This window comes from Musca domestica, unplaced genomic scaffold, assembly GCF_030504385.1.
Source record: "Musca domestica strain aabys unplaced genomic scaffold, Musca_domestica.polishedcontigs.V.1.1 21, whole genome shotgun sequence".
Lineage (NCBI taxonomy): Eukaryota > Metazoa > Arthropoda > Insecta > Diptera > Muscidae > Musca > Musca domestica.
Window position 1 is genome coordinate 6116287 of NW_026712258.1, and position 72089 is coordinate 6188375.

Sequence of the window (72089 nt, forward strand, 5' to 3'; positions counted from 1 at the left end):
ATTAAAATTAAAAAAGGATCACATGAGAACAAAGAAAATATACCGGATTCTAAAAAAAGCAGATGTAAACGTGAAGTTTCATTTAGTATAGAATTCGGACAACGAAGTGATTTCCTAATGATTAATATAAACGTGAACTTAAGAACTCAAACAGAGCGATTCATATGATATCAATATAAACGTGAAGTTTATTTGACAAAGAATTGCATAAGAACTTACAAGCGATCGCTTTATCCAAACGGTATAATAGAAGCATCAACGCCATATCCCGCAATACAACCCCAAGAAAGATAACCACTCACCCAGACAACAATCAACACAGAAGCAGTGACAGAAATCTTGCCCCGAAGGAAGCGAAGAAAGAATCCATTGGGAGTAGGTTATATAGTTTTATTTAAATATAGTTATTATTTAAAGAGGGTAATAAACAAAGTTGTGTAATTTAGAAGAAATAATTGAACAAAAAAAAAAAAATAAAACCATGGCTCAAAATAGAGTAACAATCGACCCCATAAAATACTTATCCAAACTACCATCTTTTGATGGCAGCTTTAAAAATCTTCATACATTTATAGATCTTGTGGATAGAGTAACTTCAATATTGGACACATACGACGATGTATCCAAGAGCATATTTTTGGATATAATAAAGTCAAAGCTAGTTGGTCAAGCCAAAGACGTTAGTGACATTAATAATCATTTGACGTCGTGGACAACACTTAATACAGTGCTAACAAATAATTTTGGAGACAGATTATCAATAGAGCAACTTTACGATCAAATGCGGTCACTTAAGTTCAAAACGAACGCAAAAAACTTTTATGATGATATTACGTCTACTCTCAGTCGGCTCAATATGAAGAGTCGCATCCTATATCAAAATCAGGTAGGTTATGATGCTATCATAACCGCCAATAAAAGAACTGCATTAGACATATTTAAAAATAAGCTTATAGAACCAATGCGTTCCATAATCATCTGTCGGAATCCGGCAAATATCGAGGATGCTATGAAAATTCTATATGATACCAATTATGCCTTTTACAACCCAAACCCCGATAAAACATCAAATAAAAAGTTTAACAAAAATCAAGGAAAAAATTTTACTAATAACCATTATTCGAGCCCAGATCGATATAATCATACTAATAGTAGATATTATCAAAATGCAAACCAACATCGGAATGATAATAATGATCAACCTGTTGCAAACCAATCGGATAATGACAGACCAATTCCGATGGAGGTGGAAAATTTTCAACGGGACAGTTCAACAGACTGGTCCACATAATGATAGGAAAATGTAAATTCCTATTAGACACAGGTGCAACGAATTCCTTAGCCAACCCTAACGTTTTCCATTCAACAAGAATTGTAAAATTAAAAAACCCAATAACAATGAATGCATTGAACAACGAACACACAGTCACCAAAAAGGCGATTGTTAACGCTTTCAGTGAATTTGGACTTTCAGGTGAAACTTTTGAATTTTTTATATATAACTTTAACAATGAGTATGAAGGTCTAATAGGTAATGATATTTTACGAAAGTATAAAGCGGTCATAGATTTTGAAAGTAATTACATGATTTTAAATGGGAAAAGAATTCCGTTATGTTTTGAAGAACGAAGGAAGGTCGTATTGAATATATTTCCGGGGGAACACCTCTACAGAATTCCAACATGTTCTTATAACTCATATATTCTAATAAATAGTGTAATAAAAAATCCTAAGGATATAACAATCAACGAAGGATTATATACCTGTGAGAATAATGAGGTCGGAATTAAAATATGTAACAAAACCGATAAGAAACTTTTGGTAGATATGAATGAATTATTATGTATTCAGGAAGTTAGTGAAATACACAACTTTAGAAAAGTTCCGGGTATTGAGGTTGATAAGGAAAATATTAGCCCACACTCTATAATGGACAAAATCAGAACCGAACATTTAAATCTAGAAGAAAAAAAGCAATTAAGGAAACTCCTTATTGATTTCCATGAAGTATTCCCAGATAATAAAAAGTTATCCTTTACTCATGAAATAAGGCATAGTATAATCACTGAAGACGAAATCCCAATAAGGAGCAAAATATACAGATATCCCTACATTCACAAGGAGGAGATACAAAGACAAATAACAGAAATGTTGCAAAACGGTATTATTGCACCGAGCATTAGCAAATTAGGGAAATCCAATTATTTTTCTATTATTGATCTTAAAAGTGGATTTCATCAAATAGAGGTTGAAAAGAAAGATGGACCTAAGACTGCATTTTCAGTCGACAATGAATTTAATAGAATGCCATTCGGATTGAAAAATGCACCGAGCACTTTTCAACGATTGGTTGATAACATTCTTAGAGAGAATGTATCGAAAAAAGAATGTATGGTGTACATGGATGACATTATAATTTTCTCGAATGGTTTAGAGGAACACGTTAAAAATTTGAAATCAGTATTGCTAAAATTGAGAAATGCAAGACTTAAAGTGCAATTAGAAAAATGTGAATTTCTAAGAAAAGAGGTAGAATTCCTTGGTCATATTGTAAATGAGAAAGGAGTTTTTCCTAACAAAAAGAAGGTTGAAATTATAAAAAACATACCAATTCCTAAAACAGAGAAAGATATAAAATCCTTTTTAGGAATGACCGGTTACTACCGGAGATTCATACAAAATTACGCTCATACAGCAAAACCAATGACACAATGTTTAAAAAAAGATTCCAGCACTAATATTACAAACCCAGATTATATTGCCGCATTTAATGAATTGAGAAAGAAGTTAACTGAAGCCCCCATACTTGTATATCCAGATTTTAATACACCATTTGAAATAACGACAGATGCTAGTAACGTAGCTATAGGAGGAGTTCTGTCTCAGAACGACAAGCCCATAGCATACATATCCAGAACACTAAACGAGCATGAAATTAATTATTCAACCATAGAGAAAGAATGCTTAGGAATTGTGTGGTGCCTTAAACAATTTAGACCTTATGTCTACGGAAGGAAGATTAAATTGTTTACAGATCACAAACCTCTTGTCTGGTTGAAAAATTTAAAAGAACCAAATTCTAAACTAATGAGATGGAGGATGCAAATAAGCGAGTATGATTACGAAATATATTACAAACAGGGCCACTTAAACAAAGTAGCCGACTGTTTAAGTCGAATAGAAATCTATAATATTGAAGAGCAGGAGTCAGAAAAACTAATAAATATTAGTAAAAGACCCATAAATTTCTTTAAGAACCAAATTATAATAGAACGAAGATGTTCAGGATCAACTTCTATAAAAACAATGAAAATTCACAACTCAAACCGCAAGATTATTAAAGCCAAAGACTTCGATAACGATTTTGTTAAAACAATTATTTCAAACCACTTTTATGAAGGTAAACACAACGTTATTTACTTGACAGATGAATTATTTGAGGTTTTCGAAAAAGTTCACCGAGAATTTTATAAAGAACTAAAAATAACCAGATGTTTAAATAAATTAATTGACGTGATAAACGAGGAAAATCTACATAATATAATATCGGCAGAACATTCAAGAAATAATCATAGAGGTATAGACGAAAATTTTGCGCAAATAAAAAGCACATACTACTATCCAAAATTAAAAGAAAAAATAACTGAATTCATAAATAATTGCGAGATTTGCAATTTAGCTAAATATGAAAGAAAGCCTCAGTCAATACCATACATGATTTCAGAAACTCCGAAAGTGCCCAACGAAATAATTCATATGGATGTATTTTACTCTATCAATAAATCCCTTTTTATCACAATGATAGATAAGTTCACGAAGATTGCCCTTATTACTAAAATAGAGAACAGATCAGACCCCGAATTCAGGAAGGCTATTTTGAAATACATCAGTACGTATGGACATATAAAAAAGATTATAACTGATAACGAACTGGGAATGAAATCAAAGGGAATGAATAAATTTTTGAAGGACAAAAATATTGAAATCCATTTTACATCAAGTTTAAATCATAATAGTAACAGTGATGTTGAAAGACTCCATAATACCATAAATGAACATCTAAGAATCCTAAAACATACTATGAGACATATTCCAATTGAAGAACAAATGATTCTAATTAATGGTTATTATAACGAAACTATACATAGCACTACCAATATGAAACCTATTGATTTTGTGAATGGTAAAATAAATGAGAAGGAATATAATGAAATACACGAAAAACTCGTAAAGAAGAAAGAACTTAAAATCACAAAATTAAATGAGAGTAGAACTAATGACATACCCATCGAGGACGGCATTAATTATATCAAGGAGACACGAGGAGGAAAAAATTATCTAAAATTTAGGAAGATAGTAGGAACTAAGGTTGACGATAATCATTTAAAAGACGAAAACTCCAATCATATATATTACAAAACACATGTAAAGAAAAGGAAACGATTTCAAAATCCTGATAGTATCGTATTTCCAACTCAGCAAACTTCTAGAAGAGGAAACGTATTAGATACTAATAATAATTAAATTTCGTATGATATATTATTAATTTTTCCCAAATAAATTCGGTTATATTTGTAGAAATGAAACTGACACTGGCCCTCATATTCCTATCCTACGCAACGGCGAAATTAGAAATTATTGATTTTGACAAAAATGAAGGCTATTTGCCCATCAAGGTTGGAGAAAAGAAGCTAATAGACCACTATATCAAGATTTTACATATCGTGAACATCACCGAATTAGTAGTAGCTAAACTTACAGTTGAGGAAAATGTTAATTTATTGTATAAAACATTGCCAAGTGACTCCATAAACGATAACATTTATAAAACATTGTCAAGGACCTTTTTCTTCTGGTTTTTCGTTTGGCTCGAGGTCAGAGCAAAGAATTGGACATCAAATTGAAATCTATATTACCTAAGAAAAGGGAAAAAAGAGGACTAATAAACATTATGGGAAGTACATTAAAAATTATTTCGGGAACAATGGACGAAGAAGATAGGCAACAAATAATGGAATCCTTAAGAACCTTGAATACGGACACTTCAAATTTAATTGACGAAAACAATAAACAAGTTAGGATCAATAAAGAACTACAATCTCAAATAGAAAACCTAAAGCAGAATATAGAATTCAACAGAGATATAAAAAGAATAATATAAACAATCTTATCCTCAATACTCAGATAAAAGACAACTTCCATTATATGAAAATCGTATTTCAGATTCATAATGATATAAATTCTTTATTACATTTCATTGATACCATAGAGGACGTCATTTTGACGAGCAGATTAGGCATATTAACAAGAAATATACTGACGGACAAGGAGAATGATTTAGTTAGGTCAACGGACGAGTTTAGAGAAATAAAAATAGCTTCCTTAATTTTTGAAAATGACATTATTTTGACGCTCTTAATACCACGTTTCAGTACTCACATTTTCGAAAACTATGTTTTGGAGCCATTGGTGAATGAAAAGAATGAAAGTTTATTTTTAACAAGTAATGAGATACTTTTAGATAATAAGAGAAACATCTATATGACATCCCCTAAGGATAACAAAGTTAAAAATCTTGTAGTTATTAATGATAAATGTATCGAAGATATCTTTAATTCAGCAATAATACAAAACTGTTTAAAAATTAAGAAAGAACCCGAAGAAATTATAAAAGAACTTGGATTTGGTCTTCTAACTGCAAAAAACTTAAAAAGAAAACAAATCATTCAAAATTGCAGTGATGACCCAATATTAATTGAAGGAACTAAAATTATTAAATTTGAAAACTGTTCAGTCAATCTCAACAATCAGTTATTTGTAAATCAAAATGAAATTGTCATTGATCATTATATAAGTCCCGGATACTTAAAACGAATCGAAAGTGACAATTATACCGAGGCATTAACTTTACATTTTATAAATATGAAAACTGTGGAGATCAGAAAAGAACTAGCAAAATCAAAACAAAAGATAACCAATAATAATGTACTATCGCACATATTAATGCTTATTGTATTAATTGGTTCCATTCTACTACTCGCAAAATATTTAATAAAGTATGTGATAATGAACAACAAAAATGTTCCGAGGACGGAAGCATTGACAAACGATGGGGGAGTTACAGTACCCACATCAACAGTACCCACTGTTACAATACCCACTGTGACAAATACTTTTTAAGAAACCCAAATCTGAAACAGTGTTGCAGATTCAAAATAAAGAAATTCCAATCTGCAACAATGTCACAGATCAAAACAGCCACCCAAGTTGAATACAAACAAAGAAACCTAAACCTGCAACAATGTTGCAGAACAAAGAACAAATATTATAATAAAACTAAAGACCAATCCAGAATGGTCAAAATGCAAGCTAAGCATTTTGACCATTGATATGAAATAAGTTCTAGCTATAAGTTAGTCTTAAGTCATTGTTCATGGAATAAAGTTCAAAACCGGAATCACTGCATTTTATTTTTTACAAATTATTACTGGCGCAGTCGGTAGCATCGGTATCAGTATCGGTATTAATTGATTCCGAAAACAAAATTGAACAAATACAATATACCGGATTCTAAAAAGTGAACGTGAAGTTTCGTTTTATAATGAATTCGGATAACGAAGTGACTCTTTAATAATGAATGTAAACGTGAAGTTTAATTAAAATTAAAAAAGGATCACATGAGAACAAAGAAAATATACCGGATTCTAAAAAAAGCAGATGTAAACGTGAAGTTTCATTTAGTATAGAATTCGGACAACGAAGTGATTTCCTAATGATTAATATAAACGTGAACTTAAGAACTCAAACAGAGCGATTCATATGATATCAATATAAACGTGAAGTTTATTTGACAAAGAATTGCATAAGAACTTACAAGCGATCGCTTTATCCAAACGGTATAATAGAAGCATCAACGCCATATCCCGCAATACAACCCCAAGAAAGATAACCACTCACCCAGACAACAATCAACACAGAAGCAGTGACAGAAATCTTGCCCCGAAGGAAGCGAAGAAAGAATCCATTGGGAGTAGGTTATATAGTTTTATTTAAATATAGTTATTATTTAAAGAGGGTAATAAACAAAGTTGTGTAATTTAGAAGAAATAATTGAACAAAAAAAAAAATAAAACCATGGCTCAAAATAGAGTAACAATCGACCCCATAAAATACTTATCCAAACTACCATCTTTTGATGGCAGCTTTAAAAATCTTCATACATTTATAGATCTTGTGGATAGAGTAACTTCAATATTGGACACATACGACGATGTATCCAAGAGCATATTTTTGGATATAATAAAGTCAAAGCTAGTTGGTCAAGCCAAAGACGTTAGTGACATTAATAATCATTTGACGTCGTGGACAACACTTAATACAGTGCTAACAAATAATTTTGGAGACAGATTATCAATAGAGCAACTTTACGATCAAATGCGGTCACTTAAGTTCAAAACGAACGCAAAAAACTTTTATGATGATATTACGTCTACTCTCAGTCGGCTCAATATGAAGAGTCGCATCCTATATCAAAATCAGGTAGGTTATGATGCTATCATAACCGCCAATAAAAGAACTGCATTAGACATATTTAAAAATAAGCTTATAGAACCAATGCGTTCCATAATCATCTGTCGGAATCCGGCAAATATCGAGGATGCTATGAAAATTCTATATGATACCAATTATGCCTTTTACAACCCAAACCCCGATAAAACATCAAATAAAAAGTTTAACAAAAATCAAGGAAAAAATTTTACTAATAACCATTATTCGAGCCCAGATCGATATAATCATACTAATAGTAGATATTATCAAAATGCAAACCAACATCGGAATGATAATAATGATCAACCTGTTGCAAACCAATCGGATAATGACAGACCAATTCCGATGGAGGTGGAAAATTTTCAACGGGACAGTTCAACAGACTGGTCCACATAATGATAGGAAAATGTAAATTCCTATTAGACACAGGTGCAACGAATTCCTTAGCCAACCCTAACGTTTTCCATTCAACAAGAATTGTAAAATTAAAAAACCCAATAACAATGAATGCATTGAACAACGAACACACAGTCACCAAAAAGGCGATTGTTAACGCTTTCAGTGAATTTGGACTTTCAGGTGAAACTTTTGAATTTTTTATATATAACTTTAACAATGAGTATGAAGGTCTAATAGGTAATGATATTTTACGAAAGTATAAAGCGGTCATAGATTTTGAAAGTAATTACATGATTTTAAATGAGAAAAGAATTCCGTTATGTTTTGAAGAACGAAGGAAGGTCGTATTGAATATATTTCCGGGGGAACACCTCTACAGAATTCCAACATGTTCTTATAACTCATATATTCTAATAAATAGTGTAATAAAAAATCCTAAGGATATAACAATCAACGAAGGATTATATACCTGTGAGAATAATGAGGTCGGAATTAAAATATGTAACAAAACCGATAAGAAACTTTTGGTAGATATGAATGAATTATTATGTATTCAGGAAGTTAGTGAAATACACAACTTTAGAAAAGTTCCGGGTATTGGGGTTGATAAGGAAAATATTAGCCCACACTCTATAATGGACAAAATCAGAACCGAACATTTAAATCTAGAAGAAAAAAAGCAATTAAGGAAACTCCTTATTGATTTCCATGAAGTATTCCCAGATAATAAAAAGTTATCCTTTACTCATGAAATAAGGCATAGTATAATCACTGAAGACGAAATCCCAATAAGGAGCAAAATATACAGATATCCCTACATTCACAAGGAGGAGATACAAAGACAAATAACAGAAATGTTGCAAAACGGTATTATTGCACCGAGCATTAGTCCTTACAACAGTCCTGTTTGGGTGGTACCTAAGAAACCAGACTCGTCTGGAATAAAAAAATATAGACTCGTAATTGATTATAGAAAATTAAACGATAAAACGGTGGATGACAATTACCCAATTCCGAATATAACTGATATTCTAGACAAATTAGGGAAATCCAATTATTTTTCTATTATTGATCTTAAAAGTGGATTTCATCAAATAGAGGTTGAAAAGAAAGATGGACCTAAGACTGCATTTTCATTCGACAATGAATTTAATAGAATGCCATTCGGATTGAAAAATGCACCGAGCACTTTTCAACGATTGGTTGATAACATTCTTAGAGAGAATGTATCGAAAAAAGAATGTATGGTGTACATGGATGACATTATAATTTTCTCGAATGGTTTAGAGGAACACATTAAAAATTTGAAATCAGTATTGCTAAAATTGAGAAATGCAAGACTTAAAGTGCAATTAGAAAAATGTGAATTTCTAAGAAAAGAGGTAGAATTCCTTGGTCATATTGTAAATGAGAAAGGAGTTTTTCCTAACAAAAAGAAGGTTGAAATTATAAAAAACATACCAATTCCTAAAACAGAGAAAGATATAAAATCCTTTTTAGGAATGACCGGTTACTACCGGAGATTCATACAAAATTACGCTCATACAGCAAAACCAATGACACAATGTTTAAAAAAAGATTCCAGCACTAATATTACAAACCCAGATTATATTGCCGCATTTAATGAATTGAGAAAGAAGTTAACTGAAGCCCCCATACTTGTATATCCAGATTTTAATACACCATTTGAAATAACGACAGATGCTAGTAACGTAGCTATAGGAGGAGTTCTGTCTCAGAACGACAAGCCCATAGCATACATATCCAGAACACTAAACGAGCATGAAATTAATTATTCAACCATAGAGAAAGAATGCTTAGGAATTGTGTGGTGCCTTAAACAATTTAGACCTTATGTCTACGGAAGGAAGATTAAATTGTTTACAGATCACAAACCTCTTGTCTGGTTGAAAAATTTAAAAGAACCAAATTCTAAACTAATGAGATGGAGGATGCAAATAAGCGAGTATGATTACGAAATATATTACAAACAGGGCCACTTAAACAAAGTAGCCGACTGTTTAAGTCGAATAGAAATCTATAATATTGAAGAGCAGGAGTCAGAAAAACTAATAAATATTAGTAAAAGACCCATAAATTTCTTAAGAACCAAATTATAATAGAACGAAGATGTTCAGGATCAACTTCTATAAAAACAATGAAAATTCACAACTCAAACCGCAAGATTATTAAAGCCAAAGACTTCGATAACGATTTTGTTAAAACAATTATTTCAAATCACTTTTATGAAGGTAAACACAACGTTATTTACTTGACAGATGAATTATTTGAGGTTTTCGAAAAAGTTCACCGAGAATTTTATAAAGAACTAAAAATAACCAGATGTTTAAATAAATTAATTGACGTGATAAACGAGGAAAATCTACATAATATAATATCGGCAGAACATTCAAGAAATAATCATAGAGGTATAGACGAAAATTTTGCGCAAATAAAAAGCACATACTACTATCCAAAATTAAAAGAAAAAATAACTGAATTCATAAATAATTGCGAGATTTGCAATTTAGCTAAATATGAAAGAAAGCCTCAGTCAATACCATACATGATTTCAGAAACTCCGAAAGTGCCCAACGAAATAATTCATATGGATGTATTTTACTCTATCAATAAATCCCTTTTTATCACAATGATAGATAAGTTCACGAAGATTGCCCTTATTACTAAAATAGAGAACAGATCAGACCCCGAATTCAGGAAGGCTATTTTGAAATACATCAGTACGTATGGACATATAAAAAAGATTATAACTGATAACGAACTGGGAATGAAATCAAAGGGAATGAATAAATTTTTGAAGGACAAAAATATTGAAATCCATTTTACATCAAGTTTAAATCATAATAGTAACAGTGATGTTGAAAGACTCCATAATACCATAAATGAACATCTAAGAATCCTAAAACATACTATGAGACATATTCCAATTGAAGAACAAATGATTCTAATTAATGGTTATTATAACGAAACTATACATAGCACTACCAATATGAAACCTATTGATTTTGTGAATGGTAAAATAAATGAGAAGGAATATAATGAAATACACGAAAAACTCGTAAAGAAGAAAGAACTTAAAATCACAAAATTAAATGAGAGTAGAACTAACGACATACCCATCGAGGACGGCATTAATTATATCAAGGAGACACGAGGAGGAAAAAATTATCTAAAATTTAGGAAGATAGTAGGAACTAAGGTTGACGATAATCATTTAAAAGACGAAAACTCCAATCATATATATTACAAAACACATGTAAAGAAAAGGAAACGATTTCAAAATCCTGATAGTATCGTATTTCCAACTCAGCAAACTTCTAGAAGAGGAAACGTATTAGATACTAATAATAATTAAATTTCGTATGATATATTATTAATTTTTCCCAAATAAATTCGGTTATATTTGTAGAAATGAAACTGACACTGGCCCTCATATTCCTATCCTACGCAACGGCGAAATTAGAAATTATTGATTTTGACAAAAATGAAGGCTATTTGCCCATCAAGGTTGGAGAAAAGAAGCTAATAGACCACTATATCAAGATTTTACATATCGTGAACATCACCGAATTAGTAGTAGCTAAACTTACAGTTGAGGAAAATGTTAATTTATTGTATAAAACATTGCCAAGTGACTCCATAAACGATAACATTTATAAAACATTGTCAAGGACCTTTAAAGAATTGGACATCAAATTGAAATCTATATTACCTAAGAAAAGGGAAAAAAGAGGACTAATAAACATTATGGGAAGTACATTAAAAATTATTTCGGGAACAATGGACGAAGAAGATAGGCAACAAATAATGGAATCCTTAAGAACCTTGAATACGGACACTTCAAATTTAATTGACGAAAACAATAAACAAGTTAGGATCAATAAAGAACTACAATCTCAAATAGAAAACCTAAAGCAGAATATAGAATTCAACAGAGATATAAAAAGAATAATATAAACAATCTTATCCTCAATACTCAGATAAAAGACAACTTCCATTATATGAAAATCGTATTTCAGATTCATAATGATATAAATTCTTTATTACATTTCATTGATACCATAGAGGACGTCATTTTGATGAGCAGATTAGGCATATTAACAAGAAATATACTGACGGACAAGGAGAATGATTTAGTTAGGTCAACGGACGAGTTTAGAGAAATAAAAATAGCTTCCTTAATTTTTGAAAATGACATTATTTTGACGCTCTTAATACCACGTTTCAGTACTCACATTTTCGAAAACTATGTTTTGGAGCCATTGGTGAATGAAAAGAATGAAAGTTTATTTTTAACAAGTAATGAGATACTTTTAGATAATAAGAGAAACATCTATATGACATCCCCTAAGGATAACAAAGTTAAAAATCTTGTAGTTATTAATGATAAATGTATCGAAGATATCTTTAATTCAGCAATAATACAAAACTGTTTAAAAATTAAGAAAGAACCCGAAGAAATTATAAAAGAACTTGGATTTGGTCTTCTAACTGCAAAAAACTTAAAAAGAAAACAAATCATTCAAAATTGCAGTGATGACCCAATATTAATTGAAGGAACTAAAATTATTAAATTTGAAAACTGTTCAGTCAATCTCAACAATCAGTTATTTGTAAATCAAAATGAAATTGTCATTGATCATTATATAAGTCCCGGATACTTAAAACGAATCGAAAGTGACAATTATACCGAGGCATTAACTTTACATTTTATAAATATGAAAACTGTGGAGATCAGAAAAGAACTAGCAAAATCAAAACAAAAGATAACCAATAATAATGTACTATCGCACATATTAATGCTTATTGTATTAATTGGTTCCATTCTACTACTCGCAAAATATTTAATAAAGTATGTGATAATGAACAACAAAAATGTTCCGAGGACGGAAGCATTGACAAACGATGGGGGAGTTACAGTACCCACATCTACAGTACCCACTGTTACAATACCCACTGTGACAAATACTTTTTAAGAAACCCAAATCTGAAACAGTGTTGCAGATTCAAAATAAAGAAATTCCAATCTGCAACAATGTCACAGATCAAAACAGCCACCCAAGTTGAATACAAACAAAGAAACCTAAACCTGCAACAATGTTGCAGAACAAAGAACAAATATTATAATAAAACTAAAGACCAATCCAGAATGGTCAAAATGCAAGCTAAGCATTTTGACCATTGATATGAAATAAGTTCTAGCTATAAGTTAGTCTTAAGTCATTGTTCATGGAATAAAGTTCAAAACCGGAATCACTGCATTTTATTTTTTACAAATTATTACTTCTATTCCCAACAAAATAACTTCTATGACAAAAAACATTTTTTTACCCAAGTGACAAGATCGTAAGCTCAATAGAAGAGGAACCAAAGAATTAAATAAAACTAAAATTCTTTTGGAAAGTCTTCTAAATCTTACAACCGCACTTATAAACATTTACATCTTTCTCCACTTGTTATGCTTTCGTTCAACCTGAACGAAGTAGCATAACCATGTAAGTTGGTTTTGTCTGTTAAAACAAATACCCCTTCGTCGACCGTGCCTTGTCTATTAATAGAACAGTGTTGGCTTGTTTGTTCGGGATACCGTAGTATTTTGTTGTTGCAAAATGGTCAGACTTTATCCCTTTATTGTTGTTTTTATAAAAACAACGTTTGTTTATTAGTGAAGAACGATGGTAATGTTTACCAGGGGGTAAGGCACGGTCGACGAAGGGGTTTTTGTTTTAACAGACAAAACCAACTTACATGGTTATGCTACCCGAAGCAACCACATCTTTGTAAAAGCCAGCGGCTGCAAAATCGTTACATATATGTTCATGTTTATTTATTCGTCCGCCTTATTCCGGGATGCTTGTTCCGAATTATTTTTGTCCGTGTCAGGATTGAAGAATCTCCACACCATGGTCCTGTTCAGTTCATCAAAACATTATACGGCACAGTTCGATAATGGGTGCTTCTTAGATATTGTTCCAGACTAACTCGGTTGCGAGACTATATAGAGAATTCTCTGTCGGGGGGTAAAGTGCTGACAAAGAACCCCTTGTGTACAAAGAACCCCTTGTGACCATTCCGTTGAAAACTATGGCTAAAAACATAAAAATACCGAATATCGGGGGTACCGTTATATGAGGGCTATACGATATCGTGGACATATATAAACAATTCTCTCTCAGGGGGTGAAGTACTCACAAGGAACTACTTGTGTGGATTTTATGACAATTCCATTGAAAAGTGTGGCTAACATCATCAAAATACGGAATATCGGGGGGTACAGTTATATGGGGGATATACGATATCGTGGACATATATAGACAATTCTTTTTGAGGGGGTAAAATGCCCAAAACGGACTCCTTTTGTGGAATTTCAGACAATTCCATTGAAAAATGTGGCTAAAATCATCAAAATACCGAATACCGTGGGGGTACCGTTATATGTGGGCTATACGATATTGCGCCTATATAGATAATTCTCTGCCGAGGTATAAAGTACCCACAAGGAACTACTTGTGTGGATTTTAAGACCATTCCATTGAAAATGTGGATAACATCATCAAAACACCAAATATCGGGGGCTACAGTTATATGGGGGGTATACGATATCGTGGACATATATAGACAATTCTTTTTGAGGGGGTAAAATGCCCACAAGGGACTCCTTTTGTGGAATTTCAGACAATTCCATTGAAAAATGTGGCTAAAATCATCAAAATACCGAATACCGTGGGGGTACCGTTATATGTGGGCTATACGATATTGTAAACCTATATAGATAAATCACTGCCGAGGTATAAAGTACCCACAATGAACTCCTTGTGTGGATTTTTAGACAATTCCATTGAAAAATGTGGCTAACATAATCAAAATACCGAATATCGGGGGGTACAGTTATATGGGGGATATACGATATCGTGGGCCTAAATAGACAATTCTTTTTGAGGGGGTAAAATGTCCACCAGGGACTCCTTTTGTGGAATTTCAGACAATTCCATTGAAAAATGTGGCTAAAATCATCAAAATACCGAATACCGTGGGGGTACCGTTATATGGGGGCTATACGATATTGTGGACCTATATAGATAATTCTCTGTCGAGGTATAAAGTACCCACAAGGAACTACTTGTGTGGATTTGCAGACAATTCCATTGAAAAATGTGGCTAACATCATCAAAATACCGAATATCGGGGATAGCGTTATATGGGGGCTATATGATATCGTGGACCGATATAGCTCATCTTCGAACTTGACCTGCCTGCAGACGACCGTGCCTTGTCTATTAATAGAACAGTGTTGGCTTGTTTGTTCGGGATACCGTAGTATTTTGTTGTTGCAAAATGGTCAGACTTTATCCCTTTATTGTTGTTTTTATAAAAACAACGTTTGTTTATTAGTGAAGAACGATGGTAATGTTTACCAGGGGGTAAGGCACGGTCGACGAAGGGGTTTTTGTTTTAACAGACAAAACCAACTTACATGGTTATACTACCCGAAGCAACCACATCTTTGTAAAAGCCAGCGGCTGCAAAATCGTTACATATATGTTCATGGTTGTTTATTTGTCCGCCTTATTCCGGGATGCTTGTTCCGAATTATTTTTGTCCGTGTCAGGATTGAAGAATCCCCACACCATGGTCCTGTTCAGTTCATCAAAACAGTATACGGCACAGTTCGATAATGGGTGCTTCTTAGATATTGTTCCAGACTAACTCGGTTGCGAGACTACAGCGAAGCGTTGCATCGTTCTGAAACGACATAGATCTTTGCGTGTCCGCGTCTTCGTCGTCGACGTAGTATGGAACTCCATCACAGTCTCTCAACCCCTGCCACAATATCTTACGCAATCGCTAAAGTCTCCAGGGTAAAATTGATGAGATAGTTGAATTTATGAATCGGAGGAACATTGTAGAAAAACAAGCTCAATAAAAATAGCGGCCTACGTTGTTATTGTCACAATGTTTTGAGGAAAGATCGCAGCCGAAGTCGAGTTGGGGGATTAGCCTTTATGTTACACAATGCTTCTATCATTTTCGCCTGAGCTAGTCTCCAGTGACCCGTATATGAAATGAATGAAGATAGCAGTCAAGTGCGGAACTTCCGAAGTAGAGGTGCTTAATTTGTATATCCTGCCGATAATAGCTATGAACCGCGTTATTTGCCATATGTTATCCATGCCCACCCTAATATAGAGCAAATTGATTGCTTCACATTCTGCAGGATGATGCGAGGATGACCTCTTGGGATAGACTTTCCCGATAATGGTCTCTACAAACATAACCTCTGAATGCCGAACTTTTCTTACTGACGAGAATTTAGAGAGTTCACCAACTTTGGTTCAGAGAACTGCCCAGCCAGAAATTGTTTTCTTCTCAAAAAAATTTTAATACTATTGCAAATATAAGCATACTAGCTTATCCAGCCGCATTGCCGGCCCGTACTGTAAGTCTTTAATGCATATATTTTAAAGCACAATTTTTGTTATGAGTAATAACTCCATAGTAATTTTTAAATATAAATAAATATTCATGTAAACAAATATAATAGATGTTCACCTACCGTTGGTTTTAGATACTTTGAATAGCCTCATCTTATTTTTCAGCCATAGGCTTTAATTTGAATGTTATAAACCTATATGATATAGAACATCTATAATAGCCCCATGTGAAAATTTGTCGTATTGTGAAGAGCTTAGAAACGTTTTCTATTCAAATGAGGTATAATTTGGAATTTGTATTTCCAACGTTTAGAATACCGTGCTGCGTGGCATATAGTTTTGTCCACCTCATAATTGAGGGCAGAATGATTTCAGAATAGTCCAATATATTTATTCTTTTACACCCATTACCGTAAAATGGGAATTAAGTTTTTTTTGTCATTTACATTGTGCATTGGAGACCCCATAAAGTTCATATTTTTCATCATAGTATAATTCAATGGCGATGAAACAAATATTGGGTCCCGTGCTACTTTCTAATATTCGCCATTTTTTCATGTTTCTGCCACAATTTCCGACTGAATGAGTCCCAGTTTTACATTTCGGAGTTTATTTCATATAGACGTACATCCCACATCTACGTTCCCAACCAATATTCTCTTGGGGGTTACAAATTTAATAGAATAAAAAATGTTCTTTTCTGAGCACACATTTGGTTGTAAAAGGGTACTACACTAATGTAGGTACTATACTATATAAAATAAATGCCTATTATCTGTAAGATGGTTCTCTATCACAGGCTAGCCTAAGTAATTTTATTAGCCAAATCAATTGACGAATGTGGTGAAGACGAAGATGGGTCCTACTCCGAAAATTGAAAACTTTATGCGAAGAGGTTTTCTACACTCTTAGAAACAAAGATGCCAAATAATAGCCAAAAAGAATTTTAAAGTGTTGTAACCTTATCCGCGAGTTATGACCCATATCATGACCTGCAAAAACGATTTAAGGTATCTTCAATGTTTGAGAAAAATTTCTGGAAGGATATAAATCCTTTTCTTGCTAAATGTCCAAATCGTTCTTCTATTTTGCAACCCTTATATTCGGTATTTTACTGATGGCAGTCCTAAAGTCTTTTGTATTATGAGCTCTCACGGATTATTGTCAAACGAAAAAAGTAAGTCCACGTTTTGAAATGAGCCCCATTAGGCTTTGTCGGTCATTTTTGTTTGTTTAAATTTGTTCGTATCTTCCAGCTGAAGCACGATCTAGGTACTGGAGATCGTTACTGATGACTTTTCATGTCTTAAATTTACATCTAGCGTTCAATTCCAGGGCCTACACCGTGTTTCACCTGGAAGATGGGAACATATTTAATTTTTTTGTTACAATTACAATTTTTTTCTTTCATGTCCTTTCATTGTCAAATTTATATTTTGTTGTTGTACCTGAAATATGTGCGTACGCTGGCAAGAGTTTTTTTTTATTAATTTCAGACCAAATATTTTGTTATTTTCACGTCTTTTAGAGGGTATAAGTCAAGTAAGAATATAATCTAAATCAGAAAAGAAAAAATATTAATTTGATGAGTCGCGCAAGTCTTCATTATGGCATGGTCGAATGGTTTTCGTGTACGGCAACGGTTTTCAAGTAAAAATTTTAAAAGTAGTACTATATAGCAGGGTTTCTTCTTTGATAGTAGGTATACAAGTTGTGAAAATGACAAAATATTTGGTCGGAAATAACTGTAAGTTTCTTGTACGTCCACATCTAAGAAAGACCTACAAAATATAAATTTGGCAAGAAAGGCTTCATTCCATTTATTTACCTTACAAAGAAATATAAATCTAAAATACCCTAACAAAATACAAATTCAATGATTAATTCAAATTTAATTTTCAATTTCAATGATTAATTTAAATTAATGGTGAAAAATTATTCTTTATTTTGTTCACAAAAAATCAATTGAATTCAATATCATAAACCAAATTGAAAAAAAATCGTACATTACATAAAATTGACAAAAGATGTCCTTACGAAGTTTTTCAATAGAATATACTATTATTTTAAATACGATTCCATTGAATTTTTTCTAGAATATTTTCCCGATTTTAGAATTTTTGCAATGAAAGTGTCTTTTTCCGTAATTTTTAAGCGATTTTAAAAAAGTAATGATCCTTTAACTTTGGTTTGACCGCTTTAAATTATTTCGAAATCAACTATTCAGTTTCGCCACCACATAAATGGATACTACATTTCAATGTAATTCGCCTGCAAGAAATCGAGCCAATTAAATGAAGTTAATCAAATTGAAAACGGTAAAATATTGATTTTTTTTCATAGCTTATTATCTTGTGAAATGATATTATTCGTATAATTCCACTTACCCAATAAATACATAAAATCTATAAACAAAAGTTTTGTTATCTGTCGCTTCATACTCCCCAAACAAACAACACATCATATTGGAATAATAATAAAAAAATAATAATAAATAAAGAAACACTACAAATGTATATTCGAAAATAGTAGGTCAAAATGAAAAAAAAAACTTTACTATTGTTCATTACAAAAGTAAAAATGAAAATTTCAAATTTCACATTTTTACTCTATTTTTTTGGGTTCTATCCTTTTCTGCCATGAGGCAATTCCGAATTTGCCTTAATCGTTAAAATGAGATCTGCGGTTTTTGAGTTATAAGCGTATTAACAAACACAACTTTTTTTTATATCTATAGAAGATTATATAATTACAAGTGTAAGCTTATAAATAAGGTTTCAATTTCGATTATTCTATAGTTGTTACATAAACATTTTTAATTTTTTTTCTCAAGCTTAAGGTTTTTGTTCTTAGGCTTATTGTAAAATTATTCTCAAGTCATTTTGGTATGTTGGGATATTAAACATAATGTAAAATTATACATAAAAGGAAAACGAGTGCACTACAATGTAAACTTGTAATTACAACAGATATATATCAATAAAACAAAGTTAAAATTCTATAAACAATAACAAAAATAAATAAATAAATAAAAACCTAATAATAATTTCACTTACTCCCATGACAAAATAACCTAAATGTCAGACCCAACAAAGTATATTTATTCTTGATCAGCCTAAAATTCTAAGACGATTTAGCCATGTCCGTCTGTCTGTCTGTCTGTCTGTCTTAATCACGCTATCTTTCGAACGAATTGAGATAGAAGGTTAAAATTTTGCACATGTATATTTTGCAGTAGGCAGGTAAAGTTTGTAAATGGGCTATGTTGGCCAACGTTATCATATAGCCCCCATATAACGGTACCTCTCGATATTCGGTATTTTGATGATTTTAGCGTCATTATTCACCGTAGTAGTTTCAAATTACGTATTTAGAGAACGTGATGGAAACTATAGTCTGTGATAGAAAATTGTCTATGCAGGTCGAGGTCTTCGTATAGGCCCCATATTTCAGTACCTCTCCATATTCGGTATTTTGACGATTTTAGGTACAATACTCACCGAAATTGTTTGAGATGTCGTATTTAAAGTTGGTAATGTAAGCTACAGCCTGTGACAGAAAATTATCTACGCAGGTCCAGGTCTTCGTATAGCTCCGATATAACGGTACCTCCCTAAATACGGATTTTGATGATTTTGGCTACATTATTCACCGTTTATTTCAAGTTTCGAATTTAAATATAGTAATGGCCTTTGACAAACAATGCCTATGTAGGTGCACGTCGAACAGACCCTAATATAGGGCTATATTCGGTATTTTTAAGATGTTAGCAGAATTTTTGGCGAATGTTATCTTTTTCGGAAATTTCCAAATTCGTTCTAAATGGTCTAGGGTATTCAATGTTCGGCCCGGCCGAACTTACTGCTTTTTTACTTGTTAATATCTCCAATTGTTTGCAGTTAATTCACAAACAATAATATTGGCTAATATATAGGCATGTCACGAGTTGGGTACGAAAGTGATTTTAGTTTCGAATTTAGCTCTTCAGAAAACGTAAAACGCAACATTTTTTCGGTTTGAAACCATATTTGTTTTTGCAAGTGAAATTGTATTTTTATGGATAATTATGTCTTTCACACTCTCTCATAACACTTTTAAGTAATAAAGATGTTGTCTTAATGACAAATAAACAATTAAATTTACATTTTTTGTATTTTTATTCAAAATAATTAACAAATGTGGTTTCTATAATGGTTTCTCAATTGAGGAACAACAAAACAAAGTAACAAAGTGTTGCCACATTTTTTTTTTTTTTTTGAAAATGATTTATCGGTGAACTAGAACAATTTTCATAGATGTTATGGAGAGCCACCAGGACCTAGCGAGGGGCTATGTCAAAGGTTATCGAGTGGTTGCAGAAACAAATTGGTAACAGTTTAACGAAAAAAAATTCCTCGGGACTACCCACCAAAGATTGCAATGGATGGAAAAGGGCAAGGTCAGTGTACAAGTTCCGATACGGTCGAAAGGACTTGTAGGGATTCTAATTCAACTGAGTAGATTTAGAATCGAAGATTATTGTTGAACAAAACGGACAACAATATAAATTTGCAAAATACAACAACACAACAAGTATTCTAACGATGCTTACGTTTGTTGTCTGCAAATAAAACACTTTAAAAGTAAAGTTTAAAATTCAAGTATGACACTGGCGGTCAATTTATTTTAAATTCAATTGATTTTTTATTGATCTGGCGATCGACACTTTTAATTTCTTTTGACCTCAAGAAGAAGAGTGATTCTTTTTCGTGGTGATGGAATCCCATCGATTAATTATTTATCGAGGTCGATGAGGTCCACTTCGATGTCATCATCCAACGGGTTGGGCAGATTCCCAACATGCCGGGCGCCTTGCACTGGTGCAACTGATAAAGCAGTCGCTATTCTCTCCAGCACATTTAAAACTTTATCCAATTGAGCTGGTTGTTGTTGAGTTTCCGGAACTCGCTCATTTTGATCCATTAATTGTTCTTTGTTTTTATGTTCTTTACTGGATAGTTGTGGTTTGGCATGATGGTTTTTGTTGGCTCTATCTTGTTTGCCGCGATTTTGCTGCTTTTTTCCCGTTGTGCCGAGCACCACACAGTCTACAATTGCCTGACCATAAGCAATTGCGGAAAAAATGATTTTGCCCCAAGCAATTAATGCAGTACTTATAGGAAAGCACTACGCCTTCCCTCTGCTCTACAGACATCATCTTGAAGGCTGGACAAAATCTTAAGGGATGCATGCCAAAGCACACCCTGCATTGTTCCATGTAGGGAGACTCCTTTTGTGGAATTTCAGACAATTCCATTGAAAAATGTGGCTAAAATCATCAAAATACCGAATACCGTGGGGGTACCGTTATATGTGGGCTATACGATATTGTAAACCTATATAGATAAATCACTGCCGAGGTATAAAGTACCCACAATGAACTCCTTGTGTGGATTTTTAGACAATTCCATTGAAAAATGTGGCTAACATAATCAAAATACCGAATATCGGGGGGTACAGTTATATGGGGGATATACGATATCGTGGGCCTAAATAGACAATTCTTTTTGAGGGGGTAAAATGTCCACCAGGGACTCCTTTTGTGGAATTTCAGACAATTCCATTGAAAAATGTGGCTAAAATCATCAAAATACCGAATACCGTGGGGGTACCGTTATATGGGGGCTATACGATATTGTGGACCTATATAGATAATTCTCTGTCGAGGTATAAAGTACCCACAAGGAACTACTTGTGTGGATTTGCAGACAATTCCATTGAAAAATGTGGCTAACATCATCAAAATACCGAATATCGGGGATAGCGTTATATGGGGGCTATATGATATCGTGGACCGATATAGCCCATCTTCGAACTTGACCTGCTTGCAGACGACCGTGCCTTGTCTATTAATAGAACAGTGTTGGCTTGTTTGTTCGGGATACCGTAGTATTTTGTTGTTGCAAAATGGTCAGACTTTATCCCTTTATTGTTGTTTTTATAAAAACAACGTTTGTTTATTAGTGAAGAACGATGGTAATGTTTACCAGGGGGTAAGGCACGGTCGACGAAGGGGTTTTTGTTTTAACAGACAAAACCAACTTACATGGATATACTACCCGAAGCAACCACATCTTTGTAAAAGCCAGCGGCTGCAAAATCGTTACATATATGTTCATGGTTGTTTATTTGTCCGCCTTATTCCGGGATGCTTGTTCCGAATTATTTTTGTCCGTGTCAGGATTGAAGAATCCCCACACCATGGTCCTGTTCAGTTCATCAAAACAGTATACGGCACAGTTCGTTAATGGGTGCTTCTTAGATATTGTTCCAGACTAACTCGGTTGCGAGACTACAGCGAAGCGTTGCATCGTTCTGAAACGACATAGATCTTTGCGTGTCCGCGTCATCGTCGTCGACGTAGTATGGAACTCCATCACAGTCTCTCAACCCCTGCCACAATATCTTACGCAATCGCTAAAGTCTCCGGGGTAACATTGATGAGATAGTTGAATTTATGAATCGGAGGAACATTGTAGAAAAACAAGTTCAATAAAAATAGCGGCCTACGTTGTTATTGTCACAATGTTTTGAGGAAAGATCGCAGCCGAAGTTGAGTTGGGGGATTAGCCTTTATGTTACACAATGCTTCTATCATTTTCGTCTGAGCTAGTCTCCAGTGACCCGTATATGAAATGAATGAAGATAGCAGTCAAGTGCGGAACTTCCGAAGTAGAGGTGCTTAATTTGTATATCCTGCCGATAATAGCTATGAACCGCGTTATTTGCCATATGTTATCCATGCCCACCCTAATATAGAGCAAATTGATTGCTTCACATTCTGCAGGATGATGCGAGGATGACCTCTTGGGATAGACTTTCCCGATAATGGTCTCTACAAACATAACCTCTGAATGCCGAACTTTTCTTACTGACGAGAATTTAGAGAGTTCACCAACTTTGGTTCAGAGAACTGCCCAGCCAGAAATTGTTTTCTTCTCAAAAAAATTTTAATACTATTGCAAATATAAGCATACTAGCTTATCCAGCCGCATTGCCGGCCCGTACTGTAAGTCTTTAATGCATATATTTTAAAGCACAATTTTTATTATGAGTAATGACTCCATAGTAATTTTTAAATATAAATAAATATTTATGTAAACAAATATAATAGATGTTCACCTACCGTTGGTTTTAGATACTTTGAATAGCCTCATCTTATTTTTCAGCCATAGGCTTTAATTTGAATGTTATAAACCTATATATTTTCACATGGGGCTATTATAGATGTTCTATAATAGCCCCATGTGAAAATTTGTCGTATTGTGAAGAGCTTAGAAACGTTTTCTATTCAAATGAGGTATAATTTGGAATTTGTATTTCCAACGTTTAGAATACCGTGCTGCGTGGCATATAGTTTTGTCCACCTCATAATTGAGGGCAGAATGATTTCAGAATAGTCCAATATATTTATTCTTTTACACCCATTACCGTAAGATGGGAATTAAGTTTTTTTTTTGTCATTTACATTGTGCATTGGAGACCCCATAAAGTTCATATTTTTCATCATAGTATAATTCAATGGCGATGAAACAAATATTGGGTCCCGTGCTACTTTCTAATATTCGCCATTTTTTCATGTTTCTGCCACAATTTCCGACTGAATGAGTCCCAGTTTTACATTTCGGAGTTTATTTCATATAGACGTACATCCCACATCTACGTTCCCAACCAATATTCTCTTGGGGGTTACAAATTTAATAGAATAAAAAATGTTCTTTTCTGAGCACACATTTGGTTGTAAAAGGGTACTACGCTAATGTAGGTACTATACTATATAAAATAAATGCCTATTATCTGTAAGATGGTTCTCTATCACAGGCTAGCCTAAGTAATTTTATTAGCCAAATCAATTGACGAATGTGGTGAAGACGAAGATGGGTCCTACTCCGAAAATTGAAAATTTTATGCGAAGAGGTTTTCTACACTCTTAGAAACAAAGATGCCAAATAATAGCCAAAAAGAATTTTAAAGTGTTGTAACCTTATCCGCGAGTTATGACCCATATCATGACCTGCAAAAACGATTTAAGGTATCTTCAATGTTTGAGAAAAATTTCTGGAAGGATATAAATCCTTTTCTTGCTAAATGTTATTATATTCGGTATTTTACTGATGGCAGTCCTAAAGTCTTTTGTATTATGAGCTCTCACGGTTTATTGTCAAACGAGGATTATTGTGAAATGAGCCCCATTAGGTTTTGTCGGTCATTTTTGTTTGTTTAAATTTGTTCGTATCTTCCAGCTGAAGCACGATCTAGGTACTGGAGATCGTTACTGATGACTTTTCATGTCTTAAATTTACATCTAGCGTTCAACTCCAGGGCCTACACCGTGTTTCACCTGGAAGATGGGAACATATTTAATTTTTTTGTTACAATTACAATTTTTTTCTTTCATGTCTTTTCATTGTCAAATTTATATTTTGTTGTTGTACCTGAAATATGTGTGTACGCTGGCAAGAGTTTTTTTTTATTAATTTCAGACCAAATATTTTGTTATTTTCACGTCTTTTAGAGGGTATAAGTCAAGTAAGAATATAATCTAAAACAGAGAAGAAAAATATTAATTTGATGAGTCGCGCAAGTCTTCATTATGGCATGGTCGAATGGTTTTCGTGTACGGCAACGGTTTTCAAGTAAAAATTTTAAAAGTAGTACTATATAGCAGGGTTTCTTCTTTGATAGTAGGTATACAAGTTGTGAAAATGACAAAATATTTGGTCGGAAATAACTGTAAGTTTCTTGTACGTCCACATCTAAGAAAGACCTACAAAATATAAATTTGGCAAGAAAGGCTTCATTCCATTTATTTACCTTACAAAGAAATATAAATCTAAGATACCCTAACAAAATACAAATTCAATGATTAATTCAAATTTAATTTTCAATTTCAATGATTAATTTAAATTTATGGTGAAAAATTATTCTTTATTTTGTTCACAAAAAATCAATTGAATTCAATATCATAAACCAAATTGAAAAAAAATCGTACATTACATAAAATTGACAAAAGATGTCCTTACGAAGTTTTTCAATAGAATATACTATTATTTTGAAATACGATTCCATTGAATTTTTTCTAGAATATTTTCCCGATTTTAGAATTTTTGCAATGAAAGTGTCTTTTTCCGTAATTTTTAAGCGATTTTAAAAAAGTAATGATCCTTTAACTTAGGTTTGACCGCTTTAAATTATTTCGAAATCAACTATTCAGTTTCGCCACCACATAAATGGATACTACATTTCAATGTAATTTGCCTGCAAGAAATCGAGCCAATTAAATTAAGTTAATCAAATTGAAAACGGTAAAATATTGATTTTTTTTCATAGCTTATTATCTTGTGAAATGATATTATTCGTATAATTCCACTTACCCAATAAATACATAAAATCTATAAACAAAAGTTTTGTTAGTTGTCGCTTCATACTCCCCAAACAAACAACACATCATATTGGAATAATAATAAAAAAATAATAATAAATAAAGAAACACTACAAATGTATATTCGAAAATAGTAGGTCAAAATGAAAAAAAAAAAAACTTTACTATTGTTCATTACAAAAGTAAAAATGAAAATTTCAAATTTCACATTTTTACTCTATTTTTTTGGGTTCTATCCTTTTCTGCCATGAGACAATTCCGAATTTGCCTTAATCGTTAAAATGAGATCTGCGGTTTTTGAGTTATAAGCGTATTAACAAACACAACTTTTTTTTATATCTATAGAAGATTATATAATTACAAGTGTAAGCTTATAAATAAGGTTTCAATTTCGATTATTCTATAGTTGTTACATAAACATTTTTAATTTTTTTTTCTCAAGCTTAAGGTTTTTGTTCTTAGGCTTATTGTAAAATTATTCTCAAGTCATTTTGGTATGTTGGGATATTAAACATAATGTAAAATTATACATAAAAGGAAAACGAGTGCACTACAATGTAAACTTGTAATTACAACAGATATATATCAATAAAACAAAGTTAAAATTCTATAAACAATAACAAAAATAAATAAATAAATAAAAACCTAATAATAATTTCACTTACTCCCATGACAAAATAACCTAAATGTCAGACCCAACAAAGTATATTTATTCTTGATCAGCCTAAAATTCTAAGACGATTTAGCCATGTCCGTCTGTCTGTCTGTCTGTCTGTCTTAATCACGCTATCTTTCGAACGAATTGAGATAGAAGGTTAAAATTTTGCACATGTATATTTTGCAGTAGGCAGGTAAAGTTTGTAAATGGGCTATGTTGGCCAACGTTATCATATAGCCCCCATATAACGGTACCTCTCGATATTCGGTATTTTGATGATTTTAGCGTCATTATTCACCGTAGTAGTTTCAAATTACGTATTTAGAGAACGTGATGGAAACTATAGTCTGTGATAGAAAATTGTCTATGCAGGTCGAGGTCTTCGTATAGGCCCCATATTTCAGTACCTCTCCATATTCGGTATTTTGACGATTTTAGGTACAATACTCACCGAAATTGTTTGAGATGTCGTATTTAAAGTTGGTAATGCAAGCTACAGCCTGTGACAGAAAATTATCTACGCAGGTCCAGGTCTTCGTATAGCTCCGATATAACGGTACCTCCCTAAATACGGATTTTGATGATTTTGGCTACATTATTCACCGTTTATTTCAAGTTTCGAATTTAAATATAGTAATGGCCTTTGACAAACAATGCCTATGTAGGTGCACGTCGAACAGACCCTAATATAGGGCTATATTCGGTATTTCTAAGATGTTAGCAGAATTTTTGGCGAATGTTATCTTTTTCGAAAATTTCCAAATTCGTTCTAAATGGTCTAGGGTATTCAATGTTCGGCCCGGCCGAACTTACTGCTTTTTTACTTGTTAATATCTCCAATTGTTTGCAGTTAATTCACAAACAATAATATTGGCTAATATATAGGCATGTCACGAGTTGGGTACGAAAGTGATTTTAGTTTCGAATTTAGCTCTTCAGAAAACGTAAAACGCAACATTTTTTCGGTTTGAAACCATATTTGTTTTTGCAAGTGAAATTGTATTTTTATGGATAATTATGTCTTTCACACTCTCTCATAACACTTTTAAGTAATAAAGATGTTGTCTTAATGACAAATAAACAATTAAATTTACATTTTTTGTATTTTTATTCAAAATAATTAACAAATGTGGTTTCTATAATGGTTTCTCAATTGACGAACAACAAAACAAAGTAACAAAGTGTTGCCACATTTTTTTTTTTGAAAATGATTTATCGGTGAAAACCAAACTATGTGCTATTACGGCACTAGAACAATTTTCATAGATGTTATGGAGAGCCACCAGGACCTAGCGAGGGGCTATGTCAAAGGTTATCGAGTGGTTGCAGAAACAAATTGGTAACAGTTTAACGAAAAAAAATTCCTCGGGACTACCCACCAAAGATTGCAATGGATGGAAAAGGGCAAGGTCAGTGTACAAGTTCCGATACGGTCGAAAGGACTTGTAGGGATTCTAATTCTACTGAGTAGATTTAGAATCGAAGATTATTGTTGAACAAAACGGACAACAATATAAATTTGGAAAATACAACAACACAACAAGTATTCTAACGAATGTCTGCAAATAAAACACTTTAAAAGTAAAGTTTAAAATTCAAGTATGACACTGGCGGTCAATTTATTTTAAATTCAATTGATTTTTTATTGATCTGGCGATCGACACTTTTAATTTCTTTTGACCTCAAGAAGAAGAGTGATTCTTTTTCGTGGTGATGGAACCCCATCGATTAATTATTTATCGAGGTCGATGAGGTCCACTTCGATGTCATCATCCAACGGGTTGGGCAGATTCCCAACATGCCGGGCCCCTTGCACTGGTGCAACTGATAAAGCAGTCGCTATTCTCTCCAGCACATTTAAAACTTTGTCCAATTGAGCTGGTTGTTGTTGAGTTTCCGGAACTCGCTCATTTTGATCCATTAATTGTTCTTTGTTTTTATGTTCTTTACTGGATAGTTGTGGTTTCGCATGATGGTTTTTGTTGGCTCTATCTTGTTTGCCCCGATTTTGCTGCTTTTTTCCCGTTGTGCCGAGCACCACACAGTCTACAATTGCCTGACCATAAGCAATTGCGGACAAAATGATTTTGCCCCAAGCAATTAATGCAGTACTTATAGGAAAGCACTACGCATTCCCTCTGCTCTACAGACATCATCTTGAAGGCTGGACAGAATCTTAAGGGATGCATGCCAAAGCACACCCTGCATTGTTCCATGTAGCTCATATTCATGATTGAAACTGCAATTGATGTAAAAAACAATACAGACGAAAAGGGTGCCATTTAAGGCATGACATATTAATCAGAGTTTTATCTTTTCGAAACACATACACTACTTTCTACTAACAACCACTGGCTGGAAGTACACATAATTTAACAATTGGACGGGATATGATACGTGTTGTAGTTTTTACGTCAACTACTCTTACGTGGTCATCAAGCCCTTCATATACTCTTAAAACTCGTCCCATCTTCCAGTCATTCGGTGGTAGAAGTTCATCTTTTATCAACACCATGCCTTTTTCCTTAAGACTCCGCCGCGGATACTGCCACTTATACAGCTTATGTAGTTCCTGAATATATTCGGTTTTCCATCTCTTGCTAAACGTGTGATGAACGGCTTTAACTTTTTCCCATCGATTTATAAGAGATAAATCTTCTGTTGGCATTTCTGGAGCAAATATTAGTGACTCACCATTCAGAAAGTGCGCTGGTGTTAAAACCTCAAAATCCTCTGGATCTTCAGATAATGGTGTTAAAGGTATCGTGTTTAAAACATTTTCAATTCTCACTAAAATTGTTGAGAATTCCTCAAAATTGAATTTTCTATCTTTCATTGCCTTTTGGAAATGTGATTTAAAACTTTTAACACCTGCTTCCCATAATCCTCCCAAATGTGGAGCACTGGGAGGGATAAATTTCCATTCGAAGCCATTAACTATATACTTTTCACACACTTCTTTAGAACATTTTTTCAGAAATTCTTGGTATTCTCTCATAAGTATACTATTTGCCCCCACAAAATTTGTTCCATTATCAGACATTAAGCATCTGGGTAAGCCTCGTCTACCTATGAATCTAGCAAAAGTAGCAAGAAAAGCTTCACTTGATAATGCTGAACAAGCTTCGAGATGAACCGCCTTCGTCGAAAAGCATACAAATATACAAACATACGACTTTTGATAAGGGGAATTTCTCAAAGAGCCTGCCTTAATCTGAAATGGGCCTGCGAAATCTGCTCCCACATATGTAAAGGGAAGAGTGAAAGATGTTCGTTCCACAGGTAATGCTGCCATTATCTGCGATTTAAGCTTATGTTTATACCTTGTACAAATCAAGCATTCGTGAACAATTTTCTTTATTGACCGTCTTAAACTTGGAATGTAAAACTGTTTTCGAACGGTTGACATCATTAACGATATGTCTGCGTGCAACATAGTTTTATGGATGAACTCTAAAAATATTTTACAGAAATGCGATGAATTTAGCAATATAATTGGGAATCTTTCATCATAGGAAATGTTAGCGTTCGCTAATCGACCATTAACTCTTATTATGCCATCTTTATCCAAAAACGGATTTAGTGCACGCAATGAGCTTTGACGTGAAATGTCTTTCGAATTGCTTAATTCATTATACTCTTGCGGATAATGAAAAATTTGGGTTATTCGGACAAGAACCAATTTTGCATGATTTAACTCCTCGTGAGACAGAATTTTACCATTTGACAACTCAGACTTTTCATTTTTTTCTTGACGCTTCTTCATACGAAATATATATCCTACAACCCACAGTGCTTTGTTGTAAGAAGAAACCCTGTTTATTATCAATTTATCTTTAATAATAATTGGTGCGCAATGTACAACTATTTTTCTTTGTTCTGGTGGATCTTGTAAAATTATACTTGATTTTGGCCAATTATTTTCAGGACTAAGTAACCAGATTGGACCATTCCACCATAGCGAATTATTACATAAATCTTCAGTACTGGAACCTCTAGTTACAAGGTCTGCTGGATTACACTTCGTAGAAACATGTCTCCATTTACAATTTGCAACATTTTGAAATATTAATGCAGTTCTATTTGCAACATACGTATTCCACGTGGATGGGTGTTTTTGCAACCATGCCAATACAATTGTTGAATCTGTCCATAAATGAACAGAACAATTTTTAAGATTCAAATCTGAGACAACATATTTTACCAAAGATGAGAGCAATACGGCACTACAAAGCTCTAGTCTTGGTAAACTTATTTTTTTCAATGGCGCAACTTTGTTCTTAGCTATCAACAAGTTTACAGTTGTGCTGGTCTCTGTATTCATACGAATATATAATGCAGCACAATAGGCTTTTCAGATGCATCACAAAAACCATGCATATGAATTGTGCCTCTAGGCAAAAATTAATCCATCTTGGAATTTGTATTGAATCAATTTTTGAAAATTGATTCACAAAATTTTTCCATTTAATCAATGTGGATGATGACACTTTATCATCCCACTTAATGCCTTCTAACCAAAGGTCTTGCAACAAAATTTTAGCCTGTACGATTAAAGGCGTTAACCTTTTACAATTTTCTGGGTTATAAATGTTCGCTTAGAAGCAGAGTCGCTCTAATAGTAAATAGTTCACCAGCACGTTTAACTTTTACTAATGCTGACATAATGTCATCATGACACACTGAAACATGTGTTTCCACATTGGAAGCTTGAACTATCGAACTAGATGAACAAGGCATTTCATCAACAGTATTGTCAGTGGTAACAAGAGTATTTGTTTGACTCCCATTTGTTGAACGGACAGGTGCTTGGTTATCCCTCGTTACATTTCTTGGTTGTATAGATCTCTCTTGCTCATTACTTTGTAGGTGCAATTTAGTATGATGTTTCTTTTTGCAAAACATACACCTATGCACACTCACGCATTCCTGCGAAATATGTCCACTTGTTATACAATTATTACACAACCTCTATTCTCCTGCGAACTCTATTCTCTGAATAACCGTCATATTATTAAATCTCATACAATTTTTCAAAATATGGTTCTTATAACACATGACACATCTATTTGATTGTGTCGAATGAGCATTTTGATGCGATATATGGTCATTGCTAAATGAAGTTGAAGCTGTTTGGCTTCTGACACCATCTATTCGCTCTAGAACCCGATGTCTGTTCTTAAGAAAATCTTCCATTTGCGACCATTTGGGTAGCTCTGAATGTGATTTGGGCGATTGTTCCCAAAGGGTCAGTGTATCAACCGGAAGCTTAGTTGAACATAAATATATTAAAATTGGATCCCATTGATCCACCTTTACACTATGAACTCTCAATATAGCCAAGCAGTCACTAACTGTCGATTGAATTCTTTTAATATCTTTGCTAGATTCAACCGTTGCTGCAGAAAGATTGAATAATATCTTCAGTTGGTTATCAACTAGTACCCTAACATTTTCGTCTCGCACCGATAATGCTTTCCATGCTAACGAAAAATTTTGATCATATAAAGGGTACCGATATACAATTCTACCACCCTCACCTTTAGTTTTGTTACGCAAATGATAAAGCTTTTGCGCTGATGTGAGTCTAGGATGATTTCCATAAATAGCCGTAAACATATCTCTAAATGTTGGCCATTCTTCATAACTTCCGTAGAAGTCTTGAGTGTCACAAGGTGGCACTTTAATACAAATCTCAGACATATCAAACGTTGTACCCGGAGGATAAACAGCTGAGCTGTGAAACAACGATGGATATGTAACTTCGCCTCTAGCGTTATTACTTTGGCTCTGCGCCTTTCGATTTTTTAGTATTTCCAATAATGTAGATTTAGTCACTTGGTAATTATCTCTGACTGACTCATAATATTTTTTTACCTTTATTTTATATTGTTTGTCTTCTTCATCTTCTGTACCCGCAAAAAATACACTCTCAAACGCACTACGTAAATTTTGCCAATCTTCATTAAGCGATTCTAATTTTTTTCTATTAAAGAATCGCTTAAATCCTTTTCTGGCATATATCTCAATTTTGTGCATTCGTCCAAAAGGTTGTCCGCTTCATATTCGAACTTAGCACAACTAACTGACTCCATTATTGATTATTTTATTTTTATCTCCTTTTTTATCAAATTTATTTATTTATACGTATCTATTTGTTTTTAATCGTTTTATTATATTTATCTTGTAATTGTTTATCTTTGTTATTATTTATATTATACGTTCAAACTGTAACGTTCAGTTTATTTATTAAATAATAAATAAATGAAGTTATTCCAATTAGATTTAAGAAATGCTTGAAGTATAATTATTATTTCTCAATAAATATTTAATATATAAAAATTTATTGAAAATTCCTTAATATATTATAAATTCGTTTTTTTTTTATTTTATTATTTTTATGTTATTTATTCTTGTATTTTATTGTTATTATTAGTTTTATTTCTATTCAATATCAATTTATGATACGTTCAGTACTTGTGCTACGTTAAGATACGTTTACTACAACTTTTCGTTACGTTACACTAACTTGCTCACTTTCCCTGAACACTTCCTAAAATAATCGATGGTCAGTATGACAACTGACAGACCGATGTAAACAACAAGGAACAGGTGAAAATGACTTGTTCAATGTTGTAAAACGGCAGATGACCAAAATAAAGACAAATACCAAAAATGATGGAACAATTTAAGTGAGAGTGATCTTTAAAATGTGTTAGTGTTATTTTGGAGTGTTAGATGTACTATGAACACAAAGCTTTGACTGTATTTCACAAATTATTTCTGTGAAATGGCAGTGTTAATTTGTTTTATGTATTAGTGACAACAAACAACACAAAAGCCGCCACTTTCGAATGCAAATTAAAACAAAGCAACAACACTTCTCACTATTTTACAATTAATTTTAAATTATTTTATTTTTTTTTTTTGAATTTTGTTGGCAAATCATCCGATCCTTATATTTTGGACTCGAAGGACCATGTACAAGTTCCGATACGGTCGAAAGGACTTGTAGGGATTCTAATTCTACTGAGTAGATTTAGAATCGAAGATTATTGTTGAACAAAACGGACAACAATATAAATTTGCAAAATACAACAACACAACAAGTATTCTAACGATACTTACGTTTGTTGTCTGCAAATAAAACACTTTAAAAGTAAACATTAAAATTCAGTATGACCCTGGCGGTCAATTTATTTTAAATTCAATTGATTTTTTATTGATCTGGCGATCGACACTTTTAATTTCTTTTGACCTCAAGAAGAAGAGTGATTATTTTTCGTGGTGATGGAACCCCATCGATTAATTATTTATCGAGGTCGATGAGGTCCATTTCGATGTCATCATCCAACGGGTTGGGCAGATTCCCAACAGCCAGACTGGACAGTATACGTTGAAAAAATGCTGTCACAATAAAATTCAAGAACTGGTGCTGGTCCTTTCAACAAATATGCGCTTAGTGAAATTGTGGAATCAATTGCAATGTTTCTTTTTTGTTTTGGTTTGATTTCTCATTCATTCGCTCTTTTATTCCCCAAATGTTACCATATTTAAACTGAATTCGTAGTTCATCAAATCAAACGAAATCTAAAGAAGCTAAAAACAAAAACGAATGATTTTAAAAAACAAAATTCAAAGCATTTCAATACGATTTTGTGACATGCTTGTATAAAGCAGTAGTTCAAAAACAGACAATGCACTCATGCTTTTTACGTTTTTACCAGGGTTTAAAATTAGTCATAGCCTTACAGTGCAATTACTATTAAATATTGACAGCCTCGGCTAAAGTAGCACATGATCAGCTATTTAGCTAATTTTTGATATAGACATCAGTTCAACCACGCTAATACACCACGAAAGCTGGTATCTTACAGCAAACCCCCAAACAGTTCTAAATCGGCATCGCCGAGAGTTTCCCACAACAAAAAATTGTCAGATGAGTCTACTCCGAACGAAACAAGAGAAATGTCGTAGAAACAAGATACTGTAAACACGCTCAAAATAAGTACTACAAAGATGCCATCATACGATGCAATTACTCATCAAGTAAGCAAGCGTCTCTTTAAAAACGCAAAGAAAAACAAAGTTCCTACAGGTATGGACCGATATTCTTAGTAACGAAGCGAAATGCCTGTTCTAGAACTCCAACCAAGGAACCAAATGCTAAAACAAAAGTCTACAAATAATGACCGCAACAACAGTTTCTCATTTCTCGTTTTTTTCGTGAATAAACTACAATCAATCTCTTTGTTCATGCGAAAGTTTGATGATCTGGTCACCCTAATTCAAAAGCTAAGTTTCGCGCGCACTCGTAAGTTGTGCTTGTGCTGTAGCGCTCAATCACTCAATATGTCCGTTTGTGTCCTCTCTGTGGTTTTTCGATTTTCCTTTGTTCCAAATAAAATCACTTGTTACCTTAACGTCAACCACAACTGTTTGAATTTGGTAAGCGCTATTCAAATCTTCAAATTTGAATTCTAAATAAAGAACCAGAATTGTTCTTTCAAACAAAACTAATACGCTCGTTTTATTTCCTTTCCTTTTTCCTTATCCACATCTGCAAAACGAGAGTAAATTATTTCGAATTCCACGGAATAGTTTTCTGTCCAAAACAGCAGTATAACCAGCTTTCTACTCCACAGAAATACCCATATTTGGTAAATACATTTGGTCCATTCGAACCGGATTTAACTGCCGTGCCAAAATTGCCAATCATCCATACTATACTCCTTATCCATTTTCTCCATCAAAATCAAGGTAAGTTTGTGCTTTAATCATTCAAAAGTGAAATTCAATAGTGCGATTCAATATCCAAGTGATTAACTCAAAGTGCGTTTTGCCGTCAGCAAATTGATATTTTCCTTTTTTTGTTTCTATCAACGCACAGTGTTCCGATTTTTTAACTCCAAAGTTTAAAGTTAAAATTACTTCCAAATCATCATAAAATATTAAAATTTTCCTTTAAATATTTTTAATCGAATTTAGTTGAAAAATATTTTTCCTTCCATTAATATAATTTCAATTATTTTCCCGTTTAAATTTCCATTAATTTAAATAATATTCAAATATTTATTTATTTCCAATTCGCGACAGTGTGTTTATTCTTCATATTTCTATTTTTCTATTTTGCCGCTAAGCCATTTCTACTTGTTTTTGTGTTTATGAATATTATCCATCTCCGTTTTACTCTACCACTGTAGTTGTTGTTGTTAGAGAGATTCCCACTAATGGATATTCTCGTCAGCAAGCTTACTATTCATCCACACATAAGCACAGATACTACTATCATTCCTTGTTGGCCGCTGTTGAGTTGTTCGTCCACTCAGCCACCACAGTGTCTATTCATTATTTTCACTCAACAGTGATTGAAATATTCTCTTCGTTGCGCTCTTTAATAAACGCACACCCTACAGTCGGTCCGTTTATATGGTCGCACTACAACCTGTTTGTGACACCTATTTATTATTCTATATTAACATATATATAGCCGTGAAGTGTTGGAATAATTTAGTCTTGCAGACTAATAATTCATCATTTGGCCGCTAGAGGGCGCTATTTATATATAAAAAAAGCCGAAAAGTATTACTTTTTATCAATTTTTTCCGATTTTTTCTGGGTTTCCGCCATTATTGCGGGTCCGTTTACACCAGAGTATTCTCCTACCACTTGTCGTCATCTGAAGTGTCCATAATCGCCACTAGGTGTCGCCCTGTAAATAAGGAAATTTCTCCAAAATTCCCATTTTTCGCTATTTTTTCAAAATTTTTCGTGAATTGTAATATTTTTTGAACATTTCTTCAATCCTGCTGGGCTTATTTGCTGTCTCAGATACGTAGTATTTTTTTGCTTCAAAATTCTTTTCTGTAATTCTTTTCTGTAAATTTCACACTTTGGTGAATTATTTTTCCTGTTCTGTTGTATACTTGTGATTTTCGACGCTAGAGGTCGTATTTTCTATAAGAAAACACCATCAAACCACTCGATTTTCCGAATTTCCGTTCATTTTCGGACTTTTTTTTCCAATATTCTCGAGAATTCCAACAATTTCGCTGTTTCTCCTGAGTTTCGACTTAAGAAAAGTTCCAATTTTCGTAAGTTCCTCTTCATAACTCCTTCCAACAATGTCGTTAGACGCTTTCATTCGTAATGCCGACCAGCTGGTTGCATTCAATGCTGGTATCGGCGATGGAACTATCCCGGCGACTTCCGCTCAGTTAGTCAAGGTCCATATTTCCGAGTGCACGGGCTTGTGGGAAAAGGCACAGTCTTCCTTTGATCTATTCATGATTGAGCAAGCTAATGAAAAAGGTGATGAGGAAGAGGGTGGTGAGGATGTAGCTTCAAATCGAGACACATTCCAGGCTAAGTACAATAGCACATATGTGACTTATTGTACCTGTTTAGCGCGGTTGACAGAACTTTTGGAAAGTTTTCAGCCTCCACCTGTTTCAAAAGATCCGTTTGCTTCTCCAGCGTCAACCGGCGGCAGTCCCATTTCAGACAACCGTGCAGAGCAAAGCTCTAGTCATTCGTTCCACCTTCCTCCGTGCGACACGGAAATCTTTGATGGAGATTATATGTCATGGCCAACATTCCGAGACATGTTCACGGCTGTGTACATCAAAAATTCCAGGCTCAGTCCAGTTGAGCGTTTATTCCACTTATCTCAGAAGACCTAAGGTGAAGCACGTGATATAGTCCAAAGGTCTCCATTGACTAACCAGGGATTCCAATTGGCTTGGCAGAACTTGTGTTCGAGGTTCGAAAATAAACGAATTCTGGTAAATGGTCAACTGAAGGTTCTTTTCAATCTTCCTTTCATTAAATCTGAATCTGCTTCTGCGCTAAAGGACCTTCAACGCGATATTAATTCCTGTATATCTGCGCTGGCATTATACGATATCGACGTCACAAGTTGGGATCCAGTTTTCGTCTTCCTTTGTTCCAATCGCCTTCCAGACTCAACTCTGACGTTGTGGGAGCAAGGTCTGACAGATAAAACATCACTTCCTAGGTGGGAAGACCTTGATTCCTTCTTCACAAATCGGTATCGTACCCTTGAGTCCGTTTCAGAAATGCGAAACAATTCAAAATCTGAGGACAACAAAGGTAAATCCAATTCCAAACCAAATCCGAAAGGTTCGAAATTCAGTTCTTTCCAGACTAAGGTTTCTGCTCCGAAGTGTCCATTGTGCACCAATTCTTTGCATATTCTTCGGAAGTGTCCTCGATTCATAGCAATGGACATTAAAAATCGTATGTCCGAGGTGAAAAAGCAGGGGTTATGCCTGAATTGTTTCTCCAAAACACATCATGTCCGGAATTGCACTAGCAAAAACAATTGTTTCGAGTGCCAAAAGAGACACAACACAATGCTTCACGATAGTTCAGTGCATTCACGACCATCCAATCCTTCTTCCAACTCAAATAGTAGCGCCAATCTGAACGCCAGCTCTGTTCCATTCACTCCTAATTCCGTACAGTCCACTAGTTCTGGGAACGGAGTTATCCAATCCTGCTTCACGACGAGTTCTAGGGGAGTATTATTGGGGACCGCGCTTGTAAATGTCATGCACTTAGGTGTTTCATATCAAGCACGGGTTCTTCTTGATTCCGGTTCCCAAGGAACATTTGTATCCGAGAAATTCTTCAACAAATTAAAGCTTCCCTATGAACGAACGAACGTTCAGATTTCCGGCCTCAATAATACCACTGCAGCTTCCGTTCAAAAACTTTGCAGTGTTCTTTTATGCTCCAGATTTGACAATTCCATGCAAGTTTCCGTGCAGGCGTTTGTACTTCCCCATTTGTCGGGAGATCTACCATCACAGACTCTGCCGACGTCCTTATTCGCTCGTCTTCCCAACATCAAGCTAGCAGATCCACATTTCTATAAGAGTTCCATTATTGATCTGCTAATTGGAGGTGATTTTATTCCGGAAATAATGAGATCAGGGGTTATGCACAATGTGTGCGATTCCTTAATAGGCCAAGAGACCATCTTCGGATGGATTCTCACTGGTCCAATTCCTATTTCGGGTCCGACTACTTCCACTGTCGTCTCTAACTTCTGTGAGATTTCTCTTGATAAGGATATTTGCCGTTTCTGGGAGGTAGAGAGTTGCCCCAGAAAGAAATTTGTTTCTAATTCCGATAAATTCTGTGAAGAATTATTTGCTTCAACTACCGCGAGGAATAAAGATGGCAGGTATGTCGTTCGTCTTCCCTTTAAGGAAGATTTTCCGAATAGTAAACTCCTAGGACACTCCCGTCCAAGCTCGGTCTCTCAATTCCTTCGCAACGAGAGCCGCCTACTCCGAAATCCAAATTTCAAGATAGAGTATGATCAGGTTGTTAAAGAGTACATACAGCTGAACCATATGATTCCGGTTCAGGCTCCGAGTTCCAATAGCGATACCTTCCACTACTATATGCCTCATCATTCCGTTATTAAACCGGAGAGTTCTACCACAAAGGTTCGTGTGGTATTCAATGCGTCTTCTGCTTCATCCAATGGTCAAAGTCTTAACGACATTTTGCATACAGGTCCAGTGTTGCAGAATGATTTGACCACGCTAATTCTCAAATGGCGTTTATTCCGCTACGTGTTCAATGCTGACATCCAAAAAATGTACCGCCAAATTCTCGTCCATTCCGATCATACTCCGTTCCAAAGAATTGTATTCCGCAACCACCCAGGTGAAAGCATTCAAGATTTCGAGCTACAAACTGTCACATTTGGTGTCAATTGTGCTCCGTACTTGGCTATTCGCACACTTCTTCAACTAGCTGATGATGTCCAAGTTAGCCATCCGAAGGCAAGCTCGATTATCCGTAATTATATGTACGTGGATGATGTACTTTCTGGTGCACATTCAATTTCCGAAGCAGTTCAATCCAGAAACGAGCTTAAATCCGCTCTGGCATCAGCTGGTTTCTCCCTTCGAAAATGGACAGCGAACACAAAGGATATTCTAGCGGGTCTTCCAAATGACCATTTGTTGTGTGAAGATTTCCTAAACTTCGACGATAGTAGCACAGCGAAAACGCTAGGAATTCGTTGGAACGCTCGTTCAGATTCATTTTTCTTTGTCACAACGCCTTTTCCGTCTTCATGTTCCTATACCAAGAGGGAAGTTCTTTCTCAGATCTCCAGACTGTTCGATCCTGCAGGCTGGCTTTCCCCATGCATCGTTGTGGCAAAAATTATAATGCAGAGAATATGGTCCGATGGTACGGATTGGGACGAAGTTATCAGTCCGGCCACATTGTCCCAGTGGAAGATATTTCAATCCAACTACTCGAATCTTGATCAAGTTCGAATTCCAAGATGGCTCCATTATGTTCCTTCCGCTGAAGTTCAATTTCATGGGTTTTGCGATGCCTCTGAAAAGGCATACGCGGCCGCTATATATGTGCGAATAGCTCGAGGTACCTCCGTATTCACACACCTGGTGTATTCCAAAACAAGAGTTGCTCCAGTCAAAACGTTATCCATTCCACGTCTAGAGCTTTGTGGGGCTGTCCTCTTAGCAGAGATGATTGATACGTTACTTCCGACTCTCGATCTTCCTAATTATTCCTTGTTCTGCTGGACAGACTCGACAATCGTTCTCTCCTGGCTTTCCAAACCGCCATGCCATTGGTTAACGTTCGTAGCCAATCGTGTTTCCAATGTTGTTCAAGTGGTGGATCCTTCTAAGTTCCATCATGTTCCTTCCGAATCCAACCCAGCAGACTTAGCAAGCCGCGGTCTCTTCCCATCCGATATCATTGATAATGATCTCTGGTGGCACGGGCCGGTTTGGTTACGAGAGTCTCCAGATCAGTGGCCAGACTTTGCTACTGAAGAACTGTCCGTAACCAGCGTCGAACGAAAACCCGTTCGTGTTCATTTTTCCTATTTCAAGGCGACGGACGATATTGTGGGGAAGATTTCATCATATCAACGAGCATTGCGAGTTTTTTCATATGTGTATCGTTTCCTTCATCGTTTCCATCCTCGTTACCGTTCTCCTGGTGCACAACCACTCTGTAATTCCGATATCATTGGAGGTCGGAATATTCTTTTCCGATCCGATCCCTATCGCTCAGGAAACCGATTTCTACGTCCAGTTCCCTTCTATGCTTGAATCCGTACCTTGACTCTAAGGGGATTATCCGTTCATGCGGACGTTTAGAATCGGCTCCTGGCATTCCTGATGATGAGAAGCGTCCAATCATTCTTCCATACAATTGCAAGCTAGCTCGTTTCTATGTTCAATTCATTCACAATATCACTATTCATGGTGGAAATCAGCTTGTTCTTCGATTAATACGATCCCAGTATTGGATTCCTAAAGTCAAGAACCTGATTAAAACAACGATCAATAAGTGTCGCACTTGTCTTCTGTATAAGAAACGATGTCAAAGACAGATCATGGCTGCGCTCCCTCCTGAGCGCACTGAAATTTCTCGTCCTTTCGCTCGCACGGGCCTAGATTTCGCTGGCCCTTTTGTGATCAAGAGCTATTGCGGTCGCGCATGTCGGATCACGAAAGGGTATGCGTGCGTTTTCGTTTGTTTCTCGACCAAAGCGATTCATCTGGAGGCAACATCCGATCTTTCCACTCCCACGTTCTTGGCGGCTTTCCATAGATTTGTTTCACGGCGTGGATGTCCAGCACATCTGTATTCAGATAACGGTACGACCTTCGTGGGGGCGTCCAAAATACTGGCGAGAGAATTTATCCAAGCCTCTCGCACATCGCTAATAGAAATTTTTTCCGTCCAAAATCTGAGTTGGCACTTCATTCCACCCGGAGCACCTCATATGGGTGGCTTCTGGGAAGCTGGGGTTAAGAGTTTCAAAACCCATTTCCGAAAGTTCGCCGGCTCCTACAAGTTCACGTTTGAAGAGTTTTCGACACTTCTCTCCAGAATTGAGTCCTGTTTAAACTCTCGTCCATTGTCTCCTATTTCCAGCGATCCAACTGATTTTGCTGCGTTGACGCCAGGTCATTTCCTCATCGGGACTCCCATTTTAGCTCCTATTGATCCAAATATTGAGGAGAGTCCAATTTCCTTGATAAATCGTTGGAAACGTTTGAAAGCGATCCATCAGAGTTTCTGTGCTCGGTGGAAAACAGAGTATCTCCGTGAGCTTCAAAAGCGCCACAAGTGGCAGACTCCTGAGAAAGATATTGAAGAGAACACACTGGTCGCCATATATGATGAGAATCTTCCGCCAAATTCATGGCGTCTGGGTAGGGTTTTCAAGACGTATCGCGGCTCTGATGGCCATGTTCGTGTCGCAGATCTTGTGACTCAGAAAGGCGTTATCACTCGTCCAATTACAAAACTTGTTGTCCTTTCCGATAACTAAGTTCCGAATTTCTTTTTATTTCTTTCCGTCCTATGTTGTTCTGTCCTTACCTTGTCCTTAGCTACCATGCCCAAACACGTTTCCAACAACAATAAACGCAGTCATTCCAATCCAGCTCCATATAAACGACAGTTTCTATGCCCTCTCTGCCAGTGTCCTCATGCGTTGCGTCGATGCCACAAGTTCCTGGATATGAACATGTCGGAACGCTTAGATACTGTCCGTCAGCACAAATACTGCGTGAATTGCTTGGCAGTAGATCACTCAAATGGGTCGTTCTTCAGTGACAAGGGGTGTCGCCATTGCAAGAAGTTTCACCACACTCTCCTTCACGTCGATCCCAAAGTCCGCGATCAGATTTTACCACGACATGCGCCCTCGGTTAGTTCCGGAGCCAGTTCTCGGTCCCCTTCACCGCAGCCGTCGACTTCTACGGCGGCTCGTCGCCAACCTGCGTCTGCACCGGCACCAGCGAAAAGGGGGTCCCTAACATCTTTGATCCAGCAGAATCGGACCATTTTGTTGCCTACCGTCCTGGTGAGGATTGATGCGAAGAATGTGGCCAGGTATCTCTTGGATTCCGCTTCGCCGGTCAGCAGAGTTTCGAGAGCGTTTGTGGAGAAGATAAAGTTAAACACGCTGACCCTGAGAGAGGAGACGGTATGCCAACTGACATTATTTTCGAGGTTTGATTCGAAGGTGAAGATTGAGGGCACATTCCGGGTTGACAATCGGATCACGACAAAGACGCCAGCTGAATCACTCCCGGAGGAGTTCAAAAGGAACTTCCCTCATTTGTTCTTTGCAGACCCCACGTTTTATCAATCTGCAGGGGTCGACATAGTGATTGGAGTAGACCTATATCCGAAGGTCGTGTCTGAAGGGGTATATGCGAGGAGCGGGTTGCCAACGGCTCAGAGCACGGTGTTTGGCTGGGCGATATATGGGCTATGTTCATAATTGGGACATCCCTATCTTTTTTTTTCTCTATTCTCTTTTCTAAACTCAAATGAATTACTAATAAACATGAACTGAAGAATGCACTATTGTTTTCCTTTTCCCCCAAAGCACAAACTTTATCTTTCCAGATGTCCCTCCTGAAGTTACAGATGCGAGTTCGGATTCCTTTCGGCGCTGATGTTAGATGTAATCCTCCCGCTGTTTCATCATTATATTTCTTACTTACTATAATCTCATATCCATTTCATTCATTACTTTACATCACTTGTATTGTAAGCAGTGGGGACACACACGGGTTTTCCGTTTCATTCTTTTATTGCAGTGATACTGCAAGGGGGCCGGTAATGTTCATGCGAAAGTTTGATGATCTGGTCACCCTAATTCAAAAGCTAAGTTTCGCGCGCACTCGTAAGTTGTGCTTGTGCTGTAGCGCTCAATCACTCAATATGTCCGTTTGTGTTTGAATTTGGTAAGCGCTATTCAAATCTTCAAATTTGAATTCTAAATAAAGAAACAGAATTGTTCTTTCAAACAAAACTAATACGCTCGTTTTATTTCCTTTCCTTTTTCCTTATCCACATCTGCAAAACGAGAGTAAATTATTTCGAATTCCACGGAATAGTTTTCTGTCCAAAACAGCAGTATAACCAGCTTTCTACTCAACAGAAATACCCATATTTGGTAAATACATTTGGTCCATTCGAACCGGATTTAACTGCCGTGCCAAAATTGCCAATCATCCATACTATACTCCTTATCCATTTTCTCCATCAAAATCAAGGTAAGTTTGTGCTTTAATCATTCAAAAGTGAAATTCAATAGTGCGATTCAATATCCAAGTGATTAACTCAAAGTGCGTTTTGCCGTCAGCAAATTGATATTTTCCCTTTTTTTGTTTCTATCAACGCACAGTGTTCCGATTTTTTAACTCCAAAGTTTAAAGTTAAAATTACTTCCAAATCATCATAAAATATTAAAATTTTCCTTTAAATATTTTTAATCGAATTTAGTTGAAAAATATTTTTCCTTCCATTAATATAATTTCAATTATTTTCCCGTTTAAATTTCCATTAATTTAAATAATATTCAAATATTTATTTATTTCCAATTCGCGACAGTGTGTTTATTCTTCATATTTCTATTTTTCTATTTTGCCGCTAAGCCATTTCTACTTGTTTTTGTGTTTATGAATATTATCCATCTCCGTTTTACTCTACCACTGTAGTTGTTGTTGTTAGAGAGATTCCCACTACTGGATATTCTCGTCAGCAAGCTAACTATTCATCCACACATAAGCACACATACTACTATCATTCCTTGTTGGCCGCTGTTGAGTTGTTCGTCCACTCAGCCACCACAGTGTCTATTCATTATTTTCACTCAACAGTGATTGAAATATTCTCTTCGTTGCGCTCTTTAATAAACGCACACCCTACAGTCGGTCCGTTTATATGGTCGCACTACAACCTGTTTGTGACACCTATATATTATTCTATATTAACATATATATAGCCGTGAAGTGTTGGAATAATTTAGTCTTGCAGACTAATAATTCATCATTTGGCCGCTAGAGGGCGCTATTTATATAAAAATAGCCGAAAAGTATTACTTTTTATCAATTTTTTCCGATTTTTTCTGGGTTTCCGCCATTATTGCGGGTCCGTTTACACCAGAGTATTCTCCTACCACTTGTCGTCATCTGAAGTGTCCATAATCGCCACTAGGTGTCGCCCTGTAAATAAGGAAATATCTTCAAAATTCCCATTTTTCGCTATTTTTTCTAAATTTTTCGTGAATTGTAATATTTTTTGAACATTTCTTCAATCCTGCTGGGCTTATTTGCTGTCTCAGATACGTAGTGCTCAATACCGCCGCTAGAGGTCGCTTTTCACTGCTGAAAAGACCTGGAAAAACTGATTTTTTTGCTTCAAAATTCTTTTCTGTAATTCTTTTCTGTAAATTTCATACTTTGGTGAATTATTTTTCCTGTTCTGTTGTATACTCGTGATTTTCGACGCTAGAGGTCGTATTTTCTATAAGAAAACATCATCAAACCACTCGATTTTCCGAATTTCCGTTCATTTTCGAACTTTTTTTTCCAATATCCTCGAGAATTCCAACAATTTCGCTGTTTCTGCTGAGTTTCGACTTAAGAAAAGTTCCAATTTTCGTAAGTTCCTCTTCATAACTCCTTCCAACAATGTCGTTAGACGCTTTCATTCGTAATGCCGACCAGCTGGTTGCATTCAATGCTGGTATCGGCGATGGAACTATCCCGGCGACTTCCGCTCAGTTAGTCAAGGTCCATATTTCCGAGTGCACGGGCTTGTGGGAAAAGGCCAAGTCTTCCTTTGATCTATTCATGATTGAGCAAGCTAATGAAGAAGGTGATGAGGAAGAGGGTGGTGAGGATGTAGCTTCAAATCGAGACACATTCCAGGCTAAGTACAATAGCACATATGTGACTTATTGTACCTGTTTAGCGCGGTTGACAGAACTTTTGGAAAGTTTTCAGCCTCCACCTGTTTCAAAAGATCCGTTTGCTTCTCCAGCGTCAACCGGCGGCAGTCCCATTTCAGACAACCGTGCAGAGCAAAGCTCTAGTCATTCGTTCCACCTTCCTCCGTGCGACACGGAAATCTTTGATGGAGATTATATGTCATGGACAACATTCCGAGACATGTTCACGGCTGTGTACATCAAAAATTCCAGGCTCAGTCCAGTTGAGCGTTTATTCCACTTATCTCAGAAGACCAAAGGTGAAGCACGTGATATAGTCCAAAGGTCTCCATTGACTAACCAGGGATTCCAATTGGCTTGGCAGAACTTGTGTTCGAGGTTCGAAAATAAACGAATTCTGGTAAATGGTCAACTGAAGGTTCTTTTCAATCTTCCTTTCATTAAATCTGAATCTGCTTCTGCGCTAAAGGACCTTCAACGCGATATTAATTCCTGTATATCTGCGCTGGCATTATACGATATCGACGTCACAAGTTGGGATCCAGTTTTCGTCTTCCTTTGTTCCAATCGCCTTCCAGACTCAACTCTGACGTTGTGGGAGCAAGGTCTGACAGATAAAACATCACTTCCTAGGTGGGAAGACCTTGATTCCTTCCTCACAAATCGGTATCGTACCCTTGAGTCCGTTTCAGAAATGCGAAACAATTCAAAATCTGAGGACAACAAAGGTAAATCCAATTCCAAACCAAATCCGAAAGGTTCGAAATTCAGTTCTTTCCAGACTAAGGTTTCTGCTCCGAAGTGTCCATTGTGCACCAATTCTTTACATATTCTTCGGAAGTGTCCTCGATTCATAGCAATGGACATTAAAAATCGTATGTCCGAGGTGAAAAAGCAGGGGTTATGCCTGAATTGTTTCTCCAAAACACATCATGTCCGGAATTGCACTAGCAAAAACAATTGTTTCGAGTGCCAAAAGAGACACAACACAATGCTTCACGATAGTTCAGTGCATTCACGACCATCCAATCCTTCTTCCAACTCAAATAGTAGCGCCAATCTGAACGCCAGCTCTGTTCCATTCACTCCTAATTCCGTACAGTCCACTAGTTCTGGGAACGGAGTTATCCAATCCTGCTTCACGACGAGTTCTAGGGGAGTATTATTGGGGACCGCGCTTGTAAATGTCATGCACTTAGGTGTTTCATATCAAGCACGGGTTCTTCTTGATTCCGGTTCCCAAGGAACATTTGTATCCGAGAAATTCTTCAACAAATTAAAGCTTCCCTATGAACGAACGAACGTTCAGATTTCCGGCCTCAATAATACCACTGCAGCTTCCGTTCAAAAACTTTGCAGTGTTCTTTTATGCTCCAGATTTGACAATTCCATGCAAGTTTCCGTGCAGGCGTTTGTACTTCCCCATTTGTCGGGAGATCTACCATCACAGACTCTGCCGACGTCCTTATTCGCTCGTCTTCCCAACATCAAGCTAGCAGATCCACATTTCTATAAGAGTTCCATTATTGATCTGCTAATTGGAGGTGATTTTATTCCGGAAATAATGAGATCAGGGGTTATGCACAATGTGTGCGATTCCTTAATAGGCCAAGAGACCATCTTCGGATGGATTCTCACTGGTCCAATTCCTATTTCGGGTCCGACTACTTCCACTGTCGTCTCTAACTTCTGTGAGATTTCTCTTGATAAGGATATTTGCCGTTTCTGGGAGGTAGAGAGTTGCCCCAGAAAGAAATTTGTTTCTAATTCCGATAAATTCTGTGAAGAATTATTTGCTTCAACTACCGCGAGGAACAAAGATGGCAGGTATGTCGTTCGTCTTCCCTTTAAGGAAGGTTTTCCGAATAGTAAACTCCTAGGACACTCCCGTCCAAGCTCGGTCTCTCAATTCCTTCGCAACGAGAGCCGCCTACTCCGAAATCCAAATTTCAAGATAGAGTATGATCAGGTTGTTAAAGAGTACATACAGCTGAACCATATGATTCCGGTTCAGGCTCCGAGTTCCAATAGCGATACCCTCCACTACTATATGCCTCATCATTCCGTTATTAAACCGGAGAGTTCTACCACAAAGGTTCGTGTGGTATTCAATGCGTCTTCTGCTTCATCCAATGGTCAAAGTCTTAACGACATTTTGCATACAGGTCCAGTGTTGCAGAATGATTTGACCACGCTAATTCTCAAATGGCGTTTATTCCGCTACGTGTTCAATGCTGACATCCAAAAAATGTACCGCCAAATTCTCGTCCATTCCGATCATACTCCGTTCCAAAGAATTGTATTCCGCAACCACCCAGGTGAAAGCATCCAAGATTTCGAGCTACAAACTGTCACATTTGGTGTCAATTGTGCTCCGTACTTGGCTATTCGCACACTTCTTCAACTAGCTGATGATGTCCAAGTTAGCCATCCGAAGGCAAGCTCGATTATCCGTAATTATATGTACGTGGATGATGTACTTTCTGGTGCACATTCAATTTCCGAAGCAGTTCAATCCAGAAACGAGCTTAAATCCGCTCTGGCATCAGCTGGTTTCTCCCTTCGAAAATGGACAGCGAACACAAAGGATATTCTAGCGGGTCTTCCAAATGACCATTTGTTGTGTGAAGATTTCCTAAATTTCGACGATAGTAGCACAGCGAAAACGCTAGGAATTCGTTGGAACGCTCGTTCAGATTCATTTTTCTTTGTCACAACGCCTTTTCCGTCTTCATGTTCCTATACCAAGAGGGAAGTTCTTTCTCAGATCTCCAGACTGTTCGATCCTGCAGGCTGGCTTTCCCCATGCATCGTTGTGGCAAAAATTATAATGCAGAGAATATGGTCCGATGGTACGGATTGGGACGAAGTTATCAGTCCGGCCACATTGTCCCAGTGGAAGATATTTCAATCCAACTACTCGAATCTTGATCAAGTTCGAATTCCAAGATGGCTCCATTATGTTCCTTCCGCTGAAGTTCAATTTCATAGGTTTTGCGATGCCTCTGAAAAGGCATACGCGGCCGCTATATATGTGCGAATAGCTCGAGGTACCTCCGTATTCACACACCTGGTGTATTCCAAAACAAGAGTTGCTCCAGTCAAAACGTTATCCATTCCACGTCTAGAGCTTTGTGGGGCTGTCCTCTTAGCAGAGATGATTGATACGTTACTTCCGACTCTCGATCTTCCTAATTATTCCTTGTTCTGCTGGACAGACTCGACAATCGTTCTCTCCTGGCTTTCCAAACCGCCATGCCATTGGTTAACGTTCGTAGCCAATCGTGTTTCCAATGTTGTTCAAGTGGTGGATCCTTCTAAGTTCCATCATGTTCCTTCCGAATCCAACCCAGCAGACTTAGCAAGCCGCGGTCTCTTCCCATCCGATATCATTGATAATGATCTCTGGTGGCACGGGCCGGTTTGGTTACGAGAGTCTCCAGATCAGTGGCCAGACTTTGCTACTGAAGAACTGTCCGTAACCAGCGTCGAACGAAAACCCGTTCGTGTTCATTTTTCCTATTTCAAGGCGACGGACGATATTGTGGGGAAGATTTCATCATATCAACGAGCATTGCGAGTTTTTTCATATGTGTATCGTTTCCTTCATCGTTTCCATCCTCGTTACCGTTCTCCTGGTGCACAACCACTCTGTAATTCCGATATCATTGGAGGTCGGAATATTCTTATCCGATGGTATCAAAAGTTCAGTTTTCCAGAGGAGTACAGATCCCTATCGCTCAGGAAACCGATTTCTACGTCCAGTTCCCTTCTATGCTTGAATCCGTACCTTGACTCTAAGGGGATTATCCGTTCATGCGGACGTTTAGAATCAACTCCTGGCATTCCTGATGATGAGAAGCGTCCAATCATTCTTCCATACAATTGCAAGCTAGCTCGTTTCTATGTTCTATTCATTCACAATATCACTATTCATGGTGGAAATCAGCTTGTTCTTCGATTAATACGATCCCAGTATTGAGACGGTATGCCAACTGACATTATTTTCGAGGTTTGATTCGAAGGTGAAGATTGAGGGCACATTCCTGGTTGACAATCGGATCACGACAAAGACGCCAGCTGAATCACTCCCGGAGGAGTTCAAAAGGAACTTCCCTCATTTGTTCTTTGCAGACCCCACGTTTTATCAATCTGCAGGGGTCGACATAGTGATTGGAGTAGACCTATATCCGAAGGTCGTGTCTGAAGGGGTATATGCGAGGAGCGGGTTGCCAACGGCTCAGAGCGCGGTGTTTGGTTGGGCGATATATGGGCTATGTTCATAATTGGGACATCCCTATCTTTTTTTTCTCTATTCTCTTTTCTAAACTCAAATGAATTACTAATAAACATGAACTGAAGAATGCACTATTGTTTTCCTTTTCCCCCAAAGCACAAACTTTATCTTTCCAGATGTCCCTCCTGAAGTTACAGATGCGAGTTCGGATTCCTTTCGGCGCTGATGTTAGATGTAATCCTCCCGCTGTTTCATCATTATATTTCTTACTTACTATAATCTCATATCCATTTCATTCATTACTTTACATCACTTGTATTGTAAGCAGTGGGGACACACACGGGTTTTCCGTTTCATTCTTTTATTGCAGTGATACTGCAAGGGGCCGGTAATGTTCATGCGAAAGTTTGATGATCTGGTCACCCTAATTCAAAAGCTAAGTTTCGCGCGCACTCGTAAGTTGTGCTTGTGCTGTAGCGCTCAATCACTCAATATGTCCGTTTGTGTTTGAATTTGGTAAGCGCTATTCAAATCTTCAAATTTGAATTCTAAATAAAGAAACAGAATTGTTCTTTCAAACTAAACTAATACGCTCGTTTTATTTCCTTTCCTTTTTCCTTATCCACATCTGCAAAACGAGAGTAAATTATTTCGAATTCCACGGAATAGTTTTCTATCCAAAACAGCAGTATAACCAGCTTTCTACTCCACAGAAATACCCATATTTGGTAATTACACTCTTAAACAAGCTCTTCCAAATGTTGAGTAAGTATAATTTCCATGTGGTATCTATCAAGTGAGGAAATCTCCAAGAGACAAAAATACGAACTTGTACTGAGTCACATTATAAGGACCCAGTTCGTGCTCTGGATTCTGAAAAGAACCTAGCAACTCAAGAGCTGAAAAGTACTAGTCGTCATATTTAAAGGGCTTCATAGTTCTAAACCAATAGAGGACATAATCGGATCGAATTTTTAACCCTAGGCTTGTTTGTAATCGTTCAGTGAAAATAGAAGAACCTCAAAAAAAGGAAAGGCCAACCTCAATGTACAATGTACGGCGATCTCCACAAATCGTTGGAATGTCCTCATCCTAAAGCCGATTCAAACGTCAAGAAGTGCAGCAATTGCGGTGGAAACCATAATTCAAACTATAGACGATGCTCTGTATATATCCACATAAAAAATCTTATCAAGAAATTATGAGAAATCAATCTATGCCAATGCAAATCGTGTTAAAGCAAAAATACATGAAATTCGATTCTGTTTTTGTAACGCAAACGTCTCAAGTCAACTTTTAAACTCCATTTCGTCCGGATGTGATATCTACCGTCCTTACATAATTTATTTAGCGATAACAAAGAATAATAAGAGGAAACAAATATCCGTGGTAAAGTCGTTTGACTTGTTGTAAGACCATTTCCCAAAAATAATAACATTAAGGGATCTTCAATTCGTAACTTCCCCCGATTATGTCAGTACACATGTCAAGTTTAACACTTTCCTTAAGTACCAAAAATAAATTGACTATGTAGTTAAAATATTTAGTTCGGTAGTCAACACCGCTGTTAATGTTTTTACTCCCACTATCTTTCCTAAACCAGAGAATAATTCCTACAAACCATCGACCATTCGAAAACTCGTGTCTAAAAAAAGAAGGCCAGAAGAGAATGGCAGAAAATATTGTGTAAAACTTCAAAACCAAGCACTCAGATTAATATATATATATATATATATATATATATATATATATATATATATATATATATATATATATATATATATATATATATATATATAGAGCGCCAAAATTTAGCAGAGCTATTTGCATTGTGTCTAGGATGGTTGGTATTGAAAATGAGATGTATCGGTCCACGTTCTGGTATAGTCCCCATATAACGGTACCTCCCGATATTCGGTATTTTGATGATTTATGCCACATTTTTTTACGGATTGTGGTATAGCCCCCATATAAAGGTACCTCCCGATATTCGGTATTTTAGTTTTTTGCCACATTTATTCACGGATTTGTCTAAAAATTGGTATTTGCTGATCATAATGGGTCCTAGTTCGTGTGGCGGAACATTGTAATTATAGGTCCACGTTTTGGTGTAGCCCCCATATAACGGTACCTCCCGATATTCGGCATTTCAATGGTTTTTGCCACATTTCTTCTAATGTTTCTTTTACCCTAAGGTGGAGGGTATTAAAAGTTTGGCCCGGCCGAACTTAATGTTTTTTTACTTGTTTTTACTTTATATTAATTAAATGTTGTGGAGTCCCGTTTTATTAATATTAATAAGAAATAAATAATGAATAATTATTGATGTAAGTTAAATTTAAAGTGCAATATGTCACCAAACAAAATTTTAATAATGAAATATGTTTCTCTTTTATAACCAGAATTCAATAAAAAACGCTCTTGAAAAAGTTGGAAACAAGCCAACGAAACGTTGAGCAGAATATGAAATAAATTCGTTTATTTTCATTTAATTAACTTGACCATAAAAGCCCAATAAACCCATATTGGATATTAAATAATGTTGTTGTTTATTAGTGGAGAACGATGGTAATGTTTACCAGGGGGTAAGGCAGGGAATACCTAGGTTTCAGAAAGAGCCACCAATCCTCATCAGTTCCCTTGCTTTTGTCTGGGATATTGTCCCCAGAAGTTATTTTAAAAATAACTTCTATGACAAAAAACATCGTTAGCTCAATAGAAGAGGAACCAAAGAATTAAATAATACTAAAATTCTTTTGGAAAGTCTTCTAAATCTTACAACCGCACTTATAAACATTTACATCTTTCTCCACTTATTATGCTTTCGTTCAATCTGAACGAACCATGTAACCATGTAAGTTGATTTTGTTTGTTACAACAAAAATCCCTTCGTCGAACGTGCCTTGTCTATTAATAGAACAGTATTGGCTTGTTTGTTCGGGATACCATAGTATTTCGTTTTTGCAAAATGGTCAGGCTTTAGCCCTTTATTTTTGTTTTAATAAAAACAACGTTTGTTTATTAGTGGAGAATGATGGTAATGTTTACCAGGGGGTAAGGCAGTGAATACCTAGGTTTCGGAAAGAGCCTCCAATCCTCATCAGTTCCCTTGTTTTTTGTCTGGAGAAAGATGTAAATGTTTATAAGTGCGGTTGTAAGATTTAGAAGACTTTCCAAAAGAATTTCAGTTTTATTTAATTCTTTGGTTCCTCTTCCATTGAGCTTACGATGTTTTTTGTCATAGTAGTTATTTTTAAAATAACTTCTGGGGAGAATATCCCAGACAAAAAACAAGGGAGCTGATGAGGATTGGTGGCTCTTTCCGAAACCTAGTATTCTCTGCCTTACCCCCTAGTAAACATTACCATCGTTCTCCACTAATAAACAAACGTTGTTTTTATAAAAACAACAATAAAGGGATAAATCCTGGCCATTTTGCAGCAACAAAATACTACGGTGTCCCGAACAAACAAGCCAAACTGTGATATTAAATAATTTATATATTATGTGTTTGGCAGGATCAAATCACATTTTCCGACTACTCTTTAATACTCAAGATTATAAGATGGTTGTAAAATATTTTGTTATCAGTTGCAATACGCCGAAATATTCTTTGGGAATCCCGAGAGAGAAATTCAACATTTAACTATGTCATCTGCTTGCCGTCAAGGGACAGAGGTTATGACATTTTTTAAGATAGATGTTTGAAACTTGGCACATTTGTATACTTTATTTATATGATAATTGATATTGATAGGTATATCAGTCCACGTTTAGGTACAGCCCTCAAATGATTCCATTACCTGACACTCGTCATTTTGGATATTTCTTTCGACCGAATAAGCTCCAATATTTAGATGGGAGAAATATTTTCGTCAATAATTGTGTAACTTTGGCTCACCGACGTATCCGACAAAATATTTAAAACTCTACCAGACTAACACGTTGTATTGGTTCTCTTTTAGTCACAACCTCATTATAACGTTATCTGAAGATTCTAAGTGTTTTAATGCTTTGAGAAGTATTTTCCAGTCAAATAAGTATTCTAGTGTTTCAGGTTCTGAGAGGATTCGATATTGCCCTCATATAGGGTTAATCTTAATATTCGGAACGTCACTAACCCCAATCCTGCTTTCCGAGAAAATGGTCCGTAATTTAACATTTTGGCTTCTTATTGAATGAACATTTGCTAAACGAAAATAGAAGTCCAACGCTTTGATATAAGCTCCACATTGATGTGTTGGTCAATCTAGGGTCGAAGTCGCAACTTTCATATCATTGAGCAATATTTTGAATTTTTTCGGTTTGATACAGGGTAAGAAATAGCATAGAAATAACATGTCGGAAATAGCATCAAATTATAGAATAAGTTTAGATTTGTTCGAATTGGTCACCTTCGGCACGAATTATGGCCTTCAAACTGCCAATGGAACCGTCACACGTTACTCTTTAGCTCTTTTGAGTTAATTTACTTTCTGTTGCGGTGTAAGTTCTTGCACTTTTTGGAATTTCAATGGCTTTACCCCGAGCTCATTTTTCAATATTTGCCGAATAATATATTGGGATATGTTCAGCTCACGAGCCATTTTTCGGCCACTGCGCCGCGGGTTTCGATCAAGTCGCTTCTTTACTTTTCGAACCATTTCTGCTTCCTTGACGTCGGGCTACACTACTAGTATCGCGGAAACGAGGTATGTTATGGGACACAAAAGATTTATTCACATGTAAATACTAGAGTGCTCTACCGATAGCCACTTGTGGTTTTCCAGCCAAATATAAAGAAATCACACCAACACGCTTGAATTTTATCACGAATAATTTTGTACCCTTGTAAACAAAATGAGCTGTCTCTGTAATTTTAACAGATGTCGGACGAGTGGCTTAGAACTCACAGTAGTCTGAAGTTTGTTGCAGATTTATCATCTCACCCTGTATATATATATATATATACACACACACACACACACACACATATATATATATATATATATATATATATATATATATATATATATATATATATATATATATATATATATATATATATATATATATATATATATATATATATATATATATACAGGGTGAGATGAAAAATCTGCAACAAACTTCAGACTACTGTGAGTTCTAAGCCACTCGTCCGACATCTGTTAAAATTACAGAGACAGCTCATTTTGTTTACAAGGGTACAAAATTATTCGTGATGGAATTCAAGCGTGTTAGTGTGATTTCTTTATATTTGGCTGGAAAACCACAAGTGGCTATCGGTAGAGCACTCTAGTATTTACATGTGAATAAATCTTTTGTGTCCCATAACATACCTCGTTTCCGCGATACTAGTAGTGTAGCCCGACGTCAAGGAAGCAGAAATGGTTCGAAAAGTAAAGAAGCGACTTGATCGAAACCCGCGGCGCAGTGGCCGAAAAATGGCTCGTGAGCTGAACATATCCCAATATATTATTCGGCAAATATTGAAAAATGAGCTCGGGGTAAAGCCATTGAAATTCCAAAAAGTGCAAGAACTTACACCGCAACAGAAAGTAAATTAACTCAAATGAGCTAAAGAGTAACGTGTGACGGTTCCATTGGCAGTTTGAAGGCCATAATTCGTGCCAAAGGTGACCAATTCGAACAAATCTAAACTTATTCTATAATTTGATGCTATTTCCGACATGTTATTTCTATGCTATTTCTTACCCTGTATCAAACCGAAAAAATTCAAAATATTGCTCAATGATATGAAAGTTGCGACTTCGACCCTAGATTGACCAACACATCAATGTGGAGCTTATATCAAAGCGTTGGACTTCTATTTTCGTTTAGCAAATGTTCATTCAATAAGAAGCCAAAATGTTAAATTACGGACCATTTTCTCGGAAAGCAGGATTGGGGTTAGTGACGTTCCGAATATTAAGATTAACCCTATATGAGGGCAATATCGAATCCTCTCAGAACCTAAAACACTAGAATACTTATTTGACTGGAAAATACTTCTCAAAGCATTAAAACACTTAGAATCTTCAGATAACGTTATAATGAGGTTGTGACTAAAAGAGAACCAATACAACGTGTTAGTCTGGTAGAGTTTTAAATATTTTGTCGGATACGTCGGTGAGCCAAAGTTACACAATTATTGACGAAAATATTTCTCCCATCTAAATATTGGAGCTTATTCGGTCGAAAGAAATATCCAAAATGACGAGTGTCAGGTAGTGGAATCATTTGAGGGCTGTACCTAAACGTGGACTGATATACCTATCAATATCAATTATCATATAAATAAAGTATACAAATGTGCCAAGTTTCAAACATCTATCTTAAAAAATGTCATAACCTCTGTCCCTTGACGAAGCAGATGACATAGTTAAATGTTGAATTTCTCTCTCGGGATTCCCAAAGAATATTTCGGCGTATTGCAACTGATAACAAAATATTTTATAACCATCTTATAATCTTGAGTATTAAAGAGTAGTCGGAAAATGTGATTTGATCCTGCCAAACACATAATATATAAATTATTTAATATCACAGTTTGGCTTGTTTGTTCGGGACACCGTAGTATTTTGTTGCTGCAAAATGGTCAGGATTTATCCCTTTATTGTTGTTTTTATAAAAACAACGTTTGTTTATTAGTGGAGAACGATGGTAATGTTTACTAGGGGGTAAGGCAGAGAATACTAGGTTTCGGAAAGAGCCACCAATCCTCATCAGCTCCCTTGTTTTTTGTCTGGGATATTCTCCCCAGAAGTTATTTTAAAAATAACTACTATGACAAAAAACATCGTAAGCTCAATGGAAGAGGAACCAAAGAATTAAATAAAACTGAAATTCTTTTGGAAAGTCTTCTAAATCTTACAACCGCACTTATAAACATTTACATCTTTCTCCAGACAAAAAACAAGGGAACTGATGAGGATTGGAGGCTCTTTCCGAAACCTAGGTATTCACTGCCTTACCCCCTGGTAAACATTACCATCGTTCTCCACTAATAAACAAACGTTGTTTTTATTAAAACAAAAATAAAGGGCTAAAGCCTGACCATTTTGCAAAAACGAAATACTATGGTATCCCGAACAAACAAGCCAATACTGTTCTATTAATAGACAAGGCACGTTCGACGAAGGGATTTTTGTTGTAACAAACAAAATCAACTTACATGGTTACATGGTTCGTTCAGATTGAACGAAAGCATAATAAGTGGAGAAAGATGTAAATGTTTATAAGTGCGGTTGTAAGATTTAGAAGACTTTCCAAAAGAATTTTAGTATTATTTAATTCTTTGGTTCCTCTTCTATTGAGCTAACGATGTTTTTTGTCATAGAAGTTATTTTTAAAATAACTTCTGGGGAGAATATCCCAGACAAAAGCAAGGGAACTGATGAGGATTGGTGGCTCTTTCCGAAACCTAGGTATTCCCTGCCTTACCCCCTGGTAAACATTACCATCGTTCTCCACTAATAAACAAACGTTGTTTTTATAAAAACAACAATAAAAGGATAAAGCCTGACCATTTTGCAACAACATTATTTAATATCCAATATGGGTTTATTGGGCTTTTATGGTCAAGTTAATTAAATGAAAATAAACGAATTTATTTAATATTCTGCTCAACGTTTCGTTGGCTTGTTTCCAACTTTTTCAAGAGCGTTTTTTATTGAATTCTGGTTATAAAAGAGAAACATATTTCATTATTAAATTTTTGTTTGGTGACTTATTGCACTTTAAATTTAACTTACATCAATAATTATTCATTATTTATTTCTTATTAATATTAATAAAACGGGACTCCACAACATTTAATTAATATAAAGTAAAAACAAGTAAAACAAGTTAAAAAGCAGTAAGTTCGGCCGGGCCGAACTTTTAATACCCTCCACCATTTGCAACGAATTTGGGAATTTTTAAAAAATAAAGTCCTTAAAAAATTCTTTTAAAATTTTAAAAATACCGAATATAGCCGTTATATTGGGGTCTATACGACGTGGACATATATAGGCATTGTTTGTCATAAGCCATTACCATATTCAAATTCGAAACTTGAAATAAACAGTGAATAATGTAGCTAAAATCATCAAAATATCGTATATAAGGAGGTGCCGTTATATCGGACCAGCATAGACAATTTTTTGTAACAGGCGGTAGCAACCATTACGAACTTCAAATACCACATCTCAAACAATTTCGGTGGGTATTGTACCTAAAATCGTCAAAATACCGAATATAGGGAGGTACTGATATATGGGGCCTATACGAAGACCTGGACCCGCACAGACAAATTTCTGTCACAGACTGTAGTTCCCATAACGAACTTCAAATACCAATTTTGAAACAATTCCGGTGAATAATGTTGCTAAAATCATCAAAATACCGAATATAGGGAGGTACCGTTTAATGGGGGCTATATGAAGACGTGGACCTGCACAGAAAATTTTCTGTCTTAGGGTGTAGTATCCATTTTTAACTTCAAATACCAAATTTGAAACAATTCCCGTGAATAATGTCGCTAAAATCATCAAAATACCGAATATCGGGAGGTACCGTTATATGGGGGCTATACGAAGACGTGGACCTGCACAGACAATTTTCCGTCTTATGGTGTAGTATCCATTTTGAACTTCAAATGCCAAATTTGAAGCAATTCCCGTGAATAATGTCGCTAAAATCATCAAAATACCGAATATAGGGAGGTACCGTTATATGGGGGCTATATGAAAACATGGACCTACATGGCCCATTTACGAACTTAACCTGCCTACTGGAAAAATAAACATGTGTGCAAAATTTTAGCCATCTATCTCAATTCATTCGAAAGATAGCGTGATTACAACAGACAGACAGACAGACGGACAGACAGACGGACAGACAGACAGACAGACGGACATCGCTAAATCGACTTAGAATTTTACGCTGATCAAGAATATATATACTTTGTTGGGTCTGATATGAGTATTTCGAGGAGTTACAAACGGAATGACAAAGTTAATATACCCTCCATAGTATGGTGGAGGGTATAAAAACATTAAGTTCGGCCGGGCCAAACTTTTGATACCCTCCACCTTAGGGTAAAAGAAACATTAGAAGAAATGTGGCAAAAACCATTGAAATGCCGAATATCGGGAGGTACCGTTATATGGGGGCTACACCAAAACGTGGACCTATAATTACAATGTTCCGCCACACGAACTAGGACCCATTATGATCAACAAATACCAATTTTTAGACAAATCCGTGAAAAAATGTGGCAAAAACCATCAAAATACCGAATATCGGGAGGTACCGTTATATGGGGGCTATACCAAATCATGGACCCATACATGCAATGTTTCGCCACCGCAGCTGGAAACCATTATGACCCACAAATACCAATTCTTAGACAAATCCGTGAATAAATGTGGCAAAAAACTAAAATACCGAATATCGGGAGGTACCTTTATATGGGGGCTATACCACAATCCGTAAAAAAATGTGGCATAAATCATCAAAATACCGAATATCGGGAGGTACCGTTATATGGGGACTATACCAGAACGTGGACCGATATATCTCATTTTCAATACCAACCACCCTAGACACAATGCAAATAGCTCTGCTAAATTTTGGCGCTCTACGTCAGATAATGTGGGCTGTATCGTGATTTCAACAGACAGACAGACGGACAGACAGACGGACGGACATAGTTAAATCGACTTAGAATTTTATGCTGATTATGAATATATATACTTTAGGGGTCTAAGACGAATATTTAAGGATGTTACAAACGGAATGACAAAGTTAATATACCCTCCTTTCCAAGGTGGAGGGTAAAATAAATAATCAATAAAATATGAATCACAGTTAAACTTAAGCTAAATCACAGAACCGTTTCTAAATAATCGCAACAGAGTACTGTAGTTTAGTATTATCTTTGTCTTCTTTGGTATTTATTGATCTGGCAATCCTTTGTTGTATTCGTAGGCTTTCCAATGTATATCTTTTGTTCTCCTTCTTTTCCCTATCTAACATTTTGACATTTGTTAGATCAGCTGTGTGGCCACTCTCCGTTGTGTGTTGTGACAGTGCTATTTTTGCTAATCCTTTATTAATGTCATTTTGATGTTCTCCTATTCTAACACCAAGCATTCTTTTTGTTGTGCCCACATAAACTTTCCCGCATTTCTCTTTCTCATTGCCTTTGCATGTAATTTCATATACAACGTTGTGTTGTTTTTGTTTGTCTTCTTTTGCTTTTGTGCGTTTGAAAATCTCTTTCATTGTCTGATTGGATTTGTGTGCTATAATTGTTGTTGTACTTTTAATTATTTGTTTGAGGTTTTTTGTTTCTGTTAAATTTGGCAGGCACGGTACACTCACAAAAATTTGCTCATTGGATTTGTTAGTTTTTTCTATATTTTTGTTTTCTTTGTTTTTGCAGTCAATGATTATTTTCTTTATAAGATGAGGTGGATAACTATTTTTCTTCAATATTTCTGCATACTTTTTAATGTTTCTGTTTATAAATTGTTCATCTGTTAAGTACATTACATTTTCATGTTTAGTGGTTGTGTGGAGTGGAAGTTTATTATTCGTCCTGATGATATGTCTTTTGTATACCATTCAGTTAAAAGTTATTAAAAATTCAGTGTTTTAATAGAATATCGAACTACAAAAGAAATATATATAATAGCGACAAAGAAAAATATATATTAGCAATGTTCGAGACAAAAACAAAATTTTAACTGAATGGTATACAAAAGACATATCATCAGGACGAATAATAAACTTCCACTCCACACAACCACTAAACATGAAAATCGACACAACAAAAAGCCTACTTAACAAAATAATGTACTTAACAGAGGAACAATTTATAAACAGAAACATTAAAAAGTATGCAGAAATATTGAAGAAAAATAGTTATCCACCTCATCTTATAAAGAAAATAATCATTGACTGCAAAAACAAAGAAAACAAAAATATAGAAAAAACTAACAAATCCAATGAACAAATTTTTGTGAGTGTACCGTACCTGCCAAATTTAACAGAAACAAAAAACCTCAAACAAATAATTAAAAGTACAACAACAATGATAGCACACAAATCCAATCAGACAATGAAAGAGATTTTCAAACGCACAAAAGCAAAAGAAGACAAACAAAAACAACACAACGTTGTATAATAAAGGATTAGCAAAAATAGCACTGTCACAACACACAACGGAGAGTGGCCACACAGCTGATCTAACAAATGTCAAAATTTTAGATAGGGAAAAGAAGGAGAACAAAAGATATACATTGGAAAGCCTACGAATACAACAAAGGATTGCCAGATCAATAAATACCAAAGAAGACAAAGATAATACTAAACTACGGTACTCTGTTGCGATTATTTAGAAACGGTTCTGTGATTTAGCTTAAGTTTAACTGTGATTCATATTTTATTGATTATTTATTATACCCTCCACCTTGGAAAGGAGGGTATATTAACTTTGTCATTCCGTTTGTAACATCCTTAAATATTCGTCTTAGACCCCTAAAGTATATATATTCATAATCAGCATAAAATTCTAAGTCGATTTAACGATGTTCGTCCGTCTGTCTGTCTGTCTGTTGAAATCACGATACAGCCCACATTATCTGACGTAGAGCGCCAAAATTTAGCAGAGCTATTTGCATTGTGTCTAGGATGGTTGGTATTGAAAATGAGATATATCGGTCCACGTTCTGGTATAGTCCCCATATAACGGTACCTCCCGATATTCGGTATTTTGATGGTTTATGCCACATTTTTTTACGGATTTGTCTGGAAATTGGTATTTGTTGGTCATAACGGGTCCCTGAGCGTGTGGCAAAACATTGCATGTATAGGTCCACGTTGTGGTATAGCCCCCATATAAAGGTACCTCCCGATATTCGGTATTTTAGTTTTTTTTGCCACATTTATTCACGGATTTGTCTAAAAATTGGTATTTGTGGGTCATAATGGTTTCCAGCTCCGGTGGCGAAACATTGCATGTATGGGTCCATGATTTGGTATAGCCCCCATATAACGGTACCTCCCGATATTCGGTATTTTGATGGTTTTTGCCACATTTTTTCACGGATTTGTCTAAAAATTGGTATTTGTTGATCATAATGGGTCCTAGTTCGTGTGGCGGAATATTGTAATTATAGGTCCACGTTTTGGTGTAGCCCCCATATAACGGTACCTCCCGATATTCGGCATTTCAATGGTTTTTGCCACATTTCTTCTAATGTTTCTTTTACCATAAGGTGGAGGGTATTAAAAGTTTGGCCCGGCCGAACTTAATGTTTTTTACTTGTTTTTACTTTATATTAATTAAATGTTGTGGAGTCCTGTTTTATTAATATTAATAAGAAATAAATAATGAATAATTATTGATGTAAGTTAAATTTAAAGTGCAATATGTCACCAAACAAAATTCTAATAATGAAATATGTTTCTCATTTATAACCAGAATTCAATAAAAAACGCTCTTGAAAAAGTTGGAAACAAGCCAACGAAACGTTGAGAAGAATATTAAATAAATTCGTTTATTTTCATTTAATTAACTTGACCATAACAGCCCAATAAACCCATATTGAATAATCTCAGCATTGGTCAACAAAATACACTTCTGAAATTATTTAATATCGTCAGTTATCGGATTTTCCCTTTACATTGGCCTTTTGGCTCAATGAGTAAATAACTTAACTGTATAAATGTAATAAAACTTACGACTAAAACTATAGCTAGCCATCACCAATTGTATCGTAAGCACATTTTTGCAATATGAGCATTGACATCTAAGTCAGCACCTTATTGCCGTATTAAATATTCTTGTTGTTACAAATAGGGCATTGACATAAGTGTCAACACCTTATTGCAACTATTATTCTTTATTTGTAGTATTGTATTATTATTAATAAAGTATTTCTTGTTAACTACTCTCCCTTTAAGAGGTGGGTGTCCCAGCCACGGCGTAACTTTTAACAACTCGTTGCATTTTTTTAGAAGCACGTCTTGTTTTAAACATTGGCAAAGAATGACAGCGCCACAGAACGATAGACTGGTGGTCATTACAATGGACATCCATCCGATGTTGCGTCATCCCCAAGCCCTTTAATGATTCGCAGGTTTTGCTCATTCATATGGTGCAGCATAGGCAGGCTTAACACTTCGTTATGGCCAATGATATCCAGTAAATTTGAAGATGATTTTCCTGGTGTTTTCATTATCATTAGCATAATTGGTGTCATTTATGGTAACCGTATTTTCAAAGGTGATGACATAAGTACCCCTTATGCTTATTTCAGGGCTGTTATCTGTTTTAACTTTCGCGGATTGTTAATAGATTATAATCACGCCCTCGTTCACAAATGTTAAAGGTTTCAAATGACTATGTTGGGTGTGACATTCGGCAGAACCTTCTGAATGAATTGCACTTGCACAAGTATCATGCTACATTACTCCATACTTCATTAATGTTGTTTGGTTGGTCTTTGCACAATAGTTGACAGATGTGACCATATCGTCGTATTCGGCAACGGTGTTATCTTCCAACTGCAATATAGTGTTGTTGTAGCTTACAAGAAATATTATTACCTCTTGGGAGTTGGACTCTACTCTAGGATATTCTATGAGTACATAAATCATACTATCTGACTGTAAAATCTTTACATTAGAAATTTGCATTAGGTTAACAATAGATACTTCTGTGAGCTTTTCAACAAAAATAGAATTCAAATCATTATTATCAAAAATTGGCGAATTTATAAAATTATTTTTAACCAATGTGACAGTTAACATTAGTTTCTTTTACGATTTTGTTAACCGCGTCTGTAAGACGATCTATTTGTTTTTGAGTTTCTGTATTAATCAAGACTTGCCAATTGTTTGATTCTATAAGTTGTGACTCCGACATTTTAAGTCTTTCAAAGACTGCTGCGTCCGGAGTTCCTGCCACAACATTCAATGCTGTTCCTAAAAAATCTAACTATATTGTTCCATACTAAAACTGTACCACTTAACACAGGAATGAACCTTGAGTGAGAATATTCAGTGACGCGAGCATTTGCTACGATTAAGATAATGAATAAATGTAGAAGGAAAAGAGTGAATACGCTAATGTTAAAGCACTGTATATCGATTTGCAATCAGATCTGTTAAATTAATAATTTAGCCTAATATCCGTCATTTCAAACTGTCCTTTTGGACCACCCTCCCTTTAATAAGTACTGAAGTACCCAGTTCAGACTGTATAATTTCCTCAGAATATATACCTAATCTTTTGTTTTTTTTTATACCCTCCACCAAAAATGTATGGAGGGTATATTAAGTTCGTCATTCCGTTTGTAACTCATCGAAATAATCATTTTAGACCCACCAAAGTATATATATTCTTGATCAGTTCGAAGATGGGCTATATCGGTCCACGATATCGTATAGCCCCCATATAACGGTACCCCCGATATTCGGTATTTTAATGATGTTAGCCACATTTTTTTACGAATTTGTTAACCGCGTCTGTAAGACGATCTATTTGTTTTTGAGTTTCTGTATTAATCAAGACTTGCCAATTGTTTGATTCTATAAGTTGTGACTCCGACATTTTAAGTCTTTCAAAGACTGCTGCGTCCGGAGTTCCTGCCACAACATTCAATGCTGTTCCTAAAAAATCTAACTATATTGTTCCATACTAAAACTGTACCACTTAACACAGGAATGAACCTTGAGTGAGAATATTCAGTGACGCGAGCATTTGCTACGATTAAGATAATGAATAAATGTAGAAGGAAAAGAGTGAATTCAATAAAAAACGCTCTTGAAAAAGTTGGAAACAAGCCAACGAAACGTTGAGCAGAATATTAAATAAATTCGTTTATTTTCATTTAATTAACTTGACCATAACAGCCCAATAAACCCATATTGAATAATCTCAGCATTGGTCAACAAAATACACTTTTGAAATTATTTAATATCGTCAGTTATCGGATTTTCCCTTTACATTGGCCTTTTGGCTCAATGAGTAAATAACTTAACTGTATAAATGTAATAAAACTTACGACTAAAACTATAGCTAGCCATCACCAATTGTATCGTAAGCACATTTTTGCAATATGAGCATTGACATCTAAGTCAGCACCTTATTGCCGTATTAAATATTCTTGTTGTTACAAATAGGGCATTGACATAAGTGTCAACACCTTATTGCAACTATTATTCTTTATTTGTAGTATTGTATTATTATTAATAAAGTATTTCTTGTTAACTACTCTCCCTTTAAGAGGTGGGTGTCCCAGCCACGGCGTAACTTTTAACAACTCGTTGCATTTTTTTAGAAGCACGTCTTGTTTTAAACATTGGCAAAGAATGACAGCGCCACAGAACGATAGACTGGTGGTCATTACAATGGACATCCATCCGATGTTGCGTCATCCCCAAGCCCTTTAATGATTCGCAGGTTTTGCTCATTCATATGGTGCAGCATAGGCAGGCTTAACACTTCGTTATGGCCAATGATATCCAGTAAATTTGAAGATGATTTTCCTGGTGTTTTCATTATCATTAGCATAATTGGTGTCATTTATGGTAACCGTATTTTCAAAGGTGATGACATAAGTACCCCTTATGCTTATTTCAGGGCTGTTATCTGTTTTAACTTTCGCGGATTGTTAATAGATTATAATCACGCCCTCGTTCACAAATGTTAAAGGTTTCAAATGACTATGTTGGGTGTGACATTCGGCAGAACCTTCTGAATGAATTGCACTTGCACAAGTATCATGCTACATTACTCCATACTTCATTAATGTTGTTTGGTTGGTCTTTGCACAATAGTTGACAGCTGTGACCATATCGTCGTATTCGGCAACGGTGTTATCTTCCAACTGCAATATAGTGTTGTTGTAGCTTACAAGAAATATTATTACCTCTTGGGAGTTGGACTCTACTCTAGGATATTCTATGAGTACATAAATCATACTATCTGACTGTAAAATCTTTACATTAGAAATTTGCATTAGGTTAACAATAGATACTTCTGTGAGCTTTTCAACAAAAATAGAATTCAAATCATTATTATCAAAAATTGGCGAATTTATAAAATTATTTTTAACCAATGTGACAGTTAACATTAGTTTCTTTTACGATTTTGTTAACCGCGTCTGTAAGACGATCTATTTGTTTTTGAGTTTCTGTACTAATCAAGACTTGCCAATTGTTTGATTCTATAAGTTGTGACTCCGACATTTTAAGTCTTTCAAAGACTGCTGCGTCCGGAGTTCCTGCCACAACATTCAATGCTGTTCCTAAAAAATCTAACTATATTGTTCCATACTAAAACTGTACCACTTAACACAGGAATGAACCTTGAGTGAGAATATTCAGTGACGCGAGCATTTGCTACGATTAAGATAATGAATAAATGTAGAAGGAAAAGAGTGAATACGCTAATGTTAAAGCACTGTATATCGATTTGCAATCAGATCTGTTAAATTAATAATTTAGCCTAATATCCGTCATTTCAAACTGTCCTTTTGGACCACCCTCCCTTTAATAAGTACTGAAGTACCCAGTTCAGACTGTATAATTTCCTCAGAATATATACCTAATCTTTTGTTTTTTTTTATACCCTCCACCAAAAAAGTATGGAGGGTATATTAAGTTCGTCATTCCGTTTGTAACTCATCGAAATAATCATTTTAGACCCACCAAAGTATATATATTCTTGATCAGCGTAAAATTCTAAGACGATTTAGCCCTGTCCGTCTGTCCGTCTGTTGTAATCACGCTACAGTCTAAACGAATTAAGATATAAAGCTAAAATTATGCACAGATCCCTCTTTTGTCTGCAGACAGGTCAAGTTCGAAGATGGGCTATATCGGTCCACGATATCGTATAGCCCCCATATAACGGTACCCCCGATATTCGGTATTTTAATGATGTTAGCCACATTTTTCAATGGAATTATCTTAAAATCCACACAAGTAGTTCCTTGTGGGTACTTTATACCTCGGCAGAGAATTATCTATATAGGTTCACAATATCGTATAGCACCCATATAACGGTACCCCCACGGTATTCGGTATTTTGATGATTTTAGCCACATTTTCAATGGAATTGTCTGAAATTCCACAAAAGGAGTCCCTTGTGGGCATTTTACCCCCTCAAAAAGAATTGTCTATATATGTCCACGATATCGTATATCCCCCATTTTACTGTACCCCCCGTTATTCCGTATTTTGATGATGTTAGCCACACTTTTCAATGGAATTGTCTTAAAATCCACACAAGTAGTTCCTTGTGAGTACTTCACCCCCTGAGAGAGAATTGTCTATATAGGTGATGACATAAGTACTTTACCCCTGAAACGGAATTGTCTATATAGGTCCACAATATCGTATATCTCCCATATAACGGTACTCCCCTATATTCCGTATTTTGATGATTTTAGCCGCTTTTTCCAATGGAATTATCTGAAAATCCACACAAGGAGTTCCTTGTGAGTACTTTACACGAAGCCATAGATTTGTCTTTATAGGTCCACAATATCGTATATCCCCCCATATCGGCACCTTCCTATATTAGATATTTTAAAGTTTTTAAAAGAATTTTTAATGGATTTTATTTTTTTTTTTTGAAAATTTTCTAATTCGTTCCAAATGGTGGAGGGTATTCAAAGTTCGGCCCGGCCGAACTTACTGCTTTTTTACTTGTTTTCAGATACACCTTTTCGTCGACTTCAAAAACTCTGTTCTGCCTATTTAATTAAAACCGGTTTAATTGGGTTTCTTGAGGATGTGTAATTTTGTCTCTTACTTCTTTTCTAAGATCATTAGACGACGAAAGTATAATATCAATTGGTTTTAAACCTGTGACAGAATGTAATGTTCTATTATATGCCACTGTTGCTTGAATAGTTAATTGACTTGTATCGCTAATTCCCTTGTCGTTTTTAAGACATCTAGCAATTTCCATTAATGTGCTATGCAGAGCAGGAGCATTAACTACGTCTACGTCATATTGGTCTTTAAGTAGTAACGTGATAGTTTCTGAGTTAAAGGACGCTTCATTATCACAAAATACGACATTTGTTTTGGGAAACAAGTTCATTAATTGAAGGATAGCCACTTTTACGTCAACAATTGCACGAGATGCGAATGGTTGGACAATGGCAAATTTCACAATGCATGTGAGGAACTGTTTTTTATCCGTAGAAATATGTCGATAATATTTTTGAGAAATAGTTATCTCCCATTATTAGCTTTACATTCCCTTGAAGTAAAATCCATCTTTATAGATGCCTTTTTTGTCAACGACCCAAGCCAGGCTATTGTATGAGGATTTTAAAGGTCTTATTATTTTATATTTCAGCATTTGTTCGGTTTATTTATTCACAAAATCTGCTGCCCCCATCGGATATGGGTATAATTTAGAATATATGGGGTTATTGCTTGTTGTACGTATTGTAGCAATGAATGAAGTATTCAAGGGTAGCGCCTCGTTATGATAGTAATTTTACTAAAATTGTGTTTTGCTCAGATTCGATCATAGGTGTTATACTCAAATCACATCAAATCACTTAACTAGGATGAATCAAACCAAACACACTCATAATATATGATCGCCCGTTATGAATAATTCAACAGATCTTCGACCAATTTATATTTGCTCACAACCTTTTTTCACATGAGTCACTTGAATAAACATGTCACATCTGACCGACTGATTGAATTTGATTGTATTTATTAAACTGATCCCGTGTTATTTCAGGGACTTGTATGTCGTCTATATGTGTGAAATTTACGTTGTTACAGAGGTGGTTCTGCGATGGTTCAGACACTCCAGAGTATCTGATGTTGTTATCACTTAAATTTAATGTTGCACCCGCCTGCGTTAGCAGATCAAAGCCTATGATAGCATCAAATGTATTTAGTAAATCCAAAAAAAAAAAAAAAAAAAAAAAATTGAGCAATTTTCCCAAACATTTTAATAAGACATTTCTCTTTTTTTTACTTGAACCATGTATTGAGTTCACGGTGAAAGGGGTATTGACAGGTTTTACGTTTTTAAGCCCATTTATGGGTCTCACGTAATTTTTTCCCGCCCCAGTATCAATTAATATTTTTAATGTTCTATCAGCCAACTGTCGCTTGATGAACGGCAGTTGGGAGCATTCCCTCACAACATCAATATCTTCACCGTTGATGTAGCCAAATCTTCATAAGATTCCTGTTGTTGACTATTTCCTGACATATATTGTTTACCCCTTGACGTCTTTGTCCTGCAATACGTTCTGAGATATTCTGTCTTTTTAGGGGAGGAAAAATTCCATTCCAAATTTTCTTCTTTCGATACTTGCCTCGGCTTCTTGGGCTATTGCTAGTGCTGTTGGTAAATCCCTGGGTTATGCAGGGAATACAACGGATCTCAGCGGTTTAAATAAATTCATGTAAGGCGTCACTTCTTACTTCTGAGTTGAGTATGACGGCCACTTCTTTTTCATGGGACATATTGATCTTGTTTGTGACAAGTGTAAGTTTCTTCGACCTCGTCATAGTACTCCATCAAGCTTAAATTTCCTTGCCTAACCATTTCCAGTCCCTGTCTCCGGTTCGCAAGGAATTCCTATCGGAATGTGTTGGACTGCACACACCTAGTTATTATAGCTTGAAAGTTAAGCACCGTGTTATGTGATACGAGTAAGGCTCTAATTTTGTTCCTTATAATTCTCACCGCTTGATAGTGAGCTTCGCTGTCATCATATGACTTAAACATTTCATATGTGTCTACAGCTGATTGCCTCCAGACACATATTCGTCCTGAGTTCCATCGAAATTTTATGATGTCTAAACCTACATCACATTTTATGGCTGGATTGATTGTAATTTTTTCATACGTCTTGACATTTGGAACGTCTACCCTCATGTTAGAAAGTTCTTAAATTAGCGCATCAAATTTAATTTGAAATTTTCCCTGCATGCGGGTCTCCGGTTCATGCAGAGCATTGTTAACAACACCTTGCACGAAGGCTTGTCATTGCGTAGCGTCCATGACTTGTATATTTCGGTTCATTTCTTGAGGACAATATCCTAAAGTGTCACTGTTTTCACTATCGTACTTTTGTTTTTTTTTTCTCTGAATTCTCCGCTCCAAATCATCAGATTTCAACTGATGGTTTTCTACACAGTATTTCTAATTTAATCTAAAATTTTATATAAACGGCAGAGCTACCTTTATCTTAATAAAGCTTCACGTACAAATTCAATGCAAATTGTCACAATATACTTTAAAATTTTTAAGTACTTACATGCACAAATGAAGTCGTTTTACATTGAAAAACTTACTTACATGATTTTCTTATTTTTTTTTTTCGAAAATTGTCTGGCTGCTATGTTAACTAAAAAGTTGATTGGGTTGATTGATTGTTTATACACTCTTTGTAGCTTGCAGGTCCAGTGGATCCTATTAGTGTTGGACGTCAATTATTTAATTAGTTATCAGGTTTTCCCTTTACATTGGCCTTTCGGCACAATGAGTAAATAACTTTGACGATATTTTTATGCAAAATGACAAGTGTCAGGTAGTGGAATCATTTGAGGGCTGTCCACGTTTAGGACTGATATACCTATCCATATCAATTATCTTATGAATAAAGTATACAAATGTGTTTCAAACATCTATCTTAAATAACGCCATAACCTCTGTCCCTTGACGGCAAGCTGATGAAATAGTTAAGTGTTGAACTTCTCTCTCGGGATTCCCAAAGAATATTTTGAGGTTGTATATATTTTACAACCATTCTCACGAATTAAAGAGTAGTCTTAAAATTTGATTTGATCCTGTCAAACACATAAAATAGGCGTACGCCTAAATTAGGCGTTTATTTCTAATTAAAAATAACTACCCATTCGGTGAACGGAACATTGTTTTTGTTGACTGAGAACCTTGCTCAGCAGAAGTTGCCGTGCTGCTACTTTGTTTTCAGGGCTGATTTCAGTTGTGTTGCAGCCGCACACTATTTTGTGTTAGCGATTTCAATGGGTAAATTTTTTGAAGAATTTTTAACAAGCAAAGCAGAAAATTTTCGGTGCTATTGCTAATTTTGTGTTAGCGTTTTAAACTCTGATAAGCACAGCTCATTTGGTTGTTTCCATGCAAAGAAGTCATGGACAGCCCCTCCAAAGGTGGAACATATCGCCATTGTGTATTCATGATGGCATATCTGTATGGTTTTGAATATAATTATAAGGAAAGCCCTCCTTATGAGAATTAAACATACAATCATAAAGTTGTGTCTGTGGTACCCATTTCGACTGAAGAACATATGCTCAGCTATCAACACTTCATCGAAAAGAAGTCCAATCTCTGGATTTTAATGTCAAGGTTGAGTTACAGCCAGTTCCACGATATCGAAAGAACGCGTTCTCACGCCTATTACCTGACAAACAGCTGATTACCGTTCTACTAAAATTCGTCAGAACGAAAAATTGTACGAACATCAAAGCGAACGAAAACGTAAGAATTTCAGTGTATTTTTGAGTTCCGCTATATTTTTATACCCTCCGCCATACTATGGAGGGTATATTAATTTTGTCATTCCGTTTGTAACACCTCGAAATACTCATGTAAGACCCAACAAAGTATATATATCTTAATCAGCGTAAAATTCTAAAACGATTTAGCCATGTACGTCGGTCTGTCTGTTGTAATCACGCTATCTTTCGAACAAATTGAGATAGAAGGCTAACATTTTGCACACATGTATATTTTGCCAGTAGGCAGGTTAAGTTCGTAAATGGGCCATGTAGGTCCAAGCTATCATATAGCCCCCATATAACGGTACCTCCCGATATTCGATATTTTGATGATTTTAGCGACATTATTTACCGGAATTGTTTCGAATTTGGCATTTGAAGTTGGTAAAAGATACTACAGCCTAAGACAGAAAATTATCTGTGCAGGTCCACGTCTTCGTGTAGCCCCCATATAACGGTACCCCCCGATATTCGGTATTTTGATGATTTTAGCGACATTATTTACCGGAATCGTTTAAAATTTGGTATTTGAAGTTCGTAATGGATACTACATCCTAAGTCCAAAAATGAGCCATGTAGGTCCATGTCTTCATATAGCCCCCATATAACGGTTCCCCCCGATGTTCGGTATTTTACAGAAAATTATCTGTGCAGGTCCACGTCTTCGTATAGCCCCCATATAACAGTACCTCCTATATTCGGTATTTTGATGATTTTAGCTACATTATAAGCAGATTTTTCTTCAAGTTTCGCATTTAAATATTGTAATAACTTATGACAAAAGTTGCCTATGCAGGTCCAAGTCGTCGATTTCATTAATGGGAAAAAGTAATGGCACATGATCGGAACATAAAGTATGAGGGTATGTTTCCAGGTCGGTGAATGACACTGTTGAGTTTAAAAGCAGAAGATCAATAGTTGAGGTCTGTCTGTGGGTCAAATTTTGTGGAAATTTGGTGGGGTAAGGCGGGTAATATATATAGTAATTATTATTATTTTGATGATTAAATAGAGCGTTTCCGGCAGGATCGAATTTTGTGCAGTTCCAACTGGGTGTTGTGCATTTAAGT

The 72089-nt window shown here is 35.6% G+C and overlaps 1 protein-coding gene across 3 annotated transcripts; it reads left to right on the plus strand.

Moving 5' to 3' along the window:
• Positions 1–6748: 6748 nt before the first annotated feature.
• Positions 6749–43348, plus strand: LOC131802479 (uncharacterized). 3 transcript variants are annotated; one of them, XM_059122831.1, is made up of 3 exons: positions 6749–7030; positions 35125–35239; positions 41908–43348. In XM_059122831.1, exon 3 carries the CDS (start codon positions 41913–41915, stop codon positions 42804–42806), a length of 894 nt encoding a protein of 297 aa, XP_058978814.1. In that variant the 5' UTR covers positions 6749–7030; positions 35125–35239; positions 41908–41912; the 3' UTR covers positions 42807–43348. The 3 variants fall into 3 exon arrangements, with proteins under 3 accessions (XP_058978814.1, XP_058978812.1, XP_058978813.1); XM_059122829.1 differs by lacking the exons at positions 35125–35239; positions 41908–43348 and adding an exon at positions 11378–13169; XM_059122830.1 differs by lacking the exon at positions 6749–7030 and having other exon boundaries at positions 34781–35239.
• The last annotated feature ends 28741 nt before the right edge of the window (positions 43349–72089 follow it).

What these genes read in the sequence shown, in the direction of transcription:
- LOC131802479 (XM_059122829.1), top strand. Translation starts at nt 11,970, where the DNA reads ATGAAAATCGTATTTCAGATTCATAATGATATAAATTCTTTATTACAT.